Source organism: Capsicum annuum, chromosome 10 (assembly GCF_002878395.1).
Source record: "Capsicum annuum cultivar UCD-10X-F1 chromosome 10, UCD10Xv1.1, whole genome shotgun sequence".
Taxonomy (NCBI): Eukaryota; Viridiplantae; Streptophyta; class Magnoliopsida; order Solanales; family Solanaceae; genus Capsicum; species Capsicum annuum.
Window position 1 is genome coordinate 24257732 of NC_061120.1, and position 72089 is coordinate 24329820.

General features: G+C 29.9%; 2 protein-coding genes across 8 annotated transcripts; one reads left to right on the top strand and one right to left on the bottom strand.

Annotated features, from left to right (window-relative positions):
* The first annotated feature begins 24984 nt into the window (after window positions 1–24984).
* On the top strand, window positions 24985–29580 carry LOC107845493 (probable pyruvate, phosphate dikinase regulatory protein, chloroplastic). Its single transcript, XM_016689847.2, has 3 exons — window positions 24985–25563; window positions 28436–29078; window positions 29257–29580. Exons 1-3 carry the CDS (start codon window positions 25108–25110, stop codon window positions 29358–29360), a joined length of 1203 nt encoding a protein of 400 aa, XP_016545333.1. The 5' UTR covers window positions 24985–25107; the 3' UTR covers window positions 29361–29580.
* A 1397-nt stretch (window positions 29581–30977) lies between these two features.
* LOC107845822 lies at window positions 30978–43716 on the bottom strand. 7 transcript variants are annotated; one of them, XM_016690309.2, is made up of 5 exons: window positions 43464–43653; window positions 43174–43329; window positions 42394–42490; window positions 32164–32416; window positions 30978–31560 (listed from the first exon to the last, which is right to left on the bottom strand). In XM_016690309.2, exons 2-5 carry the CDS (start codon window positions 43300–43302, stop codon window positions 31557–31559), a joined length of 483 nt encoding a protein of 160 aa, XP_016545795.1. In that variant the 5' UTR covers window positions 43303–43329; window positions 43464–43653; the 3' UTR covers window positions 30978–31556. The 7 variants fall into 7 exon arrangements, 5 of the variants coding, with proteins under 5 accessions (XP_016545795.1, XP_047253829.1, XP_016545794.1 ...); XR_007045605.1 differs by lacking the exon at window positions 42394–42490 and having other exon boundaries at window positions 43464–43716; XM_047397873.1 differs by lacking the exon at window positions 42394–42490 and having other exon boundaries at window positions 32164–32421; window positions 43464–43645.
* Window positions 43717–72089: the final 28373 nt, after the last annotated feature.

Sequence of the window (72089 nt, forward strand, 5' to 3'; positions counted from 1 at the left end):
GTTGCCTTACAAGTTTTGAAAAATATTTTTCAAATCAACTCAACTCATTTTCCTTAAAACTAAGGAAAATGACTTCCCTTCAAAAAGTAAGGAAAATATTTTTCAAAACTCTCTTTCAACATTACTATTAAATTGAAATATTCATACAACTCTCAAAATCACCCATCCCTACTCCGACCATCAATCTCCCACCCCAACCTCCAACCCCACCCCCACCCCTACCCCACCCTCACCCCCTACCATTCAAAACTTTTTTCTTATCCCACCCTTTTTATCATATTCGTTCTCAGTCTTTTTGTTAAATATATACAAATACTTTTAGAGAACATATACTTATCCAATTTGCATAATGAACACACAAATATAAGTAGGGCTGGGCATATTTTGGTTTAAATAGAAAAAATTAAAAAATCGAATCGAAATTTAATTTTGGTTTGGTTTTTCGATTTTCCAGATTGATTTTGATTTCAAATTTTAGAAATTTGGTTAAATGATTTGGTTTTCGAAATTTCAAAAAAAAATCGGATAAACCCAAAAATCAAAATTATATAATAATATATTATAATTTATATATATATATATATATATATATATATATATATATATATATTTCATATTATATGTAAATTTACTAAAAATATAATATAATCTAATATAACATATAGATATATAAATTATAATCATTTAGTAAACCTAAATCCTAATATGTTGTTTTGCTTTTGACCGTAACAGTAACGCGAAGGCTGCAACAACGCTCATCCATCCTCAGTTCATTTGAAATTTCAACATCGCCAACGACAGTTGCAGTCATTTGCTCAGTTTGTTTGCTCAGTTCGTCACTGCCGTCGACAGTCGCTGCCGCGTGCGGCCATTGTCGTCACGCCAACGGTGATGACTCGGCGAAGTCGATATTTATGATTATTTCATTTGCGTTGAATTAATTATATTTGAGAATGAAAATAAGTTTGAAAAAAGATTATTTTTCTAGAAAAATCATCAATTTTAAATGGTCACTACTTTAATCTTCAAAATCGAAATAAAAATACGAAATAACCGAACCGAATCTGTAAAAACTGAACCAAACCGAAAGAATTTTGGTTTGGTTATGATTGTTATTTTCGTCAATCCGAAAACCAAAAAACCTTACCGATATTCAACAATCAAACCAAACAAACTAAATACTCACCCCTAAATATAGTAAGAAACAACTTATTTTAAAAAAGAATATTTCTCCTCCTTCATATCGAACACAACCCAAAAAATATTTTTTGAGATCAAAAAATATTTTTCTAAAATATATTTTTATGCTTTAGCTAAAGATTAAAATGTATTTTTTGAAAATTATTTTTTCATTTTCCAACCAAACATTACAAAATATTTTCTATCCACCAACCAAACATAGGAAAATAAATAAGAAATCAACTTGTTTTCCAAGAAAACATTTTCTAGGAAAACATTTTCCATGGAAAACATTTTCCTTCGTACCAAACACACCCATAAAGAAAATAAGTCTATAATTACAAAATATAACAAGATATTTCTGTTTACATTGATAATAACAAGTTTTTCACAAAATTTACTTAAAGGCAGAGAAAAATTCCATCATTGTTAAAATAATCGATATTTTTCTCCAAAGTGATTCTACAATATTGACTGAAAGGATTATTGAGATACACAACCCACCTTAGAGATTATGAGATAGACTTGAATTTATAACTATTTTTACACATCAGGTAATTTCAAGGTAATATATTTACTTTTATTGTATAATAATTGTTATTTATGACCAAAAAAGATGTTAAAGGGAAATGAAAATGCTACTTATAATTGTACGAAAGGTGCTTCAAATTAAGTAGGTTTAAGAACTATAACATACTTCTCTAATTTATACATTTGCTTTACATTTAATATATGCTTCCAGGATCTAATGCTAAAGATGGAAGAAATTCATTGAAAAGGAGTAAAAGGATCAATAACACACCTAACTTATTTTTTTAAATAGTTCTACATCTAAATTATTAAAAGTTTGAGTTTCATGCCTAAACTATCATTCAATAATTAAAGAAACATGATACAGACCTAGGGACCATTGGTGTAATTCGAGCTTCCTCAAAGTCTTACATAGAAGCCAAACTAAGGAGTTGGAGGTCTTGTCACAAAATTCTCAATATACTATCTTAGAAGCTTGGTGAATGCTTGGAATAGAGGCTTGAGACTCTGGAGGTCTTGGAATGAGTTCCCAAAGTGAACAATATCATGTTTGAAAAATAACTTGAACCACGGGAGGTCCACAGAAGCGAAGGAAGGGACAAGGGACAATCTGTTCACTTTGGCGATATGGAGGGGCTTCGCCAAACACAAGGGTGGATCGCCCAAGTGCACTTGTGATGCCAAACCTGGCAGCCCATTTTTCATGGTCCTATTTGTAATAGCTTAGCCCTAGTCTATAAGTAGTTAGTCTTTTCATTCATTAGGTAGATCATTTTGATTATTGATGAATCCTGAATATTTCACTTGTGAGAGACTTGAGAGATTGGTCAAGCTTTTATTGGTGATTAGCTTTGAACGGTGGTTTTGAGGTGAATAAAATTTTTCTTGTGGTCATCGTATAGATTAGATTAGGGGTGTCAAGTGGGCCGGGCCGACCCGGTCCGGTTTGATCCGGCCCGGTAAGCCCTAGGGCTTTAGGGTTTCGGGTCCCGGGTCGGTTATTTTGTTAAAATGGGCTCGGTTAACCCGGCCCGGACCAAGCCTGATCCAGGCCCGCCAGTTAATTGGCCCGGCCCGGCCCGGAAAAATTAAAAAAAGAAAAAAGATATTTTGGATTTTGGATATTTTGGATTTTGGGTCAAACTAGCCGTTGGCCCAATGACTATATAGCACTTTTTGGGTCCAAACAGCTAGTTTGGGCCCATTTATTAAAAAAAAAAAAAAAAACTTTAAAAAATAGTTTTTAATCCCAAAAAAAAATCTATAAATACCCTACAACTTCAAATCATTTTTCACACAATTTTTCACTCTCTCAAATCTCATTCTCTCTCAAATCTCAATTCTCAATTCTCAAATATTCAATATATTTAATTTCTTAAAGTGTTCACTTTAATTTTTTAATTTTTCGTTTACAAAGTATGAACGAAAGTTTCTAAAGTCGCAATCTTCGGATACTTCCAAAATTTGGTATTGTCGTTCCATCTCTTATGTTTAATTTTTATTTATTGTATTAATTGTTTAATATTTAATTTTATTATATTTGTGTATTTTGAATATTTTTAGTTTAATTTAATTTATATTATGGATAAATTAAGAAACCTCGCTACTAAAGGTGTTAAAAAATTTTGTCCCGGAAGCGGTAGTGGTAGTAAAAAGCGAATTACTAGCGGTAGAGGTAGTTCAAGTAGTAGATATACCCGTGTGCCTTCGCCTCCGGTACCGCTTGGTACACCTTTTGAGGAAGAAATAGGTGTAGGTGCTCACGATATGGATTATGTAGAAGCTCTGAAAAATTACAGTATAGAAGAAAAAAATGAAGTAGATGCGGTTAATTTAGACGAAGATAATGAAAATATTGCTGAGACACCCGCAGTAGGAGATGCTAACGTTAGATCTGAATCAGTTAATCTCCCTTCCCGTCCTCCCAGTGCCCCAAAACCTCGTAAAAGAACTAGTATTGCATGGCAATTTTTTGAACGTATATCAGATATTGAGGTGCAATGCAATATTTGTCAACAAATATATAAGCATAGAAGTAGAGGCAAGCAAGGGGGTACGGGTACGTTAATGAGACATATAGCTGAAGATCACAAAAGAGAGTTAAATATTGCAAAAAGTGGTGGGGATGTTGGTGGGTCCACGCAAACTAGAATGGACCCAGCAACCGGTCACGTAGCGAAGAAGTATAATAAATTGAGGGACAGGGAAAAAATAGCTAAAATGGTAGCTGTGGGTTGTTTGCCTTTTAGTTTTCCTTCTTCTGATGTCTTTATTCGTTATATACAAGCAATTTATAATCCTATGTTTAATGGTATTCCTAGAACTACTTGTCGTTCTGATATTTTTAGACTCCATTCACAATATTGTTTTTATTTATCAACATTGTTAAAAAATATTCAATGTAGATTGTCCCTAACTTCTGATCTTGGTTGTGCAGTAAATAAAAATGATTATTTAACCGTTACTTGTCATTGGATGGATAGTAATTTCGTGATGCAAAAACGTATTCTTGCTTTTTTATATGATGAAGATCGTAAACATACTGGACAATTTATTGCTGATTCTATTGTTAAAATTGCCGGATATTATGGTATCGAAAATAAAATTTTATGTATTGCTTTTGATAATACTTCTAACAACAAGACTGCTATAACAAAAATAAAATTTACGCTATCTCCGTCCTTGCCTGAAATTTTTCATATTAAGTGTGCATGTCATGTATATAATTTAATTGTAAAAGATGGTCTTGAGTTTTTTGAGCTTTATATTGAAAAAATTCGTCTTGCCGTTGGTTTTATTCAAGGAACTAATCGTAGATCGAGAATTAGAAAATTTAAAGTTAAATGTCAAGAAAATGGACTTACACCGATTTTGATGCCTGAGGAAATTGATACTAGATGAAATTCTACGTATGAATTTTTAAAAACTTGTTATAAATATAGAATTCCTATTACACTAGCTTTTAACCAACATTGCGGTTCATTTACTGATTCTGCTGATTGCATGCTACATAATTCTGATTGGGTTGTAATTAATGATCTTGTTAAGTTTTAGAAATATTTTATGTAGCTACGGTTGAATTTTTCGGTGCTTATTATCCTACTGTTTGTAATATTTTGGCATATATAGCCGATATTTCTGGTTTGCTCAAAGAATATAAAAATAAAGAAGGTTATAAAGAAGCTATTGGCGCCATGTTTACGAAATTTAAAAAATATTTTTTTTCGATTCCCCCTATTTACTTGGTTGGTGTTATGCTAAATCCGTGCATGAAATATAATTATATGTGTCACTTTAGTATTCTTATTTATACTAATTTAGAAATAAATACTAACCATGATTCTGAACAAGTACAACCTGATTTGTGGACGGCTACGGCTGATGCAAAGGATTACATAGAAAAATTATATAATCACTATGCTGATTTATTTGATTTAGCCGTACCTACAAATATCACTCCAACTGTCGCTCCTCATCCTCCCGAGGAGCCATCATCTTCTAAAAGGCCGGCACATAGTGATTTTTTTTATTCGTTTTATGATTTAAATTGTTGGAACAGTGTTGATGAGAGAACTTATACATCAACTTATCGGGAAGAGCTGAAATATTATCTTCGGACGGCACCAGAGGATCGCAGACGACGGATCAACACGTTGAATTGGTGGAGGAGTAATGAAACACAATATCCTGTGCTTTCAAGATTAGCTAGAGATATCTTGAATTTTCCAATGTCAACCGTTGAATCAGAGAGCGCCTTTAGTCAGGGACGACAGCAGCTTGGAGACAACCGACACTCATTGGGAAGCAATGCAATGAATGTTCTAGTTTGCCTCAGAGATTGGATTAGAGCGGAAAGAAGAAACCAAGGAATGGAACCGGAGCCGAGCGACGAGCTGAAACTTGAAGAAATTATGACCTCACGGGAGAACTCAGCAGAATCAAGTCCAATGCATGGTTTTGCCCCCATTGACTTCGACTATCCTATGCAAGTTCCCATTAATATTAACATGAATGAGTTGGAAAAAATGATGCATAATTTATAGATTTTTCATTCATGTAAATTATAAATTTTGGATCATTTTGCAATCAATAAAATTTCCCAAATTCATTCACTCCTTAGTCCTTGTTTTTTATTTTTTTTTATTTAACGATTTAAAATTTTAAATTGAATTTCTAGTTTTCTACTTTAAATTAAAAACTTACTTTTAATATATTATTAATTTACTACCAAATATTATTAATTTATTATATTAAGTAGCATATGTTTTGTATATTTGTGCATATATCTTCTATAGAAGTGTATATTTAACATATACATGTGTATATGTTTTATAAATTAGTATATAAGTATATCTATATATATTGTAATGTATATATAATGTAGTATATTTTATAAGTAGTAGTATATATACATTGAATGGTGCGTATACATAGAATAGAGTGTATATATGTGAATAGATCTTCTATAGACGTGTATATTTAACGTATACATGTGTATATGTTTTATAAATTAGTATATAACTATACAAATATATATTGTAATGTATATACATTATAGTATATTTCATTTAAAGTATTACATATACATAGAATAGAGTGTATATATGTGAATAGATCTTCTATAGAAGTGTATATTTAACGTATACATGTGTATATATTTTATAAATTAGTATATAACTATACAAATATATATTGTAATGTATATATATTGTAGTATATCTCATTTAAAGTATTACATATACATAGAATAGAGTGTATATATGTGAATAGATCTTCTATAGACGTGTATATTTAACATATACATGTGTATATATTTTATAAATTAGTATATAACTATATATTGTAATGTATATATATTGTAGTATATCTCATTTAAAGTATTACATATACAATTATACATAGAATAGAGTGTATATATGTGAATAGATCTTCTATAGACGTGTATATTTAACGTATACATGTGTATATGTTTCATAAATTAGTATATAACTATACAAATATATATTGTAATGTATATATATTATAGTATATTTGATTTAAAGTATTACATATACATAGAATAAAGTGTATATGTGTGAATAGATCTTCTATAGACGCGTATATTTAACGTATACATTACTTTATGTTTTATAAATTAGTATATATATTGTAGTATATACTTTTTTTAAAGTAGTACATATATATTGAATGGTGCGTATATATGTGTATATATCTTCTATAGACGTATATCTTTAAAGTATACAAGTGTATATCTTTTATAAATTAGTATGTAACTATATATATACACATATTGTTGTATATATATATATATATATGTATATTGTAGTATATATTTTATTTAAAGTAGTACATATATATTGAATGGTGCATATATATGTGTATATATCTTCTAAAGTAGTATATATTTAACGTATACATGTGTATATGTTTTATAAATTAGTATATATATATATATATTGTAGTGTATATATATATATATTCTACTATTATAGCATATGTTTTATTTAAAGTAGTACGTATAGTCATATATAATTATATATTGAATGGTACGTATATATGTGTAATTGTTTATATATTTTTTAAAAAATATATATTGTATATTGGAGTGTATATAGCGTATATTGGAGTGTATATAGTGTATATTGGATTTTTTATTTATTTTTTAAACGGGTTTGACCGGTTTTTAACCGGGTTTGATCGGGTTTTGGTGGGTTTGACCGGGTTGGGTTAAGTGGGCCGGGTTAGGGTGGGTTTTAATTTTTTTACTGTTTGACCCGGCCCGGTTAACGTCAAACCCGGTCCTTAACCGACCCGCAACCCGATTAAAATGGAAGGGCCGGTTCCAGGTTGGACCGGCCCGGCCCGTTTGACACCTCTAGATTAGATTCTTGTAGGTTGTTTTTGATTGAGGGTTTTAGGTTTAAAATACCCTTTAGTTATTTTTGATCTCCTATTTTGTGTCTATCTTTCTATTTTTACTTTTAACATCTTATTGTTCTCATATTTTCTTTTGGTTCAAAAGTCCAATTGTATCAAACATACCCTAACTAATAAGTGATGATGGATGTACTACACACTCTCTTTTATTTAAATTTTTTGCCAAAGCGAGATTTTGTTAAATAAATAATTAATAATAAAAATTTCAGTCATTTCCATGAGCAGCAGTTTCCTCCCCTTTCTCATTACTTGCCATTTTAGAAATTGACATATCCGCGAGAATTATTGAATTATTTATAAATTTCATCGAAGTTTGAAAGTTCATTGAGAATTCTCATCTCCTTGTCCAATTTGACAATCGTATTGCACCATCGAATTATTTGTAAATGAACAAAATGAAAAAGGAGTTGATAAATTAAGAAGGAAAAATAAGGAGGAGGTTGAGAAATTATGCATTAGAGGAGAAGAAACAAAAAAATTAATTAAGAAATGATGAAGAAGACGGGTTTGGTAGGGGGGAGGGGTTTAAAGAAATTAGTTGAAAATAAAAATAAAAATATTTTCGCAAATAGAGCCATTAAATATGCCACATGGACAGATATTTTAGGCCAAACGTGCCTATGACAATTGTAAACAAATATTTCATCCGGTCAGTATTAAAGTGTGTTTTTTTAATTATTGGGTGGTAAGACATTCAAAAAAGAGAGGATAATTTAGATGTGTTATTGACCTTTCACTCATTAAAAAAAGATGTATTTTAAAGGAGATCGGGGAAATTTAAATATTTTAGGAAGAAAAATAAAATATTTATATTATAAGAGATCTGAAAAGGTCTTTTTTTTTTGTTATTTTGTAAGAGGTCAAGGGATTTCATTTCCTCCATAAATATTATTCAAAAGATTACGTGGAGTATAAAACATTAAGTCATAATTACCAGGCGTAACTAATATTTTTTTTATTTAAACAACAATTTTTTATTTCATAATCGAAAAAACTTTTACAAAATGGAGCAATATAGGACGAACTGCTCTCTCATACTATTCTAACTATCATCTACTCATACAGACATACAGACAAGATAGTAGTGTATTCTACTGCATTTACAATCACTCCTACATACTAAGGATAAGTTGCAGGAGCACTAACCGTCGTTTAGCCTTCTGCTCTCCTTTAAATGTGCATAACAATTTCCTTCAAGATCATGTCAGCAAAAAAGCTTCCTCTTTGAAACCTCAACCTATTCCTCTCTCTCCATATGACATAAATCAGCATAAAGAACACATTAGTGACTATCTGAGGAATTGAAGCTTTCTTCTTTGCCATAACACTCAACCATCCAATCTCTATACTCCAGAATGATTCTATGAAAGTCCATCCATTTTCATAATCTGCTCCACAATTCATTAGTCATCTGTCAACCAAAGAAGAAATGTTCAAAATTTTTGTAGCTTTGCCACAAAAGATGCAATCAAGGGGTATGTAAACTAATTTACTCTTACAGTCAGTCAAAAAATAAATTTGAATTTGAGATGTACTTTATGCCACGAGACAATATTCTTCCAGGAAACCTTTGGGAAAGAGGGCATAAATTGGGTGTACATCTTCTGTGTAGAATATTTCCTTCTTTCTGAATCTTTTCAAACCCTAGAAGCAATGCACCATGTCCATTTTGCCCCTTCAACACAAACTCTCTTGATTCTAACACTTTCCTCACTACTCAAGACACAAATTTTGGGATGATCACAGTTACAAGGTCTCTCCTCTTAATGAAATAGTTGTGTACTAATTGAATCCACAGACAATCCTTCTTCTTCATAGTTGCTTAAGTATTACAGATTTATTCCATAGTTTTAAATCAATTACATTTAGGCTACTTGCAACAAGAGGTTTACATCTGATCTTCTAGGACATTAAAGCTTTTCTTATATATAGTCACAACTCCTATCCACAAAAAGGATCTTTAAATCTTCCCAATGGCCTTGATCACATTTTTAGCCTCAATTCTTGTTTGATATGATCTGCAACACCTGCAATCGTAACTAATATTTAAAATAATTATCATTTGCAGTTAAGGTTTAGATTAAATAGCTAATTGTGCATTACTTTTGTATTTATATATTTGTATATTTCAAGGTTCATATATAAATCTCAGGGCTCATATGCAAATCTCTAATTTCAGAATTTCTCTAATTACAAGACTCATATACAAATCTCTAAAGTAAATTTGTATTTGTATATACAATCTTTGATTTGTATATTTAACTACTAAACTTTAACTACATCTTGTAATTAGGCAAACTTTAGCTACAACGCCTCATTTATCATTTAAATATTAGTTGTTTCAAAAATTTTGCCTAAATATTATAGGGCAAAATACATAAAGTAACATATCTGTGTATTAAATTATAAAAAATAACACTAATTTTATGAAATTATATTTCATAGCATTTATGGCATATTTTTATTGTGTTTCTCTTTTTTTATCTCATTGAAAAAGTAACCTTCAATTACCCCTCTTTTCACGCCACTATTCCTTCTCTCTCCATTTTTGAAAGATATTTTCTCGTTTTTTCCGCCATTAACAAAAACTTCCAGCTTCACTTTTACTTTCTTTTGCACGATTTTAGCTATATCAAATCTTCATATATTTCAGGTAACACTTAATTTAGCTATTTTATGTTTTTGTTTTTGGATTTTTTGACTCTAACACATCTCAAAATCAAATTTTAATTTATTTTTGTTTTAACGGATGAACAAACACTAGAATCACCAAATAAAACTACTGGCATACGAAATTTAAATTTGGTTTCAAATTGTGGAACGTCTTTTAGTATCGCTTAACTCAAGAAGAAGTTGTTAAAATTGTTTCATCTTCTTTACAGTTTAAGAAATCTCACAAATCGAAGGAGATTAGGTCAAAATTTCACAATGATCCGATTAAGATGACAGAAATTATGAAAAAAAAAAAGATTGCAGAAAAAGCATTCTTCAAAGGAAACAAAAATTAAAAAAGGCAAAGAGAAGAAAAGAAAAGCTCAAGAAATTGAAGTTTTGAGTATTAAGGTTGATGAGGAAGTGCAGAATTCTTTTGCTGATGATTCTCAAGAAGATAGTGATAAAGAGGTATTTTTTTTTTTTGTAAATTTATTTTTTAAGTAAATGTATTTTGCTATAAGTTTAGATGTTACTAAAGTTGTAAGTTATATGTATTTTTTGAAATACTGAATATGTATTTAATGTTTTTGATGATATGTGGAGGACAAATTTAGTAGAAAACATATTTGTGAAGATGATAGGATAATTGTGAAAATATACTGACAATAAATAGGTTAATACTCATGAACAGGTTTTTTTTGCTATATGTATTTTTTTAAGAATTTGTTATATTTTGCACTGATAAAATACATATGCATGTTACTTTTAGTTTAACTACCATATAAGTATATTCGCTATAGGGTATGCCATTGGCTATATATATTTTTGGCTTACTTGATATGTTTTTTCCAGTCTTGTTTGTATTTTTACCATAATTGATTTATATTTTTCAATGTTGGTTGTATTTTTAGGATACTTGATTTGTATTTTTTAGTGTTGCTTGTAATTTTGATTATATGTGATATGTTTTTCAGTGTTGGTTGCATGTTATATTTTTTTTTTGTATGCTTGAATTTTGTTTACAGATTAAGAAGTGGTAGTTTTACTTTGTATAGGTTATGCGGGACGAAATATTCATAGTCAAAAAACTTCCAAGATTTGCACCACACATGTGCTCGTACAGTGACAGATATTTATGGAAGCATACGCGCAATTTTAAACAAGGAACAGTTTAAAAACTTTTGCGACAATAATATTTTTGGTTATTTTATGAAGAAGCAGCAATGTGTAGTGCAAGCACAGTTGTGCAGATGCGTTATGACGCTTGAGGTGAAGGGTAGTTCTTTTTCTGGGATTCTGATTTATACTAATGGCACCTTTCTTAATTTTACTCCCAGGAAATTTGCTATCATAACTGGATTGAATTGTGTGTCAAATAGATATAACTTTATTTTTTATGAGGGTGTACCAAATAGGATGATTGAGAAGTATTTTAATGGGGCAGAAATTATACAGAAAAGGCAATTCTAGCATTCACGGAGAAAGTATGGGGGGAGAACAATGATGAGGATGCTGAGAAATTTGCAATCCTGTATTTCCTGCATTCATTTGTGTTATCTAATGTTGAAACTATGGTTATACCTCGTCTTCATTTCGATTTGGTCGATAGTGAAAGATATAAGAATTTTCTATGGGGTTCTTTATCTTTTGAAGATCTGGCCAGAAGTTTGAACAACGGTTGAAAGCTGATGGTCAATTTTATTTGATTCAGAAAATGTCACTGGCTATTCAAGTGTGGTTTTACGAGTGTTGTTCTAATGTCCCACCAAAGATTGCATCAAAGGTTGTTAATCGAATTCTGCGATTATTAAATTGGAAGACAATTGCACCTCATCCACGCTTTGAGTTTTTGATGAATGTTATGTTCAATGACAATGGCAAGGTTTGTTGTTACTAAATACATATGTATTCATATGTAATTTATAGTATACATATATACATTTTCATTTACAATTGTTTAACTAATTCTTTAACATATATTATTTACCTATTATTCTAGGTTGTCTTTAAGAACATATAGCCAACGAAAAAGGAGCTGGCAAAATGACAAATACCAAATAAGGATGCAATACAACATGAACGTTCTGTTGATTCTGATGACGACTTCCAGGATCCACCATCAAGAAAGATCAACGAACATTCAAAGAAGAAACAAAAGGTTGATTCATCAACACCAGTAGCGAAGAAACCTTTAATGAAAAAGCAAGTAAACGAGCATACCCAAATGAGGACACCAGCTCCTCGTGCTGCAAAGGGTGATGGAATGAAGACACCAGTTTTCAAGCCAATTCCAATACGACAGGCTCTTCTTCAAAAACGAAGAAAGAAAAGCAAACAGCTCGGGTTATTTTTCCTCAGGTACAGTCAAAGTCAGATATTTATGTAGAGGAAGTAACCGTCTCAAAGTCTGAGAGTCATGTTGAAAAAAAAGCCTTTATTTTTAAGAAAGATTTTGATGCATTCCGTGATGAGGTAATTATTTTTTGACAAATATTTATTTTACATGGAAAAAACTTTGTTTATTGATTTTGTATCAAAACAGGTTCGTCGCGAGTTTAAAGAAATTCGTGAACTAATGAGAAAAAAATTCAAAACGATGAAGAAAGCATTTGCTCAAAGCAAGGTAAATTTTTTCTTTGAAAATCTTAGTTGATTTGAATATGTATACTTATTGGACTGCCTTATACAAATACAGCATAATAACTTATTATGTTATTGGACTTAATTTTTTCAGGATCAGGTTGTAGATATAGAAGATGATAAATCAAATGTTGATGAGGGGGGATTAGAGCAATATGGATAATATTTCAGTCCTGATGTTGTTCAATATTCGGATAATATTTCTGACAATACAAAGGTAAACATTAAAGTTCAAATACAGATTTAGTTGTACTTTTAAAGTTTATAAAACTTTCAAATTTGGAATTGAATTGAAGATTGACTTTAGTATGATATGCAAGTTTTATTTTTTTATGTGTTGTTTACTTATTAAATACATATGCATTATTCATTAAATACAATTATTTTTTACATCACATGTAGTGTATATATACATTTTTAATGATGCTCACATAACAATACATATAATTTCGTTTATTAAAAATATTATAACATGCAACACAGTGTGTTTTTAGCTTTGTTCAAATATATATATTTTTCAATTTGATGTTATATATCAATATGTATTTTTAATGTGTTCTACACACTGCAAATGTATTTTTTAGTTTTACTCACATGTATTTTTTTAACACTAGAAATATATGTATTTTAACACTGAGTGTTTTTTTGTTATGTTCATAAATATATATTTTTGAGTTTTATGTTATATATTAATATGTATTTTTAATGTATTCTATACACTGTATATGTATTTTTATTTTACTCATATGTAATTTGTAACACTTCATATGTGTTTTAACAAAGAGTGATTTTTTTTATTATGTTCTTTAATATGTATTTTTGAGTTTGATGTTATATATCAATATGTATTTAAGTGTATTTGTATATACATATATTCGTTTTCATAAAAAAAAACATATTTTGTTTGACTCAAGTAATAATATGTTATTTGAATTTGTATATGTATTTGTAGGAACAACATGCAGATAAAGATCCTGACCTCCAGAATATGGATTATGTTGGTACCGAAAGATCACGACAACGATTAAGTTCGGAGGTTGATCAGTAATTGGAGGCAAATTTGCTTGGTAAAAAGGTAAATAATTATGTTTTATATATATATTCATTTGAATTCACATATATAAACAGATACAAGTACATGTTTGTTTGATGTTTTGATTTTTTTACTTGTTTTCAAGGGGCACACTGATTTGCACTCCGAAAAAATGAATGTTGAAATTGATTCTCAACAATTAATCCCTGATGAGCTTCTCCAAAGTATGAATTTGGATTACTTACATTCTAAGAAGATTGTTCAACATGATTGTCGAGTAAGTATAGTGATGTTAACTTTGTCTTCATGTCATGTAATAATCCAGAGGACAATTAAATTTTTTCTTTTATTTTTTTGAAGACCAGCGATGAGAAAATTGATGAAATAATTTTGTCTGATTCGCAATTCACAATCCTGATGAGATGTTACCGAGCCTAAATGCCTATCAAATTCAAAGCATCATCATACATCCATCCGCAAACCATCAAGAAGAACATGAAATTTTGGATGCAAAAACTTCTGAGACTGTTACTGAAGATCATGATCAAGTATGTATCTTACTATAATACATTTAGAGTTTATTTAGGTTCAATTTGATAGAAAAAAAGTAATATTCATTTTTCAATTTTTTTCGTTAGATGAACAGAGGGATCACTGATTTGAGTTCAAATTCACTGGTGAATTCAGAGGTCGAACTTGCTATAGAGGAGCAAGTTAGGACACCTCCTAATACACAAGAAGTAAGCAATAGTGAACAGAGGGATGAACAATTGTGGCCTAATTTACAAAACACAATCCCGGATGAGTTTCTACCTAGCTTGAATGTCTACGATCAAAAAAGCATCATGATTCATCCATCCACTAATCGTGAAGTTAACACTCCCAGACCAAAGTTAAGGATTAGGTGACTATCAAAATTCAAGGAATCGCCATACACCAAAAAATTTGGTTCAGCAGCTGATAAGTACAATAAGATATATATAATTTTTTATGTAATATGTCTTGCAAATAAGTTTGTATTTATTAAGTTTTTATATTCTATAATTATATAGGGAGATCAGCAGGGCTAATACGCATATTTCTCCAGAAACATTGACTAATACGCATATTTCTCCAGAAACATTCATTTTTATATCACCCGATTGATGGGATAATAGATACGAAGATTGTCAAGAACTTCAACGACTGAATTTCTGCCGACCTATTAAAAGCTACTGTCAAGAGATAGTTCTTTTGAATTGCTTCAAATTATTTTTTTGTATCAATAGATGTTTTCATGGTTTACCATCTCCTTAAAATACCTAGGAAAGAAAAAGTGGATCATTACAAGAAGGGAAAATCAGAAATTCCAAAGATACATTTTGGTGTTGAGACTGTTGAAGACAAAAATTGATTCTATAAGATGGAGTTTGCAAATCAGACATGGACAGACTTGGTTAGTATATTATTTTAAAAAAATTTCCATTTCATCTGTAACAATACTTAAAAATACATATTAGGTTACATTGAAAATACATATGGTTTAACATATATGTATTTTTAAGTATTCAAAGTATGATATAGTATACTATATCACATATTGTTGCATATTCTATTAGATAACATTATCTGCATGTAACTGAACTTTAAGAATGTAATTTTAGATACACAAGTCTTCTACATTAATATAAAAAAAATGCATATGTATTTTTTTCTTGCATACACTTTAATATTTAGAATACAATTTTTTTGAATGCTCTAAATTTTGTGGTATTCACTAATGCAGCATATTAATGTCTGCTTATATTACTTGAGGAAGAAGTCAAAGTATGGTCCGCACAGTTCGTACAAAAATGAGCCAAACAAATCATACAAATACAGTACAGTTGACTGTAACTTTATGAATGTAATTAGATCTTTGAATGATGTATATTCTATGGATCATCAAAACCTTAATGTTGGAGGACAGGAGCACCATCTTATTGAATACATCAATGGGTTCCGTATGCATGCTGCAGTGCTATGGCATACAGTGAAAGATATTTTTATTTTGGTCAATATAAAGGAAAAACATCACTGGGTTCTCGCGGTTTTATCATTTTCAGAGAGGTGTATATTCTTGTATGATTCATATGAATTCAGTGGTCATTATGCGGCTGTTCTTTCTGAGATCGAGAAAATAGCAACAATTATTCCATTGTGTCTCCAAGCTTGTGATTTCTATGTTAAGAAAGAAATTGATCTTCAAAATCATCCAAGATACAAAGACAAAGAATCCTCAGATATGTTTGATGTTTTATTTGAAGATGATTTACCTCAACAACCGAGTGGAAGCTTGTAAGTTTTCAATTTACATACACCAAAATTGTATGTTTGTACAAAATATATTTCACTATTTAATCAGATTTAGTTTTTTTTTTTGTAGGGATTGTGGTGTCTTTATGATTATGTATGCAGAGTGCCTTTCTTATAGTCACAAAGTTATTGTGACTGAGTTCGACCCCAACGCACTACGTACAAGATATGCTGCACTTTTGTGGGACTATGGGATCCGAAAACAAGAACCAAATGTCACTAGTGATGTCGAAGCACCATTGAGGCCTGCAAGGCAAAGTAGAATAACTAGTGTCACTGAAGCTGTCTATGTATGATGGTTGATGGATTTTTGACTTTTTGTATTTTAGAAACTAGTTTATGGATGTAGGTTTTGATTGTACAAACTAATTTTTATGTTTTGAATTGGTTCTATTTCATAGAGTTCTACCATTTACTGTGAGATATTGTTAAAAAAAACTTACGTAGTTTTTATATTATGTTTAAAAATACATATATCATATAAATTAATTGTATTTAGCCTAAAAATACATATGCAGTGTTAAAATCAAATATTGCAAAAATACATATAGAACATTCATAATATGTATTTTACTATCTTGTTGTTGTTCTTTAAAGTTTTTCACCACCTTCCTATATTATTAAATATAACATGTAGTGTGAGATTTATGGAGTTCTACCTTTTACTGTGATATTTAGTTAAAAAATACATATGTAGTTTTCATATTATGCAGAAAAATACAAATGTTGTATAAATCAATTGTTTTTCAGCATAAAAATACATATGAAATGTTAGAATCAAACATTACAAAAATACAACTACAACATATCTTATATGCATTTTGAGGATGTTTTCATTACCTATAATTATAAATTAGGATTTAAATTAAAGTGAAATTTCAAAAATTATTGCAGTTATTTACAAAATAAATATACAGTGTTGATATTTTGCTATAAAATACATATGGATTATACATTAAAAATATTTGTCAAAAAAATACATATGCCATGTTAATATAAAGCTAATGAAAAATACATATAGATCAAACCTAATATGTAATTTTGATATGTGTTCATTTTAAATCATTATACAAGAGAATTTGAATTACAGATAAATATGACTTTTTAATCCAGTTATAGATTTGATTTAGTCACAAAATACATATGCAGTGATGATATTTTTATTAAAAATACATATGGATTATACATCAAATGTATTTTTACAATGTAAATACATATGCAGTAATAACATTATGCAATTCAAACATATATTTACAGAACTTGTCACATATATTTAAACATTTGAACAATTAGGAATCATATACTTATTTGGTTAATCAAAGTTACCACCTTTAACCTAAAATATATTTACTATGTCAAAAATACATATGAACTGCTACTAGAAAATACATGTGTAATGTACAGCTTTTGAAACATATATAGCTTCATTATTCAAATATTACTATCTTCAATTGTCAAATGATTCATAAACGCATTAACTAAACTGAATTAGTTCATCATTATAAAAAATGAAAAAAAAATATTTTAAGAAATAATACAAAAGAAGAAATGTATCATGTGCGATATTTTCTACAAGAATGCCTATTGTGACCCATAGCCCCACAACCACCGGATGAGTTGATATTCTTCTTTCCAAACATATCCCAACCTGATTTTCCACGATCTTCTTTACAGGTTTTCCTGGAGGTCTTTTAAATTTTGGAGGTGGTACTATTTCATCACGTATGCTCTCTGGAATTATCCAGTCATCGTTGTGTGGCAACTGATAGATTTGAATATCATATGTCTTCAAAACAGTTTTTGGTTTAAACAAATCTAAACAGTATGGCCCCTTCTCAAAATTCTTTTTCTCCAACACCGCATAAGCATGTGCACATGGTATCTCATCTATTTGAAAAGCATTACGTGAGCACTTTTTTCCTTGATGCAAACAATGAAGTGCTTTTATTTGTCGTGTACCGTATACACATATTTTGTGGCTGGTACAACCTGACGTAAAAAAAAATTAAATGCACTGATACAAAAAGATGAATTTCATATTTCATGATATGTTGTAAGCACACCAGTATTTAAAAAAATAAAAATACATATGCAGAGTACTTTTTTACAGAGCAGCCAAATACATATGCAGTTGTTAATAATTTTCAATACAACAAAATTCATTTGCAAAATACATATTATGTTTTTAAATTTTCATATTTTTTATGTTGTATATCTTTTCATTAATTTACAACTTCATGGAAAGTATTTTCATATTTATGTTTCCATAAATATAATTTTCACAAATCTAAAAGGTCATACCGTCATATGGGTACACAAAGTCTCGTTCTCACTAAGTATGTCATTAAACTTTTCAATGAGTGTTGTGAAGGTATATGAAGCCTCCTGCCTATTTGCATAATTTCATTTTGCAAATAGTATTCGAACTTTCTTAAGAAAGTCATAAATTGGCAGTTCTCTAGCTGATACAAGCACTCCATTTATTGACTCCGCAATATTTGAAGTTAAAGTTCATCCTCAATGAACTGTTGCATACGATCTAGCCCACTTTTCGTAACCCATCAATTCGAAATATTTCTTCACCCTCATATCAGTTGCCTCAACTTTTTTTATTAACATGTGGAATTCTGACTTTGAATATGATTTGGCCATTGTATAAAAGATCTTCGACAATGCATCGTATGACTTTCTATAAAGTTTTTTCACATTTCTCCATAGATGCCACATACATGCATAATGTGGAACATCTTCATACACATCACCAACAACCTTTATGATGCTTGGATTCCTATCAGACACAACACACATGTTTTGTGTTACCCCGTACGCTTCCTTTAGATTTTCGAAGAACCACGTCCAGGATGCATCATTTTCAGAATCAAGCACACCATATGCCAAAGAAAATATATGACCTGTATACATAATTCATCATTTTCAGATTCAAGCACACCATATGCCAAAGAAAAAATATAAACTGCACAACACAGGCCAATTTAAATACAGTTAGGAACTGCATATGTATTTATTACAAATATCGGTCAATTAAAATGTATATTTTATCTACCAGAAATGGTATCAATTACATATAATAAAATATAATTGCACCTAACTATCAAACATAATTAATTTTACATGTTTCATTCAGGAAACTTTGAAATATATGTAATTACATACAGATATGTATATATGAATTTGATATATGTATTTTTCAAGTCAACAACAGGAATATAAAAAAAATACAACCAGTTATACAATGTAATTATTATTAAATGATACTAACCTGCTCCGTCCGTTGTACATGCTGTTACAAATGTCCCAGTATACATTCTTCTCAGATGACTAGCATCAACAACTACGACTGGTCTACAATGATTGAATCCTTTAATGAATGCATGTAGAGCGATAAATACATACAAGAATGCATTATCATCTGTCTTCTCCATTCTTATATGTGACTCCGGATAAGTAGTATTCAGCACATAAAAGTATGATGGCAGTTTCCCATAAGATGTTGATGGCTTGCCCCTCAACTCTTCTAACACTCTTTCCTTGGCCCTCCAACATAAAATGTATGTCAAATCCATACCAAAATCTTTCTTCATGTCATTTTTTATTTCCGTCGCACTATATTTTCGTTTGCGATTTTTGAATTTCTATTTAAGCATATCAGCTATCAACATACTAGTTGCATGTACCTTTGGATAGATCTTGTCCTTCACTGGGCAAGTATGTTCAGGTATGAATCTCCTAATTCTAAACATTCCAGTGTCTCCCATGCCTGATGCACACATTAAGAACTCGCAGTATCTTGATTAACAAAATAATGTATAACTGTATCAAACATGATTAAATATATTCAAAATACATATCCAAAGTAATATTTAACAAAATCAGAGTGATATAGAATGTACGTACGTTTTCTTACTAGACCTTTTACTGCGCGTTTGAAACTTTTCCCTAATTGCATAGTCCTTCATGACTGACTTTAAAAAAAAAAAATTTGTCAAGTAAACCTGATCGTCCTCAACATGCTTGTGATGTGGGTCTGAGATAATCACCTCAACAGTATCTATCTCAAAAAAATCTAATGCTTGTGTATCTTCACAAACCACCAAAGCTCCTCCATTTGTTATATTTATCAATGTTTGTAAGTTGTTACAGTTGATTCCTCTTTCAGCAACACATATAGATGAACTTGTCAATTTGTTCCCTACAACTTTATCCAAAATGCTTACATATAAAGGAAGACAATTCATGTCTTGTATCAGCTTTTTTTGCAATATAAACACCTTCAAACCCATATCGTTATGTATTTCTATCTGCCATGCATTAACAGTGATTTGATATTCCACTAAAATACATTTTCTGGTTAAATCCACACTTAAGTGAGATGCCAAAACATCGTGCAGCTCAACGAATATTGCTGATGTGCTCAACAGTATAGCATCAGTGACATATTCTTCAAAGTTCTTTTCGTACGTCCATCGACCAAAGTGCTTCACAAGGACTGGTATGTTTCCCATTTCTACTTGATTTAACCAACAAATAAACAAATATACATATTTGTCAGATATCACTTATTTTAACACACTATTTACAGCTTTAAGTGCAGACAAAGTTACCCAACCAACATCTCAATTTATAAAATACATTTAAAAAATATTTGTTTAAAATTACACACAAATACAGCAAAAGTTTTCAATCAAATAATGAAAATACTCCATTAAACGAAAGTAAAACAGGTACGAAATATATTTTTACACATACACTTATATTCTCAAATTCCGAAAAGCAAAATAAAAATACATATGCAATGTTAACATAAATCATATCAAAAATACATATGCAGTGTTAACATTAAGCATATCAAAAAAATACATCTGCAATATACATAATTTGTAATTTGATATGTTTTATACATATTTGTCAAATGTCACTTGTTATAAAACGCACTTCTCAGATTTAAGTGCAAACAAAGTTACACAGCCAGCAACTCAATTTAAAAAATACATTTACACTGCATTTCCTTAAAGTAAAATATCTTTTCAAATATACATTTATACTATAGAATTCCGACAACAAAGCAAAAATACATATGCAGTGTTAACATTAAGCAAATCAAAAATACATATGCAACAGATATTTTATACTTTTGTATGAGTTCATAGAATATCATCAAATTCAACAGATACATTCGATCATTCATTTATCTAGTATTTCAGAAAATAATTGAATCAACTTCAATTCGAAAGTTGTTTACAATTTGTTCTACTGTTAAAACAATCAAAATAACAACAAACGATCCTCAAAATAATATTCAAATACTAATTTTTTTCCCATTAAAACTACTTTAAAGATGAAATTTGGAACAGATACTTGAATTCCAATTTTACTGCTGCCTTGAATCTAACTCGAATTTATTTTTAAATTTTTTCACATACAAATTAAAGTCAACAAACAAAACTTGATAGGCACATCAGTAATGGTTAAAAAAATGAACTGAATAACAATAATGATTATGTACCTTAAACAGTAGTAATGGTTGAATTTTCAACTGACAGTTGAATTCAAACAAATGGAACAGATGAATCAACAATTGAATTTGATTCAATCAAATTACTGCATCGTTTTGCAATTGCTGTTGATTTTGAAGAAGAATCAGTCCAATTTGATTCAGCAACACCAATGCTTGACTTTCCAAAACAGGGTAAGTTTAGAACAAATAACTAAGAAAAGATGCAGCTATTAATGGGAAAAAAACTAAAATTTGAATTCTCAAGTTATAACGGATGTCACATTTTTTAAGAGTTTTAAATGGAAAAGGAATCTACATAATTACTTAATTGGTAATTATACCATATATAGCTCAACTAATTTCAGTTAATTAAGTGCAATAATTTTTTTGTACATGTATTTTTCCAGCAAAATTTTAAAAAATACAAAATATAAGTTGATATAAAATATAATTATCAAACTATTGCTGTAAAACTAATAATTAGGTTCTTAAGTATGTTATATCTGAATTTTGCCCAATATTATACACAAATGTTATGGGCTACTAATACTGGCCCACAAAAATTAAATTCGGCCATTTTGTGCAAAGTTCTCAATGGCTATAAATGCCAATCAAGGAGTCAAAAACATGGGCCCATTAATTAGAATAACTGGACCACCAAAACATTGGCCCAATACTTTAAAAAGTTAGTGGAAAATTTCAGAAATATTAACAACTATAGGGCCTTAATTGTAACTTTTATAGCAACAGTTTCATAATTACGAAAAATAGTAAATTGTATTTTGTATTTTAAGTAAAATATTGCTATACAAATACATATAAATATTGCTATACAAATACATATACAATAAGATTTGTTGCCCTTTTTTTACTCAAATTAATTGAGTTAAATAAGGAATAATTATCTCATTTAATTAAATTTTCATAAATTACTCTTATTTAAATTAGTAGATTCCTTTTTCCAAATCAAACTCAAATATGAATATTATTATTTTCATGATCTTCAAAATTTCAAAATATCATTCTCTTATATCTCTAACTATTTTTTCTTGTTAGTTTTTTTATTTTTTTTAATCCTTTTTTTTTATTTTTTTTTAATTTCTTTTTCTTTTTTATTTTTTTCCACTTTATTTTCTCTCTTCTACTTCTCCATTTTTTCCTTTTTAATTTATTTTTTCCTTTTTCATTTTTTTTCCTTTTCTTATATTTTTTTTTGTTTTCTTCTTTTTCTTCTTTTTTTAATTTTTTTTCGCTTTTGTTTTTACACTTCTATTTCTCTTTCTTTTGTATTTCCTCCCTTTTCTTTTCTATTGGTATTTATTTATCATTGCTTACATCGAATTCCATGTTCTATAACGACAAAACCTCTTATTTTATTGATCTTAAAAATAAAAATTGATCTTAGAAATAATAAATTCGGGCATTTTGGTTGGTTTTCCGTTTTTCATTGGAACTCTACTAAAGCTAACAAAGAAATCAAGTTTTATTTTCTCACTTAACTTGATTGAATTCATTATGGATTCAATAAATTTAAGTAAATTATAGTTTTGTTTTTCACTTATTCTTTATTTATTCTCTCATCTATGCTTTTTTTTTATCAATTTTATTTGGTTTGGATTATATTTGTAGTGCCAATCCAACACAAGTCCTTTTTTTTTTTATTGTTTTAAATTGAAATTTCTTTTATTTATTTTTTCAATATTTATATTGACAACAGTGTATCGAACAAATATAATTCATTGTGATAATCCTTATTCACTTTTTTTTTCGAATTTTTATTTTTTTTCTATTTTTTTCTCTCTTCTATCTCCATCTTTTATTTTTAAAAGACAAATATCTATATCGTATATACATATTCAAAAATAATACAAAATAAATAGACATACAGATCTGCATATGTATTTACAGTAAAAAACATACAGATATATCTGCATATGTATTTACAGAAATATATATCTTACTCACATGTATATATAAACATATATGATACAAAATCTCTATAACAAAAATGACAATTATATATATATATATATATATATATATATATATATACATATACATATAGATAATAAAAATATATATATACATATCTTAAAACAGTAAAAGAAAATAAATAAATACATATGTTACCCTCTAAAATGACATAATATATAAAGTTCAAAGACAAATTCAATATCATATAAAAGACATATAACTCTGCATATGTATTTACAAAATGCATACCTGATCCATATATATATTCTTATTTTATATAAGTCATCTTTGTATTTCGCAAATACATATGAAGATATATAATATAGTTATGTTTGTTATCGTTTAATATGAATATGATATATATTTCGTAAATACATATGTATGTTTTGTACTGTAAATACATATTCAGATCTGTATGACTATGTATTTTGTATGTTTTTTTGAACATATGTATGTGCTATACATATTTATCTTTTCAAAACTAAAAGTTAGAGATACAAGACTAAAAAAACAGAAAAAAAACAAAAAGAAAAAAAGAAAAAAAGGAAAAAAGGAAAAGTAAAAAAGAAAAAAAAAGGAAGAAAGAGAAATAAAATTGTAAAATAAAAGAAAAAAAGAAACAAAATAAACAATAAAAAAGAAGAAGAAAAAGAAAATAGAAAAAGAAAAAAAAGATACGAGAAAGAAAAAAAAAAAGAAAATGAAAAAGGAAAAAAAAGAGAAATAGAAGAGAGAAAATAAAGTGGAAAGAAAAAAATAAAAAAGGAAAAAAAAGGTCAAAAAATCAAAATAAAATAATAAAAACCAAGATGAAAAAAACTAACAAGAAAAGAAAGATAGAAATATAAGAGAGTGAAAGATAGTAATGATGTTTTATTTTGAAATCTTGAAAATCATGGAGATAATTATTTTCAAATATGAAAAAAAAAAGAAGAGATTGAAGAGAGAAAAAAAAAGTGGAAATAAAAAAATAAAAAAATAAAAAAATATGATGAAAAAAAAGGATAAAAGATATGGTTATATTTGGGAGGGTAAAATAGTGGAGTGAAAATAAAAAAACTGTAAAGCAATGAGAGTAAAATATACACTTAACTAGTTAATGAGTAAATAATACTACTCTTCTATATACTGTAATTTTATAAAAATATTATTATTTATTATAATTATAGTGTTAATATGACACTTTCGTTGGGCCAGATATGAGCCGATCCGAAATATTGATGAAACCCGCAAAAATATCTCAACTGACACGGCGTTTTAATAAAACAAACACCATGTAGGTTCCAGTGATTAAAAAAATACAAAGGAAATGATTTGTTCTTCTAGCTTGCACGTGTCCGGTTCCGGCACTAGAAACAGCCCATCTCCTCCATCATCCGAAGCTTCCGATGAACCGGTCCGAAAAATTAAAGCCAGTCCTCAATTAAACCGGTGGTCCAGAGCTCGAACCATCCGGTCCGGCAGGAAACTAGACCGGTCTACCAGTACTGAATCCTTGCTTACCAAGTCCGGTTCATTACCGGTTCGGAGTCAACCGGAAATTGAGTCGTTGTTATTGCCTATGTCTCCTCCTAATAATAAACGTGATAGCCGGTCGAGTTCGTCGGATGATGAGAAGGAGGGTAACGGCGGAGGGATACCGATATTTATTTTGTCAGATGGAACTGGATGGACGGCGGAACACGCCGTTAATGCTGCGTTGGGACAATTTGATTATTGCTTAATTGATGGTGTTTGCCCTGTCAATACTCACTTGTTCTCTGGGGTAAGTTTTTGTATTTATTCATATCTACTTATGATACTTACTCTCTATTTGGATGGTTGTTACCCATTTATCGTCACTACCAATGTCATGTTTGTTTTGATTTGGGTCATTAAATTTCATTGTTACGTGATGACGAAGTTTCTCATTTTATTATTGATCAATTTGATTGCGCCTTTTATCTTTTAACATTTTATTTTAGTCCCACCCTGTACTCTACTTGTGTAGTAAGTTTATTGTCAATAAGTTCCATTATTTGATATTGACGGAAAAGTCTAATTTTATGTAACGATCACTGTGAGTGGGTCGTTATCTTATATTTTATTTTACTTTTACTTATTATTATTTATTTAGTAATCTTATTTTATCCTTATCCTACCATTTTATATTAGTCCTACTCTATACCTTGCTTTTCTAGTAAGTTTATCCTTCAAATAATTGATGAATGAGTGAAATTATGTAACGACATGAAATGAATACAATCTATCTAAATGTTGTATTCATTAAAAAAACAAAGTATGATATAATACAACACAATATAATACAATATGATACATTAAGAAACAATATGTAACAATCATCCAAACAGTGTGTGGAGGGTAGTTTAGTACATGGGATAATGTGGGATACTTGTTTGGTTGACAATATAAATTTATTCTCGGATAAATTTATGCCTTTAACCAACCAAAGTATATTTGAAATTGGTTATTGGTGGTAGGTTACGAGTAATTGGGTAATTGAAATTAGAATAGGAGGAATCTGTTAATTTGAGGATATATTTGAAAAGTTTCTTAATGGTGGGATAATAAGTTTGGCCCCATAGTATAATGGAGGATAGATGTAAACAAAATATTAAAGTAGGGGTAAATGTGATCCTTTTCCTTAGGGAAGTAAAGGAGACAAATTTAATATAGTTCGGTCAAGTACAAAGAGAGTAGATACTCTTATTATCTCAAATATCTCAAATAAAGACCGTCGCGTGGAAAATTCGTTTTTTGGGGGGTTGTCCCCGGCCCGCTGGTTTGCTAACAGGAAGAGATTGTAAGACAGATTTAACATGAGTAACTCTCCCACCATAGTTAAGGAGATGTTTCTTTTTCATCAATGCCGGAGAGAATAACCTCACAAGACCATTCCAAAGAAAGAATTTATACAAGGCGTTTCCCAACAATCACTCTTACAAAATACTCCAGCAAGGGTGAAGAAGACAAGAATAGAGAAGCTCTTGACGTATGTGTGTTTTATATAAGAAGAATTGCTCTCCTTTATTAGGAGCAAAACTTTGTCTCCAAGTTGTGTAAAAAGAAAAAGTGAAATGACCAAATATATCTCCTCCACGGGGACCAAATTTTGGCTCCAAGAAATATGATCAGCCAAGTTCCAATAGGCACATGCTAATTTCTATATAGGATGTCCGATAATGCTTTCTAATTAGCCATATTACAAATCTACACCTTGGACTAATTTTGGCTGATATAGCAAGTTTGCTTCATTCTGTCCGCAAAAGCCGTTATGGGCTAAATCATTCTTCATAAATGTCAATCAAGCCAATTAGAAGAGGTTTCGTGAACATGTCAGCAAGGTTCTTCCTAGCATTGATCTTCTGAACAAATGCTTCTCTTTCAGCAATGATTTCTTGACCTCTATGCTAAAGATCTCCTAAAGTTGAACCAGACAAATATTCCAAAGCCACACATAGATAAAGGAGACAAATCCATAAACCATGAAGGTGTGGAGATTATGTTGCATTTGCTTTTTTCAGTTGCCGAATGGATGCCACGTGGATTGGGATAGAGGGTGTTCTTCTTGTAATGCTAGTAGTTTTGATGAAATGGCAATGTGACCAAAAGAAAAAGATTAAAACATAGGCAAGTACTTGTGTATTGTGGAAAAGAAAAACTAAGCCAATTTGTTCTTTTTTTTTTTTTTGACTTTATAGTATAATGTTCATATCGGTAAGATCAGAATTCTTGGTTCTTGGTTCTAGTCACCAGCTAACTTTGAAAGAGTGCGTAAAAGTTCACTGTCTAAGTGCTCTTGCCCCAAAGATAAATGGGGCTTAGAGAAGAACCTACAACAACAACATACTCGGTACATTTCCATAAGGTGGGGTCTAGGAAGTGTAGAGTGTACGCAGACCTTACCTTTACCTCAGATGTGAGGTAGAGAGGCTGTTTCATATAGACTCCCTACTAAAAACAAAAACAGTCTAGAAAAGACTATTGGAAGGACAAGTGGCTAAGAGTACCTGAACTGAAATAAATAATTGTATCGAGATTATTTATATTTTGCATTTTACAAGATGTTTGTATATGTGCAGATGGTCCAAGTAAAATAGAGTAAATTCAATTGAATTTGCTGTCACGAGCTAGGTCACTATTTTTTGAAGTCCAGATCTTTGCTTTTATCATGTATGTTTATACCTTGCATAATAACAAAAGCGAAAATCATTATAAGAATGTCTCCTTTTCTTGTCAGTTGAAGTCCATATTATAAGAAGTTTTGGACCACAAGTTTGGAATTGAAGCTTTGAGTGGCTATTGCACATAGATGCTTGGAAAACGCACAAAAAATTGATCAATGGCTACAAATTTAGTGTACAAATAATGTGCTTCCTTGGAGCTGCTACTGACGTGTTTTTTCTTTGTTTTGTCAGAGTTATACAATAGTATACTTGATATGAAAGATTCATGTGAAAATTTCTTTTTTATCATCTAGAATCTAAATAACCATGTTTACTATCTGAAGTAATCGGCGAAATAACTTTTTAATGTGATCTCACAACAAAGATAAAGATTAGGTGTTGTTCCTAGTACCAAGTAACTGTTTGTTATTCTGTTGAACTGTTTTCACTTGACGGACCGCGATTTTCTAGATTGATGATGTTGATAAATTAATGGAGATAATAAAGCAAGCAGCCAAAGAAAGGGCAATGGTGGTCTATACTTTAGCTGAGCCTTCCATGGCTCAATCTGCCAAACAAGCATGTCAACACTGGGGTGTAGCATCTAATGATATACTGGGACCACTTACAGATGCAATTGCTGGCCATTTGGGTGTTTCACCTTCTGGCCTCTCTCGCTGGGCTCCTGAGAGGCAGAAAACTCCTCTCAGCGAGGAATACTTCCGGAGGATTGAAGCAGTTGAGTTTACCATAAAGCAAGATGATGGTGCCTTGCCACGAAACCTGGACATGGCTGATATAGTTCTAACCGGTGTATCACGAACTGGGAAGACACCACTGTCTATTTATCTAGCACAGAAAGGGTATAAAGTAGCTAATGTCCCAATTGTCATGAATGTAGATTTGCCCAAGACTCTCTTTGAAGTCAACCCGGAAAAGGTTTTTGCTTTGACAATAAATCCTGTTGTTCTGCAATCCATCAGAAGAGCAAGAGCTAAGACACTGGGTTTAAATGGAGAATTGAAGTCGAACTATTGGGACATGGATTATGTGAAAGAAGAGTTGGAATACGCTGGGAAAATTTTTGCGCAAAACCCTGTCTGGCCAGTGATAGGTAATTTGCCTCCTATATTTTATAGTGTGCTCAAGTTTTTCTGTTGTCTGCTATTACGTGTAAAACCTGACTTAATAATCAGGTGTTAACCTCCATGATTACACCAACAGACGAATATATGAGGAAGTTAACTAGAGATTTTGATGATTCATTTTTCCTGTTGTTGCTTTGGTTGCAGAAGTTACTGCTAAAGCTATTGAAGAGACAGCTGTTATTGTTCTGAGACTTTACCATGACAGAAAGAATAGGTGTTCAATGCCAAGAATTTCCAAACGCTATTAAGCTGCTGCTCTGAAGCATTGATGGATCAGATCTGAAGGTTCGACGAAAGACAATACTTGAAAGCCAAGACATCATCTTCGGGCTGTCAGTGCCAGAGCAATAAACGTACTGTGGTTGCAACCTATGTATAACTGGTCTTGTACATTTTGCTTTACATTGTACAGTACTCTATGTAGTTTGCACACATTATAGGTAATGTCAACTCTTCCTGCACCTCAAATAAATATTGCAACAATATACAACAACAACAAACCCAGTATATTCCCACAAAGTGGGGTCTGGGGAGGGTAAGATGTACGCAATTTATACCGCTACTTCCGAAGAAGTAGAGAGGCTGTTTCTGATAGACCCCCGGCTCAAGATAAAGAATAGTAAATAAGGTGTGTGTGGGGTGGGGGGTTGGGGGGGGGGGGGGAAGGGGAGGGGTGACATAAAAGAAAATCAGGAATAAGAAATGATAAAATAGTAATCGTAGAAATACGAAATATGAGAAAATACTGGCGACATGAAATAAGACAAATAGGAACTAAGACATAAGAAGACGGGTACACAGTCCTAGGGTTACTTTTCCGGCTACACAAGATCTCTCCTAACTGCATGCTACAACCCACATACTAACATTAGCCTTTTACCCTTATCCGCGCCCTCCACACCTTCCTATCTAGGGTCATGTCCTCAGTCAGCTGAAGCTGCTCCATGTCATGTCTAATCACCTCCCTCCAATATTTCTTCGATCTACCTCTACCCCTCCTGAAGCCATTCAAAGCAAGACTCTCACACCTACGAATTGGGGCATTCGCGCCCCTACTCATCATATGCCCAAACCATCTCAGACTTCCTTCCCGCATTTTGTCCTCCACCGAAGCCACTTCTACCTTCTCCCGGATAATCTCATTCCTTACTTTGTCCCCTATAGTAAGCCCACACATCCAACGCAATATTCTCATTTTCGCCACCTTCAATTTTTGGATGAGGGGACGCTTGACTGGCCAACACTCTGCTCCATACAACATGACCGGATGGATTGCCACTCTATAGAATTTGCCTTTAAGCTTAAGGGGCACCTTCTTATCACACAACACACTCGAGGCGAGCCTCCACTTCATCCATCCTGCTTCAATACACTTAGAGACATCCTCGTCAATCTCACCATTCCCCTGAATCGTAGACCCAAGATACTTAAAATTGTCCCTCTTACAAACGTCCTGGAAGTCCAACCTCACCACCACTTCGTCCTCTTGCCTCAAGTCACTGAACTTGAATTCCAAATATTCCGTCTTTGACCTACTCAACCTGAACCCCTTAGACTCAAGAGTTTGCCTTCAGACCTTCAATTTGTCATTAAATATTGCAACAATATCAACTCTGAATATAGCTAATGTTGTTGCATCTCGTTCATTTTATAAATGAGTATCATTACTGCTCTAAAGTTGGCATAGGATCTCAAAAGAAACCAAGATGACTGGGAGGCAGGAAAGGTGAGAAAAATAGCAAACGGTTGGTTATTCCTAGTTCTCCAATAAAATTTTGTGAACTTAATTTGTATAAAGGATAAGATAACTCTCTTATATGTTATTAAAACCTATAGTCTGCCTTATTTTCCAGTTTATAGATGTAAAACTAATGGAGGACAAGCAGTATGAGGATTCACAATGAGATACTAATAGCTTCAAATCATCTAAAAGTTTAAGCGGTCAGAAAAAATTTGCTTTGATTTGCTTTATTTATGTTTTCGACATGCCTCCTCACATGCAATCCTGTTTTCTTTATTAATGAGCCAAACACGTGATGTCGCTGTATAGAAGTTAAGACTCAAATTTTATACATCTGCCATTTAAACTCTTTCTAATGGAAGGTCTTATCTGTTTTTTTGTGGCATCTCTTTGACTCCATTCATCAAGCTTCTTTCGTTGTACTTCCAAATGTTCACAGTTAGTCTGTCACCCAAAAACCAGTTATGCTTAATCTCTTCTACTTCGCTAGCATATTGATTTTTTATTTGGAGCTTCAGACTTTCTCATCACTTTGTTATTAGGGAAACATTTTTTTGACGTCTTTAATGTCAGCTGAGAATGTTGTCTTCTCCATTGATCACAGCATTGTATAGTATGAACATAGATCAATATGAAGCTTTATCTTCTCCGTTGAGCTTGGTCATGGATAGTGTGAAATAGATCAATAGTATTGTTCCCATACTTACCTGTTGATGTAGAAAAACAAGAACAAAAGTCAGTTGTTTTTACAATGACATTCATTGGTTTATTCCATGCCTAAAATGTATGATCACCAATGCTTTGCTATTACAGCTCCCCGCTTGATGATTCACTTTTCTTAGACTTGCTTGTCTCGTACGAAGAAAGAGGGCAAGTGCTGCCAACACGGTTAGGTACTCGAGACTCTATTTAGTGGTTTATGCCCCCTTACTGGCTTCGAGAAGCATTAGAATTACTAGATGCAGGATTGCCAAAGATAAAATTAAGCAGTAGACAGTTTTGTTGATTTAGGAGTACCTGTGTTGCTGGTTACAGTTTTTAAAATTGTAGCAAAGGCATTCGGTAAAGGGACCCTAAGTTACCTTTGAGCAATATTCTATTTTTCAGAGACGAATAATCAAAAATTCACCTGACCTGACCTGAACAAGTACATCCAGAGTAAGTACGAAACCATTGGTGCATGCAACAGCCTATCCAACAGCGTTTTGTTCAATTTCTCGTGGAGTCAAATTCTCATTAGTACGAGTCATTTGATCACGTGGAGGAAGGTAACAAACAATAATGTTATTTAACTGGTTAAGAGTACTTACAAGGTAGCAAAGAAAACAAGTATCCTCCTGGGATCAATTGCCCAAGGTGAGGAGGAAGAGGATCGTCGGAAACTGAATCTCCTGGAGACAACTACTTTGCTATCGACGGCAGTAGCACCACTGATGGTGGCTGCACCGCTGCTGGCGGCCACCACTGTTGTGTTCTGATTATGTACATGTGATGTGGAGTGATCAGCTATCTCCATTGTTACGACCATTGGCTTTTCGGGCATGCTAGCTCCTAGCAAAAAAGCTGCACTTAAAAAAGTTGAGGATTTATGTTCTATATATGCTACGATGGTATACACAACCAGTTCATTCAGAAGGTAATTACACAAATTTTTATAAAATTAGTAGTCTCGAGAAGCCCGTACTGTCACGAGAAGCCGTGCAAAGCACGGACCCAACATCTATGCTAAATTAATATTATAATAGTAATCATATCAATGAAGGTGATATATTTTGACTTTTGAAATTTAAATAAATTTATTTTCCAGAGTAACTTTTGCATATATTCTTAAAATATTTTAAATTATCAATTATTGTGATTTATTATTGAAATATATAATTTTATTTTAAAAATTTAATTCACGATCAAAATTAAACTCTAAAAATATAAAATTAGTAACGAGTGTGAAAAGCAAAATTCGATGGGCATATATTACTGTTTTTCAGATAACACAGGCTCAGTATAGTTATTTTTTGTCTCAATTTATGCGACACAAACAGAATTTAGATAATCAATCATATTTTTAATATGTTTTTAGATATTTTAGGTCGTTAACTATTGTAATTTATAATATTTTTTATGTAGTTTTCAATAACTTGTTTAACTGCATGTGTCTCACACGTATAATGTTTGATTATATAAAATTTAATAATTTTATCTATTTCGGAGATTTTTTTATGAAGTGTAAAGTTTTAAATCATTTTTCAAAGTTTTTTTAAACTTTAATATAATAATGTAAGCACAAACATAAATTTTAATGTAAAAACATACATATTTTATGTCATCATTTTTGCATTTGTCATGCAATAACTCTTACTCTTGTTGTCAAATGCTAAGAGAGATGCATCAATTTTAATCATATTGTGGTACGGTCAATTTTTTTTCTATATTTAAAACCTTTTCATATTTTTGAAGTCAATTTTTTATAAAAAAATCATTGATTACATTTTTATTACGTACGATGAATGATAAAAAAGAAAATCTAAAGGTTTTTTTGGGTAAAGTTGGACTGGATGATGGGTATGATGATATTGATAAGGGCAAGAAAAATTATAAGGATAAACCGACAGAAGATGAGTCAAACTATGGTAGTTCCCATCATTTTCTTCACATGCCTTATAAATCTTTTGAAGTGTTAGTTATTTTGATTCATAAAACTTTTTACATGGTCTACAAATAAGTAAGTTTTATTTTAAAAAGTTTTAAAATTTCATATCAAAATTGAAAAGTCGGTTCTTAAAATTCGGGACAAGGAGAGTAGCAAATTAACATGCTCTCTCTACCCTAAAAATATACTCGTGTCAGGTGCTTATATAAATTATATCAACTTATCATGATTAAGTAATTTAATTAAATGATAATATATTAACTAATTATGATTTAGTGAAAAATGTACGTACAAGCATATTGACGCGTATATATTGATTTCATGTAAATATTTGGAAGTGTGAACAAATATTTACGGATATGCTGCTGGATTAGTAATTTTGTCATGTATACACATTTCAATTAAGATTTAACAAAATTATGGCGTGAATTCTTTTTATCTGATATGAACATGAATAAATAATTTTCACATGGTATAATAATTACAGTACTGATGTATTTCTAAAATATATTATAAGGCTAAACAATTTCGTGCCTACAAAATAAATGCTTTAATATTATACATGGTGTGAATGGGTATATTTATTTCTTGGTTTTTCACATCTTCTTAAAATCAAATTTTGATTTAAAATTCTTGAACTAATGGAAAAAGTATTAGTTGCTATTGTTTCTGATGACCTCTAATAAGGAAAAGTTTTATCATAAATATATTTAATTAATTTTCAACTCTTAAATATTAGAAAAAAATAGTGAAGAGACGATTTTGTCTAAAACAAAGACTTCTAATGGAGGGTAAAAAATTCAAACATTTCTAAGGTCCTTAACACTTTTAATATTACTAGTTTAATTACACGCGTTTCGCACATGTAGCGTTTGATTATTTAAGATTAAATGATTTTATCTATTATAGAAATTTTTGATGAAGTGTAAAAGTTTAAATCACTTTTCAAAGATTCTTCACACTTTAATATAATAATATAATATAAACTATATTTTAGTGTAAGCACATATATATTTTTCCACTAAAAGTTTCAAGTGGGTGATGAATCATCACTTTTGTGTTTGTCATGCAATACTTTTTTTTTTTTACTGTCAGAGACTAAGAGAGGCGTATCAATTTTGAACCATATTTATGGAATGGTTATTTTTTATATATATATTTTTTAAAAAAAATTATTTTTAAAGTTAAATTTTTACAAAATTATTGATTACATTCTTATTACGTACTTAAAATTTTTAAAAAATTGAAACTTTTAAAATTTTTCTTATTAATAATCTTTTATATTTATTTCTGCATTTACAAATCTTTTTAAACGCAAATTTAGTTGATTTAGAATTCTTAAATTAATGAAAAAATTAGTTGTCTTTAATTCTAATGACTTCTAATAAGGAAAGATTTTACCCTAAATATATATAATTAATTTTCAACTTTTAAATAATAGAAAAAATAGTGAAAAGATTATTTTGTCTAAAACAAAGACATTTAATAAAGGGCAAAAAGTTCAAACAACATTTCTAAGGTCCTTCACACTTTTTATTTTGGTTTCCCAAGGTATCTCCACAGCCGGAAGCCGTGAGACTAATTCTCCGTTTCTCGGTCAACACATTTTGCGGTAGAGAACTGGCCACAGAGTTTGTTTCATTCGCCAGAGGTGGGAATCGAACCCCCAGCCTCTTGCTTAAGGGACATAGCGTTGAACCACTATGCCAACTCTGGTGGTTGTTCACACTTTTAATATATTACTAGTTTAGGCGCACGTATCTCGCACGTGTAACATTTGATTATTTAAAATTAAATAATTTTATCTATTGCAAAGATTTTTAAATGAAGTGTAAACATTTAAATTACATATCACTTTTGCTTTGTCATGCAATACCCCTTCCCCTTGCAACAGATTAAGAGAGACAAATCAATTTGAACCATTTATTGTACGGTTATTATTCTTATTTTTTTCTATATTTAAAATTTTTCCTGCTTTTAAAGTAAAATCTTTACAAAACCTTATATTACATTCTTATTACGTAATTATAACTGTTAAAATTTGATATTTCTTAAATTTTTTTAATCTAACGCTTTTACATTTATTTTAGATTTTTTAAATCTTCTTAAAATAATATTTAGTTGATTTAGAATTCTTAAACTAATGGAAAAAGTAGTAGTTGTCTGATAACTTCTAATAAGAAAAGATTTTATTATAAATATATTTAATTATTTTTCAACTTTTAAATATTTTAAAAAATAGTGAAAAGATAATTTTATCTAAAACAAAGACTTCTAATAAAGGACAAAAAGTTTAAATAATATTTTTAGGGCACTTCACACTTTTAATATATTATAGATTATTGATAGATAATATATATACATATATATTATTGATATATATATATTATTGATATATATATATATATATATATATTACTCTCCCTGTCCAAATTCTTGTGGCGTTGATCATCAATTATACTTTTAAAATAATTTAAGTTTTTAATTATTGTGATTTATAATATTTTTTGCATATATTTTGAAATATATAACAGATTATTTTTTTTTATAGATATTTTAAGCTATTAACTATTCTAATTTATAATACTTTTTATGTAATTTTCAAATAATATATGTACTCTCCTTGTCCAAACTTTTGTAACATTGATAATCATTTACATTTTTTAAATAATTTAATTTTTAATTTATTATAATTTATAATATTTTTTTCTTTTATTTCAATTTATGTGGTATAATGGTTAGATGACCATAATAATTAATTAGGGGTGGTATAGTAAAATCACATTTGAAGCAACAAAGCAGCATAAATGACTCACACAACTAATTAGAAGTGATATAACAAAATTAAAATAAAAAATACTTGTGAAAAAAAATTTAAGTGAGCCTCACATAAGACGTCAAGTTAATTTAAAACATCAAGAGTCAATTTATCACTTTATATCAATTTTACCTTTTTAAAAAAATATTATTAATTCTTTAATACTTAAATGACTTATAATAATTAATTAGAGGTGATATTTAGTAAAATTACGATTGAAACAACTGAAACAGACATGTCATAAATGTCTATTTTATTTTTTATTAAATATTATTAATTTTTTAATACATAAATAACTTATACTCTCTCCGTTCAGCTTTACTCGTCACAATTTTCTAATTTAATTTCTATTTATACTTGTTATTTTCATTAATCAAGATAAGACAATTTTTTTTTTTCAATTATACCTTTAATTGATTACTCCATGAACATTGAATTAACCAATCTTATAAAATGTGTCAAGACTTTTTGAAATCTTCAAATGTCAAATTAATAGTATGAAAATTTATAAAGTACTAAAGCCATTCATTAATGTATAAAAATATACTAGAAATTAAAAAATAATAATTATACTTTTACTACAGATGATAGCAAATTAAATATTTCTCATTTTAAAATGGAAAAATTAATTGTACTTTTACTAGAGATGATAACAAATCAAATATTTCTCATTTTAAAATCTCATTTCACGAGAGCACTTTTATCATGAAATGTTTCCCTCCATTTTTTTTTTACTATAATTCTACTAAAAAAATTATTTTTTGTGAAATTCAATTAACAAAAATGGATGAACTATCATTAAGAGTATAAAAGGCTATTGTTAAGAGTATAAAAGGCTACTACTTTTTACTTAAAAAATGTTTTGGTATCATTCAAACAATTACTCCATCAATATGAAATTTGACTTTAATTAAACAACATGACACAATTATTAATAGGAGTAAAATTATAAAGTTATACGACCAATCATTGTTTTCTTAATAGAAGTGTCATCTTAATTTGTGACGAGTAAAATTAAACGGAGAAAATAATAATTAATTAGAGGTGATATTAGTAAAATCACGAAGCAAGAAACTGAAGCAGCCAACTAAAGCAGACATTTTGACGCTCTGCTGCCTGCTTTCCTTCTTATTAGTAAGTAACATGTTGATAACTTGATAAAAATAATACTTGTTCTATTTTTCGTTACTAGTCCGCTCAAGAAAAAAGAATGACACATCAATATATTTCGTAGTGAGAAGCTTTTACGGATAACATGCCGAAACGAATTTAGAAATATAGTTTATGGATTCAATCTTTAAAATTTTTAGGATTGAATCTATTATAATAGTTATGAATGTATAGTTGTTATTTGTACTAAACTTCAATATATTTTTACCCAGAGTTATATATAGCATGAAAAGTATTGGGTTCAGATAAAATTATTGCGGGAGCTGCATCATCCCTAGCCACACAAATGTTATGACAAGATTTAAAAAGAGTTAATACATAAAAATAACCCTAAACTTGACATCAAATTATAACTTTAACCTTAAACTTTGATAGTGCACAAATAGGACCTCTAACTATTCAAAACCTAAACAAATATGACCTCCGATTTTGCAACCCCATGCGTGAGTCTCACTCGCACCTACGTGGAAAGGTAATCCAATCACACGGTGTCACGTCATTAAAATGGCTGACTTGGAGAGAGGTCATATTTGTGCAGTTTTGAATAGTTAAAGGTCATATTTGTGCACTGTCAAAGTTTTATTTTTTATATTAAAACGACGTCGTTTTTTTTTTATTATTATTATTGTTGTTGTTGTTGTTGTTGTTATTATTATTATTATTAGTATAATAATAATTTTTTTATTTATTGCTATAGTAGCAGCACCTAATCTTTTTTTAATTTAAAAAAATTATTATTATTATTATTATTTATTTATTTCTATAGCAGCAGCACCTAATTTTTTTTAATTAAAAAAAAAACAACCACTAGCAGGGATCGAACCCGCACAGTAAGCTAAAGGAAGCGCCCAAGAAGAGCAAATAACACCACTAGGCTATCTAAGTGCCTTGTTTCATGTGGTTCAACATTAATATATGTACATAAATATACATTTTCTATCTTATAAATACAACGTAATTTTTTTACCGAGGGGGTTTAGGTGAACCCCATGGCAACCACGTAGGTCCGCCCCTCGTTAATTTAATAACATTTTAATAACGTAATTTAATAATATTTTAATTACGTTAATTTGATAACGTTAATTTAATATACTACTACTATCCTTAATAACATTAATTTAATAACGTTTTATTAAAACTATATTTTTTTTATTATCTGTATAGTTTCATCTTTAATTTAATATTTAAATAAATAATATTTAGAATATAACTTAAATTTGTCCTCTGCTTTATAATATATATACATACCCGCTCGATTTTTTCATATTAGGCTGACCCGCCTAATTAATAAATCTTCAATATTGCTCTTTTTCCGCAATGACAAAAGAAATTAGATGCCATTTTCATCTTTGAGCCAAAAAAAAAAAAATAATAGTGAAGAGTCATTTAAAGGTCATATTTGTGCAGTTTTGAATAGTTAAAGGTCATATTTGTGCACTATCAAAGTTTAAGGTCATATTTATGTATTATGCCCTTAGATTTTAAGCTGGACGCGTCTAGTTTTGCATGTTGAACACGCGTTTTTTCACGTAGGATTGGAGGTCATATTTGTGCAGTTTTGAATAGTTAAAAGTCATATTTGTGTTGAAGGTCAAAGTTATAATTTGGTGTCAAGTTTAGGATATTTTTATGTACCAACTCATTTAAAAATCTTTGTCAAGTTTAGGATCATTTTTATGTACCAACTCATTTAAAAATCTTTCTTTCTTTATTAAAATTTTATGCAACATCAAACTATGATAAACAAAATAAAGTAGTGGGAGTAACTAACATATCTAACCATTTAAACTGCATTATGGGCTCGTTTGGTACAAGTGATAAAGAATAACTAATTTATCTATTAATTTTTGAATGAACTTATCTCATATTTGATTGAGATAAAATGTATGAGTAACTCATTTCAGAATTAGTTATCCTGAGATTGTAGTGTTATTTTTATCTCACCTTGACGGTGGAATAACTAATTTTGAAATAATTTATTTAGAAATAAGCAATCTCATAATACTTATTTTCCAACCAAACGACCCTAATATATAAAACTATTTACTGTGTGCATGTATATAAGTTAAAATCTTTACATTAATTCGATTTGGATTATTCTATAAATAGTGTGATAAGTTACTCTGCTTTACTCAATAATTCTAATGCATGTGCGGTTTTTTCTAAATTATGGAATTAAAAAGGTATGGCACTCTCTAAACTCTACCCCATTGGCAAATTATACACATAAATCATTATTATCTTCAACATTTTTGAATGTCATTGAGTGGACAGATTGGATAAATATTTTTCAATTATTCCATTTGATTGAAAATTAACAATTAGTAGCATAATGATTTCATCAAATCGTAACTCACCAAGAAAATCTTGGCAATCTTTAAAAAGAACATTGACAAAAAGACAATATTAGCTAATGTCACCATGTATCCACTATGATGATTTAAAAATTAATTAAGGAAACTACAAGGCAACTAAGATAAGTACTACAATAATTACTGAAGTTTTGATTATCTTGCAACACAACGACATGACAATGACGCTACAGAGTGGATTGTCTTATATATGAGTTGTTTAGTCAAATTATATATGTTTTTAGAGCAAGTGTACGCATGGTGCGGGCACAGAGGCGGATCCAAGATTTGAAAGTTTCGGATGTCATTTTGTTTTGAATAATAACGTATACTCCGTACGATATTTTAGGATAGTGGAATCAATATTCAAAGAGTAAACTATAATTATATATATCTAACAAGTGTTAGTATTGCATGAAGATTTGCCTAGTTGGTATTGTCAAATATTTTGTAAAGAAGAGGTCACGGGTTCTATTCTTCATAGCCACACTATGTTCTTTTTGTAAGAGAAAACAGACAAGTGCTAAAAATCATTCTAAAAATATAGTGCAGAGTAGATTTCAAACCCGCGTTATTCTAGTTAAAGCAAACAATTTCAACCACTTACACCACTAGTCCCTTTGATATTGTGGGTGCCAAACTTAATATTTATACATTAACTGATACATATACACATAACTATACAGAGTTTCATCCGAGAAGTGCGAATACCGTACCACCCCGTACCTTCTACATAGATCCGCCCCGTTTGGGCACGATTTAATTGTCAATAACTCTATGATTGTCAAACTATAAAATATACTCCAAAATAATTATTATTGTTGTTATTATATAAGTATATGAGTTAAAGATTAAGGAAGCAAATTTAGCGATGGGTAATTTTTAGTGTCGATAGAAGGTCAAATCTATTCCATTCTGCATCATTTAAAGATAAAGTTGACTTTTTGGTTAATATAATATTAAAAAATCCTCGAACTTCTAGGCAATTTTTCTGATTAGCTGTGATTCTATTTCTCATAAGAATTGCTAACAATGTAATTCTATTTTGATCATTATTTTTATATTCACAATAGTGGGAAAGAAATCCCCGCTCAAAGTTGTTCAATAATTGTTCCAAAGACCGATAGAAATTAAGAATAGACGCAGGTGATGAAGTTTAAAACATCTTTAAATGATGCACTTGTTTACTTGTTTGTTTTATCCTAGCTGAGTACGGAATTAACCTCTATCTCGTCCGTATATATTATTATTCACTTTATATGTCATATTTCACTTTTTGAAAATTAAACATAATTATATTAATTTAATATTTTAAAGTTAAAATTTAAATACTTAAGAATTAGATAGAAAATCATATAAGTTATAATTAAAAAAACATCATAAAATATTGATTAAAATCTATATGATTTGATATTCGAAAAGTGGAACGTGACAAATAAAACAAATAATAAGGAGAACAAGAGATTCGACTAATAAAACTACGATGGTTACCACCAAGCAACAACAACAACAACAACAACAAACCCAGTGTATTCCCACCTAGTGGGGTCTGGGGGAGGTAAGATGTACGCAGTCCATACCTCTACCTCTGATGAAGTAGAAAGACTGTTTCCGATAGACCCCCGGCTCAAGGCACGAGATACCACACAAACACATAGTAAAGCACAGAAGCAGATTACATAACATAAATACGACACCCATAGGTAATATAAAACAGAGGAAAGCAGAGGAAAACACACAGATTCGTAATAAAACATGGAACACGGAACACGGAATCATAACAAGAATAAAACCCCCACCAAGTAATTCCCTACACTAGCGACCCAAACTGGTCCTAATCCTCTGCCGTAATTCGCGTCCTCCAGACCTTCCTATCTAGGGTCATGTCCTCGGTGAGCTGTAACTGTTCCATGTCCCGCCTAATCACCTCACCCCAGTACTTCTTCGGCCTACCCCTACCCCGCCTAAAACCATCCAACGCTAGCCTCTCACACCTACGGACCGGGGCATCCATGCCCCTCCTCTTCACGTGTCCGAACCATCTCAATCGTGCTTCCCACATCTTGCACTCCACTGAAGTCACACCAACCTTCTCCCGGATAGTCTCATTCCGAACTCCATCCCCTCTAGTCAGTCCACACATCCAGTGCAACATCCGTATTTCTGCCACCTTCATTTTTTGGATGTGGGAGTTCTTAACTGGCCAACACTCCGCTCCACACAACAAGGCCGAACGGACTACCATCCGTTGAGCCAAAAACGTTGAAAAGACTAAACCCATTCCTTCCAATTAAATCTCTAGAAATGTCCATTATATTGAGAATATATATTCACTTTTGTTTATATAATTTGAAAAATAAGAGAGATGACGTATCATTTTAATACAAATGATATATATTTAACTAATGAAAGTAATTATTTTTGAATCGATCAAATACGTACGTAGCTTGCCCATTTATCATCTAAATGGTTGTAGCAAACTATTATTAAGTAGTTCAACTTGATATTTATGGTGAATATTAAAAAAGATTTTTTATTTTTTTTAAAGTATTACCTCTTGGTGAAGTCGCCATTAGGTTTGTGTCTTTCTCATTGACATCGTTGAAATTCGGTTTTTTCATTGAACCCTTCCTCGAATGATTTTTCTGCAACTTTTTCGATAATTAAACCATCTTACTAAAATAAAAACATGTAGTATTTTTGGCTTTTGCAATATAATTTAATTCATCAAGAATATTTTTTCCTTAAAGAGAAATTCATTTTCAAGAACTAATTTGTAAAATTAATTATTTTATTCCTCGTAATTTTTAAGCCAACAAGTATAAGATCAATATGTATTGATGGTGTTTTATCTGAGTAATTAAATTAAACCATGAGGTGATCATTTGACATAGGTCAAATCCATCTCTAACAAGAAGTCTGCATTTCAAATTCTATAATGAAGTTGGCCTCCTGACTTTCCAGTGTGAATTCAAATTTAATTTTTCTCCTTCGTAGGATAATTGTTACTGCTAATTAATGAACCCAAATTTGGGCGATCTATCCATGACTAGGATAAAGTTTGGGTGATGAAGAGTGCTAGAAAGGGGTTCATACAAACTCAATACTTGTGGTTCAAATTTTGTATTTGTCTTAAAAATTCATCAAATATTGAAATTATTACAATATTTAAAATCTAATAACTTAAAAAATTAAAATTTAAAAATCATAAATTTCAAATTCTAATTTCGACTATCGAACATCGAGTGGAAAAAAAATAGTAGGGGAGAAGCAGGGCATAGTGTTCTGAATATGAAAAAACAAAAAAACATTGAGAAGAAGAAGATGAGCTTACAGTAATTCTTGAATTTGCATTTATATCTTTCTCCACAAGATTAGATAAGTGCTCCATGTCTACAACATAGCTCTCAGAAACACATATTTTTTCTTCTCCAAATTCTCTGTGTAAGCTTTGAGTACCCATATTTTCCTACAGCTCAATGGGTGTATACTGTATAGTAATTGGAAAATTGAATATTTATAGTGAAAACTCAAACCCCATTTAACAATATAGTTAGAAAATTCGATAAAAGAATTGTCACATAACAACTTTGAATTAAAGATTGCCCAGAAAACAAGGCTTACCATATTTGCTGAATGAGGAGAGGAGTTGGAGAAACACGAGGCCTGATATAAGGAGCCACGGACGGAGCCACTTGGGTTCAAAGGGTTCATCAGACTTCTTTCGATAAAAAATTATATTATATACATAAGGATAAAATATACCCTTTTGTCTCAATTAATAGGTGATTTTTATATTTCAAAATTCAAACAAATCTAACTTTGATGTAATTTTTTCATATATATTTTAAGTATATTTTTTGAACTGTCAAATTGTGATGTACTTTTGCGTAGTTTCTTGATATATAAATTTTATGACAGAAAAACTTTGAAGATATTTTCAAATTTACGATCAAACTTAAATTATTTGACTCACGTAAAATAAAAAATGACACAATTGAGCCTGATGAAGTATTATTTTTATGTATATATAGTAGACGATGGACCCCCATGACGTCTTCAGTGTATTCACTTCTTTATATTCTGAATCCCTGACTGAAAATTCTAATTCCCTGTTTAAAAGTTAGAATGGATTGAGTATTTAAAATTTGTAGATTTAATATATACATATATTCAATTTCTTATTATTTGTTGTTAGTATAATCACTTGGTATTCAATATCTATTGCCTTGAATATCTTATGTTCATGCATTTCAAGTTCGGATAAAACACTCTCTATTATAAATTTTTTCATTTTCGTTACAAAGTCCAGACCTCTGATTCAACAAAGGATCTTATTCATCACGCAATATTCCTTCGCCATATATCCTTCGATGGTAGTTCTTATCATTAAAAAATGTAGCACTTTTGAAATTATAATTCCTCAATGGAATATTAATTAAAATTTTAGTACTAATTATTTTTGGATTTAAAGTTATATACATGGATAGTGTTAATGGGTTTTAGTTTCATTCTTGCTTAATATTTAAGCTTCATTCTTACTTGGTTAATATTTAATATTTATTCAGAAATTACCTGTAATTATCTTATAATGTTTAATTGTATAAATTGTTTCTTATATTTACTCAAAATTTAAAATTTATTTTTCTATAATAAACAGAAAAAATCTAAATTGAACGGGCTAGACACCATGTGCCTGTTTGGAAGGTATCACCAACTTGCCTACCCAATTAGGAAATCACAGTTAATTACCTGATGGATTTGACAACATAATAAATTAAACATGTTAACTTCAAATAACTCAACTTAGCTTTTCCTGTTAAACAAACAGAACAATTAGTTTCTAAATTCTAAAGCTTTTATTATGATTATGAAGGGGTGTACTTGGTAAGTGATAAAATTGTTATCATGTGATGAGGAGGTCATGAGTTCAAGTCATGAAAATATCCTCCGATAGAAATACAGATAAATTCTTACGATTCATCCCATCTAATCTTAAATCCCACACATAGTGGGAGCTTTAATGCACTTCATTGGCCCCTTTGTTTATTAAGATTATGAGAAAGAAGGAAACTTTATTTGCAAGACTCCACCTTTTTTTCTTCTTCATTTCTTTAAATGCAACTTGTAAATTGGGTTTTGAAAATAACCTACCTAACGCGTAATACCAAATAATTTTAGGAGCAATACTTCCAACAAACTGTTTTCACTTTTAATTAAAACACGGAAATATGGGCATACTTTTTATTTATTTTTTGGTAAGTTTGTTTCTTTTTCTAGCTTAAAATCGATTGGACGCCTCAAACCTTTATTTGATTTTCGTTCTTCTATATTAGAATAGGTGGTTGTGAGAATATATTTGTAAATGACTTGACGAATTGTAGAGCCCTACCTCTGTCTATATAATGAAGACATGTACACAGATAAGTACAATATCATTTATCAATGATTACAACTTATACGAGAGATAAATACAAATAAATAAGAGTTCTAATACGTTCCCTTCATCTGAACGGATAGAAATAACAGACAGATTGTCCTATAAAAAATAAAATTGAGATGAGGATAATACTTTTATGAAGATATCATCAAACTATAAGTGAGTGAGCACATATTGAACAACAAGATCTCCTTGAGCAACTTTATCATGAACATAATGAAAATCCACATCAACATGTTTAGAGCGATCATGAAAAACACCGGATTGCGAGTTATATACGTTGAGCTAACATTATCACACATCACACAACTGTTTCCTAAAGGTATACACTAAGCTCAAAAAGAACATGCCAAATCCAAGTTTTCAGCAACAATGTAGGCAATTACCCTATACTTTGCTAAGGTAGAGGATCTAGAGACAGTTGGTTGCTTCTTTGCATGCCAAGAGATAAAACTATTACCCAAAATTTACTACAAATTCAGTAGTGGAACGTTGACTATCGAGGAAACTAGCCCAATCAGCGTTAGAGTAGCCAACCATAATAGAAATGGGTGAAGATGCTTTGAGAAAAATATCATGTGTAATAGTACCCTGCAGATACCTGAAAATGCACTTCACAGAGTGCAGATAAGTGGTACGAGGAGCATGCATGAATTGTGAGACAACACTTATAACATAAGCAATATCAGGACAAGTTAAAGTCAAATACTAAAGTTCACCTACCATGCTCCGATATTTAGTAGAATTCAAAAGTAACTCACTATCCATAAGCGAAACAAGCAAACAGGAACAAGATTGCAAGTGTGCATATGGAACTCAACCCATAGATCAATACATGTTTTTTTTTAGATGGATGAAGACCATGAGATGTATGAGTAGCATAGACACCGAGAAAGTAATAAAGATCACCAAGGTCTTGTTAGGGTTTTTGCCCTGATTTTCTTACTATATTTAAGTTTTTTTTTTCTTAGAAGGAAAATAAAAGTTATCATAATTACTTTTACTTTTCCTGAAAGAAAAATATAATTTTTTTTTCATATTTGGTTAACCTCTTTCTTGGAGGAAAGGGTTTGGACATCTATAAATAGAAGACCCCCCTTCTCATACCATAACACAACAACATCCACAATGTAGTCTTTAAAGAGTCTTTGTTTAGAGGAAGATTACTTCCAATAGGTTTAATATTTTTTGATATTAGGTTTTATAATATGTAGGTCGATTGGCCAAAACATATAATAATTTAATGCTTTTTAGTATTGTTTTCTTTGTCGTCTAATTTATTGTCTCAAGGTTTGCAAACTTTAAGCTTCCGCATGATGCCCTCTCGATTTCGAACCCAACAAGTGGTAGCAGAACTTACGGTTCAATGGTCCAATGGTTTGGTGAGACGAGATTAAACAGGTTCAAAGCGATTTCAAAATCAAGCTGCAATAATTTGGGTGATAATGAAGATTTTTGTCGAACTACATGTGGAGAACAAGTTTCAACCATATTTTCAACACGCCTGCTGCTGCATCTTTAAAAATGAAAATAAAATATTAATTTTAAACCAATTTTTAACCATGATATTTTAAACCTTATTTTTAACCATGGAAAGCAGCAGTTATGAAGATTGTATCAAGACCGAAGTTCATGCACGTGATATGAAGAGAAGACGGGTCAAGTGAAGAAAATCAAGCCAAAAAGGGGAGATTTGTTAGGGTTTTTGCCCTGATTTTCTTACTATATTTAAGTTTTATTTTTTCTTAGAAGAAAAATAAAAGTTATCATAATTATTTTTACTTTTCCTGAAAGAAAATATAATTCTTTTCCATATTTGGCTAACCTCTTTCTTGGAGGAAAGGTTTTGGACATCTATAAATAGAAGACCCCCCTTCTCATACCATAACACAACAACATCCACAATGTAATCTTTAAAGAGTCTTTGTTTAGGGGGAGATTTCTTCCAATAGGTTTAATGTTTTTTGATATTAGGTTTTATAATATGTAGGCCGATTGGCCAAAACATATAATAATTTAATGCTTTTTAGTATTGTTTTCTTTGTCGTCTAATTTATTGTCTCAATATTTACGAACTTTATGCTTCCGTATGACGCCCTTTCGATTTCAAAACCAACATGTCTTTCATGGAAAATTGATGTGAAAGACTCGCATGATATTATCAACTTGGGGATTAGTACTTCCAGTAAGAATAATATCATCAACATAGAGTAATAAATGAGAATACCAAATGAACGCTTACGAATAAATATAGAGAAATCTAATTTACTATAAATAAATTCATTATCAAGAAGAAATGTACAAAAATGATGAAACCAAGCCTTAGGAGATTGCTTTAATTCATAAATAGCTTTGGTTAGTTTGTAAACGTGTTGCGGATAGTCAGGACGAACAAAGCCCGATGATTGTTTCATGGACACCTCTTCACAAAGTAGATCATGAAAAAATGCATTTTTAACATCTAATTGTGAATTGACAAGGAAAAAAGATGGAAAGAGAAATGATAATACACATTATTATGGCACAGACAACGAGACTAAAAGCTGCATGATAGTCAATACCAAGTAGTTGTTGAAACCTTATGCTATAAGACAAGCTTTGTATCGCTAAACAGAATCATTTGAATTATCTTAATGTGGTACACCATTTGCAATGGCTAAGTTCATCTTAGAATTATAAGGGATGAGAACCCTAGTTTGATTAGCCAAAAGAGCATTTAGTTCATCGGCCATGGCTGCTTGCCACTTGGGATTCTTTACTGCTTGAGAGAAACATGAAGGCTCAATGTCAGAGATGATTGGATTTAGAGAGAAGAGCATTTTGCGCTTATAAATGCAATATTTAGAGTGAGTTTGCATAAGATGAGCGACAATAGTAGAGTTGGATATAGAAGGAATAGTAAGAGATACATGTGAACTCGACCTACTAAGAGACGTCTCAACAGGGGAGGTTGCACTAGGAGACTGAATAATGGGGTCATTAGAAATGTGTAAAGAACCTAAACAAGAAGAACCTATAAGAGTCCTACAGAAAAAGAAAATAATATAAGACACATGTAGATGGGAGGGTGAAATGGCTACAAGAGGGTCAAAATAAAGAGAGGCTAAGATACAATAGGGTCACGATATAACTCAGATATGAAAAGGTAACTCCTAAAAACTAATATAGATGCTACCTAATTTGGGATTCAAACAACAATATCCTTTACAATTATAAGCATAGCCTAAGAAAACACAACAAACTGAAGGAGGTTCAAGCTTATTTGAATTTCGAGAGAATACATATAGAAAACATTCACAATCGAATATCTTAAGAAAATCATAATCTAGAGGATTTTGAAAAAAATTCTCAAATGGAGAAATTGCTTGAAAAACTGGGGATGGTAACTTATTGATGGTGTAAAATGCATAAAATACTGTATCAACCCAAAACATGGACAGTATTACGGCATCTGTGAAAATGGTTAACACCATATCAAGGATGTGTCGATGATTTCTTTATGCTACCCCATTTTTTATGGGAGTGTTTGGACATGACTTACAAAAGATAATACCAAAATCAAAAAAGTATGAGACCATGACTTTGTTATCGAATTTCCCACCTCCCTCACTTTGAAAACTTTTGATTTTAGTGTTGAAAATTCTTTTTACTAGCTTTTGAAAGGCACAAAAATGTATAAAAATCTCAGATTTATGTTTTATAGGATAAAGTCATGTAAACCTGAAAAAATCATCAATGAAAATAACATAGTATTGTAACCTAAATTTGATAAAATTGGTGAATGCCAAATGTATGAATGAACAATCTCCATGAGAAAAGAGCTATAATGTTCTACTAAATGAATGTCAAATGATTTTTCTTTCCTAATCCACAATAAACACACTTATTTTAAAATAAATTAAGTAAACAAATAAAATTATTGTCTCTAAGACTATCTATGACTCGAACTCAACAGTAACCCAAATGACGATGCTAGACATCTTTCGATTATTGTACAATAACTAAAGCTTGAGAAGGAGAGTACAATGACTTGGTTGAAAGATAGTATACATCACCTTTACTAGATTCTAAAGGAGAGTTTGACTCGAGGCTTTGTCCTTAGCAAAATAGAAGACGAGTCAAAATTAACAACACAATTATTATCATCACATAACTTTTTGACTAAAATTAAGTTATGTTGTAACTGAAGAACATGAAATATAGAACACAAATAAAGGAGACGGGAAGTGGATGGTAATTGGGTATATTCAATATTACTATTATTGAGAAATTTTTCATCCCCAACCAAAATATGATTATGACAAGTGTATGGAGTTTCGTGAAAAATGTTACCTTGGAGTCACGTAAAAAGATATTGTAGAGTCTACGTACCAAGTAGAATCATTCATTTCACCTACAGAGTGGTTGTAAAAGATTTAGGAAGATCACTAGAAATAAAGTATAATTAAACCTATTAGTGTATTTTATAGGCAGTATGTCTGAGAGATCTGCAAATTTGACAAATAAGAGTAGATGGGTGAGAACTAAGCACTCCCATAGATAGTGAATTGGTACTCACATAATGTGAATAAGAGATAGGGTAAGTACCAACAATACCTAGTTGTGACTGTCTAGTTGTGATAATGCATGTATTATAATTGTCAGAACTGAATTTGATTGTTGCCTGCAATTGTTGAAGACGCGACCTTTGTCACTATGGCTACAACCTTTGGAAGAAGAAGATCATCCTCGACAAAGGTCAATATGATTATCAAATTAAGAGCTAGAATCTTAAGGAGTGATTGTAGAAACAAAATATGCAGCAAATGCTTGGTACATAACTAGACAGTTAAGTTCCTTAAATTGCTGCAACATTTGCTTATAAAGTAAAAGTTTGGTGTGAAGCTCTTCGATCGATGGTTGGATAGGAAAGTGTGTAATGATGCCAACCGAGGTGTCATACTCTTTTTCAAGACCTAGTAAAACATGATCAATGAAATTTTGAGAAGCAACAGGTGAATTAATTGCTGCAAGAGAATCAACTATTTATTTGGAATTTCGAAGATACTGCTCAATGCTTGTATTATCATCCTTACACAAGGTAGTGAGTTGGCGTTTCAACTCAATAGATCCATCTTGACTCACATCCATAGATGAAAAAAATGAACATCAAAGAAACTTCACTGGATAATGTTGCCAATAACCAAGAATGGACACTTTGATCGATCTTTATCTAAGATCGATTGAGAAGGTTTGGTTGTGAAATTCTAGATGTTCACCAAGAAGAAGAGATGGGGGGACGATTAAGCCATCAACTAAATCCATAAATTAGTGTAAAAGTAGTAGAGAAATAAATTGAGTGCATCATGTAAGATAGTCCTCCACAGAACCTAACTTAATAGTCAAATTTGTGACATTAAGAGTAGTAAGAGCAACAACAGAATTTAGATTTAGTATTGTTGGAGAACCAATATTAATGGAAGGGGATAAACCAAATAACGTTCTACTTAATAAAAGAAGAAAAAATGTACAAGAAACTTGAACTTGAGATACTAGAATAAAGTGAAGATGTAGCAGAAAAACTTAAACCTGGGATGCTAGAAGAAAAGTTGGGTGTAGTGAAAGATGAAGACTCTATATGTATTTTAGAAAAAAAATAAAAACAAAAGGGCTAGATAGAGAAATAAATTAAATGGATTTTGGATATCTAATACCATGAGAAAATATTTATAAATGATTTGACAAATTGTAGAGCCGTCCCTGCCTTTGTCTATATATAATGGAAAACATGTACAGAGAAGTACATCATCCTCTATCGATAACTACAATTTATACAAAAATTAATAAATACAAAAAATAGGAGTCCTTATAGATTGTAGGTCCATATAAGAACTACCTATGTGCATAAATTAGTTGAGGAGAGAAACATAAAGAGTTGTATTCTTACACTCAATATTATTCTATAAACTTCTTCAATATGTCACTATGTGTTTAAACCTGTGTTGTTAAATCATATTATAGAGGGTAATATAATTTCAAAAATGGTTTAAATATAGCATATTTTCTAAGGGGTTCAAAAACTAAAAATGTAATACATGGAGTTTGAACTTCAAAATCTCAAGGTAAAATTTAAACCTCCTAAATCATTGAGAAAAACTCTAATCCTATATTCAAGGAAATCAAAATCTATATACATACATAAGAAAATAAAATAATTATCTATAATGTCCCAACTTTTTTTAATGAAGGGTTAATTAATAATTTTAACAACTTATTAATATTAATTAAGAGAATTAAAGTAAGCAAGCCAAATATCAAAATCCTTTTTCTTGTTCAATTTTTTCACGTTTCAGTTACAATAGGAGTAGAAAATTAGGGCGTTTAGTTTCATTATTTTTGAAAGAGAAATGCAAACTTATTGACACAACTTTTGGGGAGTTCAAAAACGATAAATGTTGTTTCAAGTGAAAAGTTGCAGGTACGTAGAAACATTTCTAATTTAAATTGGCATGTGTCATGGTGGTAATCAGTCAAAGGAAATAGAAAGCAAAAAGAAAGAATAGGAGAAGAAAACATTACTCTTTGAAAGTATAGTGGAAGGAACATTGTTACTTGTGCTATTGATGCAAATTTCTTTACTTTCAATTTTACCACTTTTATCTCAGACACTTCTAATAGAATAATGATGGAAGAATGATGAGGGGCAACATGATTCTAGCAATGATGACTAGTCAACAGACTGATTTGGGAGTGATTAGTAAGCATCTTAGGGAACAATAAAGTAAGGTCTCTGTTTTATATCTTTGAGCCACTGTTCATTAGTACTTATTGGAAATTATTGATTTTCACCTTGATTTTCCTATGTATAATAGAGTATTAAATATTTTTAAACATGAGTATGACCCCAATTAGAATAATTGATATGGTTAATTAATATATTTGCATAGATTGAAATCATTGGATGCTATTTGATTAATGTTCTACAAGTTGAAAGGTTAAGGAATTTGTTGTTAGCAAGGCAAGTAAAGCTCCAATATTTGGTGCTTGCTTTGAAGATCTACCTTGTAAAAAAATATTTCTTTGCGCAGTCTATATTTTGGGACAAGCGTGTGCTTAGTAGAATTGATGGTCTTTGACCAACCGCAGATCTGTATTTTGTGAAATATATCAAAAATTATTTAAAGGTACTATGTGAGGTGAGGTTAGGGAATTAAATTTCTTTTCTTCGCCATCGTAATATAGTGACTAGGGGCATACTTATGCTATCGCAGTACACTTTTGAGGTATTATATATTCTGTCGTGGACTTGGCGGAGTACCATATTGATCACCTTCACTATAGTTTATGAGAAGCCCTGAGAGTTAATTGAGCTAAGAAACATAATGGCTTTTCGAACCTTCATTTGAATCTTATTGAGCAGTATATTATAAGATATATTTTGTGCAAACATTTATGTATTTGCTATGCCTTATATTTTCTAACACTTGTTCTAGGGGTATTAAAGTAGCGAGATGAGGATCTTACTGGTTTATATTTATATATAACTCACTCCTTACTTGCATGTCTGTAGATACTATTGTGGAGGGTGAGACTAGTGGCTAACATTCATTTGTGATGAGTTTGTTGCTGAGGTGAGCCTTTACGTAGTCTGTGGAGGCTGTCATTTTAGATCTGTTAATTTTTATATTATATTTTTATTGGATTTTCATGCCCGAAAGTTGAACTCACATAATTTATTTTAGATGCTCCATGGTCTTAGTGTGGAATTTGGACTAGAGTTTATTATTTAAATGATGATTTGTTTCCATAATATATGATATTTTATTCGGTAAATACTTTTGATTTAGTGACTATTTTGGAGTTGCACATGTTTTACCTTAGCACTTATTGAAATAATAAGGGTAAGGATGATGGGTTCTCTCAATAGGTGGTGTCAGTGGTGCTAGTCACGTCTAGAGGGTGTTCTGAAACATGAAAAAGTTGGTATCAGAGCCTAGTCTTTAGGTCCCAGGTCATGGAGCAGTGTTTAGTAGATTTTTGTTCATAGGTATGTAGTCTCCCATATTTATGACCTTGAGGCTACCGAACATTTAGGAAGCTTTTCCCTTTTTATTCATTGTTCGTATATTAAGTTGAATTAAGTTTAACCTTTAAACATTATTTACCAGATGGTTAAGAGATGTGGTATCTTCCTCTATTTGTAGATCTAATGCACTACGTGGTGCTGGATATGGTTCCACCTATTGTGGTGGCCAAGTTGGGTCTCATCTGACTAGGCCTTAAATGAGGACACATACCTGTCCTCAACCTGGAGTTGGGAATAGGGTCAGTAAGTCTAGGATCAAGATAATCGGGATGCTCTAGCGGCAGTGACAATTGTTGTATCAATTGTTGTATTACCTGCAATGTAGTGGTAAGATTGTTGAATATACTTGAGGCAATGATGCCTAATCAGGGTCGAGTTCTAGCTTCTTAGGCTACTATAAAAACACGTACACATGTTTAGTTAAATGTTGCGGCTACTCAGGCACCTCAACCAGTTGATCATTTGATTGCAGTATTGGGGCAACCAAATAATCTTAGGAATTTCATAGATATCATGCAACTAGAGTTTGGGCTACACCATCTTCTATTGAGCCTAAAAAATTTATTTATTGTTGTGAGATGACACTAAATACTTTGGGATTGAAAGATATTCATGGTGTGGAATTTACCACTTTTTTTATTCTCAAGGTCTCCTGAGGCATGATGCGTTTCTATTTGAGGGGTAGACAAACAAGACTACCACCAATCACTTGGTCAGAGTCTTCAGCCATGTTTAGGGACATATTTATTACATTGAGAAAATAGGATGACATAAGACACTAGTTTAATGACATGAGACAGATATTTAAGACAGTTACTGAGTACGAAGTTAATTTCATTGAATTGTCCAGTTATGTTTCATTTTTGGTTGCAAACCTGAGGAAGAAAGTGAGGAAATTTATGGATGTACTTGAGTTTCATTATCATGGTCTTGTGATATAGGATGTGTTTAATAGATCCTATGCTGGTTGGCTAACACTACTCTCTATTCTAAGTCTTATTATAAGATAGAAAGAATTAATGGAGAAAACAAAAAAGGCACGTAACTCGAGTAGGTTTTATTTGGGAGAAAGAGTGATTTTCATTGTGGTAGTCTAGGCCTATACAATCAAAGTCAGTGGGCCAATCTTTAAGGAATAGTTATCCAACTAGATAGGGTCAGCAACAAATGCAGAGAAAGGGTAGTAGTTCCTTTCAGTCCGGACAACATCCAAAAAATTCTAATTGTGGAGAAAATCATAGTGGGCATTATTTTAGAGTTGGTGGTTCTTTTTATACTTGTGGTGAAAGAGGGCATATTGCTAAGTTGTGTCCTAAGGGAGATTTTGGTTCTAGTCAAGATACTACACAGGTGCAGAGAGATATTGCAGCTACTCATGCTCACGCTCAGCCAGCTAGGATCGCTCTATAAGGTGCTCATGGATAGGGTAGATAGAGTGAACCACCGAGATTATTTTCTATGGATAGACAAGACATAGAGACATATAATACATTAGTCACAAGTATTATCACTCTATGAGACATATTTTTTTATTGATCCTGGATCTGCATACTCATATGTGTCTCTATCTTTTGATTTATTCTTAGAGAGAAGGACTGAGAATCTTATTGAGCCATATATTGTTATGACCCTAGTGTGGGAGAGCTTATTAGTGGATAGAGTTTATAGAGTTTGTGTGATATTTGTTTAGGGTAAAGACACCATAGTTGATCTACTTGTGTTGCTAATGTCTGACTTTGATGTGATTATGGGTATGGATTGGTTGGCATCATGTAATGCTTTGATTGATTGTTATCCTAAGCTTATATGTTTTGATTTTCCCAGAGAACCACCTTTAGTATGGAAAGGTATGACTCTTATGACTCGGAAAAAGATAATATCTCATGTAAAAGCCCGTTGAATCATTAATCTTAGGCGTGTGGATTTTATTGCCACTATTAATGACATGCGAGTAGAAAAAGTTGCTATTGACAATGTTCTATTATTCGAGAATTTGTTGATGTGTTTCCAGCTGATTTTCCTGGGCTATCTCTGAAGAGAGAAATTGAGTTCAACATTGACTTAGTGCCAGTGACTCAATCTATCTCTATTATACCTTTCCGTATAAATCCAACTGGGTTAAGAGAATTGAAGGTTCAACTCCAAGAGTTACTTGATAAGGGATTCATCAGGCCTAGTGTGTCACCTTAGGATCCACCTATGTTATTTGTGAAAAAGAAAGATGGCACGATGAGGATGTGTGTTGACTACAGAAGGTTAAATAAGGCAACAATCAAGAATAAATATCTCTTGCCTTATATTGATGATCTATTCGGTCAGTTACAGGGTGATACTCACTTTTCCAAAATTGACTTGAGATTGAATTATCATCAGTTGAGAATAGAGGCCAAAGATATTATTAATACAGTTTTTAGACCAGGTATGGACATTTTAAATTTTCAATGATATCTTTTGGACTTACTAATGCACCCGCAATATTTATGGACCTCATGAATAGGATATTCAAGTAATACTTAGACTATTTTAGGATTGTTTTCATTGATGAAATTTTGGTATACTCTTGAAGTGAGGCAGAACATGGACAACACTCGAAAGTTATGCTGCAAACACTTAGAGAACAAAAACTTTATGTCAAGTTCTCAAAGTGTGAGTTTTGGTTGGGCATGGTTTCCTTTTTAGGGCATATGGTATCAAGAGATGGGATTTATGTTCATCCAAAAAAGATTGAAACAGTTTGAGATTGGCCTCAACCTAGTACTGTTGTAGATATACGTAGCTTTTTGGGACTAGCTGATTATTAAAGGAGATTTGTAGAGGGTTTATCAAAGATAGACACTCCATTGACCCTCTTAACATAGAAAAATGTGGTTTTTCAGTGGTCAAATGAATGTGAAGAAGGTTTTCAGAAATTAATGATTGTATTGACTTTTGCTCTTATTTTGACCTTACCTACTATAGAGGGTGGTTTCACTCTATGAATCTCAAATTGAATTGGTTGTGATCATATTTGCACTCAAGATATGGTGTCATTATCTTTATGGTGAACCGTGTGAAATCTATATTGGTCAAAAGAGTTTGCAATTTATTTAAGCAAATATATTTGAATTTGAGACAACGATGACTATTAGAGTTACTTAAACATTATGATCTTACTATCTTGTATCATCTTGGGTAGGCAAATATGGTAGCAGGAGCCTTGAGTAGGAAGTCTATAGTATCTTGGCATGATTTATTGTCTAAAGGTGACCTATGATTGTTGATATTTAGGCTTTAGCCAATTATAGAGTTCAAATTTATCACTCGATGCCTGGCAATTTACTTGCAGTTATGGTGGTGCAGTCATCCTTAATTAGAAAAGTTAAGACTTGCCAATATGATGATCCTTATTTTTCCAGGCTTCAAGATCGAGTGCAGATGACAGTGTTAAGTCTTTCACTATTGATGATGGAGGAGTGCTACATCATCATGAGGGATTATTTGTACCCATTGTGGGTAATGTGAGGCAATTAATTCTTGAAGCGGCTCATAGCTCTTGATACTCTATTCACCCTAGTGCTACAAAAATATATCAATACTTAAACGAATTGTACTAGTGGAAAGGTATAAAGGTTGATATTTTGAAACATGTGACTAGTTGTTTAAATTATCAGTAGTTCAAATATGAACATTAAAAACCTAGTTGAAAGGATGCAAAAATTGACTATCCTAAAGTGTGAAAATAGGAAAGAATTACAATGAATTTCATTGTTGGGTTGTCGAATACCTTCAGGAAACACGACTCAATTTAGATGACGGATGGACTTAAAAAATTTGCCTATTTCATACCATTTCAGGTTACTTATACGACGAAATAGTTAGCAAAAACTTACCTTTGAGTGATAGTTTGGCTTCATGGTATGCCTATTTCAGTCATATCTGATCGAGGTTCCTAGTTCGCAGCTGAGTTCTGGAAATCTTTTTAGAAGTCAATAGGTTTGCAGGTTAAGTTGAGTATAAATTTTCATCTGTTGACTGATGGGTAGTCTAAACGAGTTACTTGGATCTTGGAAGACATGCTTAGAGCTTGCGTGATAGGATTTGGAGGCCATTGGAATGACATGTTACCTTTGATAAAGTTTGCTTATAATAATAGCTACCAAACAAGTATTCAAATGGCACTATATGAGGCTCTATATAGTCGTAAGTATCATTCACTAGTTTCCTAGTTTGAGCCCAACAAAGCCTAATTATTAGGTCCAGATTTTGTTCAGCAAGCATTGGAGTAGGTTGCAGTGATACGGACCGACTTAAGTCGTCACAAAGCAGACAAAAGTCCTATGCAGATAAGAGGGTCCGTGATTTAGAGTTCTAAACATGGGAAAAAGTCTTTTTAAAAGTTTTGCCCATGAATGGAGTTATGAGATTTGTCTAGAAAGTAAGCTGAGTCCTAGACACGTTGGTCCTTATGAGATCTTGGACCAAATTGTATTTGGTGGCATATAGGCTTGCTTTACCTCTGAGCTTGTTTGCAATTCATCTTGTATTTAATGTGTCTATGCTTAGACGATATGTTTGTGATAACAGTTATAAGATTCAGCTAGAGAATATAGAGCTTGATGAGAATCTGACTTTTGAGTAAGACTCGATAATTATTCTTGATAGGCAAATGCTATAATTGAAATCGAAAAAGATAGACTCAGTCAAAGTATGATGGCATAATCATCCAATTGAGGAGGTTACTTTAGAGTTGAAGGAAGAGATACGGGTTAACTATCTTTACTTATGTAACACTTCAAGTATGATTCTATACCTATTCGAGGATGAACGTTATTTTAAGTGGAGGAGAATGTAATAACTCAACTTATTTTTTCAATGAAGCTTTAATTGATAATTTTAACTGCTTATTAATATTAATTAAGAGAATTAAAGTGAGCATGACAAAAGCCAAAATCTTTTTTCTTGTTTAATTTTTTCACATTTCAGTTACAACTTTTGAGGAGTTTAAAGACGACAAAAGCTATTTCAAGTGAAAAGATGCAGTTATGTAGAATGAATTCAAATTTAAATTAGCATGTGTCATGGTGGTAATCAGTTAAAGAAATTTAAAAACAAAAAGAAAGAATAGGATAAGAAAGCGTTACTTTTTGAAAGTATAGTGGAAGGATTACTTTTGCTAAAGCATTTATGATTGAATAATGATGAAATAATGATGAGGGACAACATGATTCTAGCTATGATGACTAGGCAACATACTGATTTGGGAGTGACTAGTAAGCATTTCAGGGAATAGTTAAAGTATGATCTCTATTTTATATCTTTGAACCACTATTCAGTGGTACTTGTTGGAAATTATTGATTTTCACCTTGATTTGTCTATGTATAGTGGAGTATTAATATTTTTGAATATAAGTATGACCTCGACTAGCATAATTGATATCATTGATTAATATATTTGCATAGATTAATGCCATTGAAGGCTATGTGGTTGGTGTTCTATGAGTTGCGGAGTTGAGGAATTTGTTGTTAGGGAGATAAGTTAGACTCTAAGTTTTGGTGCTTTCTTTTCAAATCTGTCTTATAAAAATGTATTTTTCTGCCTAGTCCATATTTTGGGACAAGCTTGTGCTTGATAGAATTGGTGGTCTTTGACCAACTGTGGATATGTATTTTATGAAGTATATTGCGAATTATTTAAAGGTAATATGTGAGGTAAGATTGGGGCATTGAATATCTTTTCTTCGCCACCATAATATAGTGACTAAAGGTATACACCATAATATAGTGACTAGAGGTATACATAGCTACTGCAATAATTTAGGGGTATAGTTATGATCCCATAATTTGTTAGGGGTATTGTACATGCTGCCGTAGTACACTTTTGGGGCATTATATATGTTGTCATGGGCTTGTCAGGGTGCTATGCTGATCACCTTCACTATCTTTTATAACAAGCAGTGAGAGTTAATTGAGTTAAGATACATAGTGGCTTTTCAAACTTTCATTGGATTTTATTGAGTAGTACATTATAAGAGGTATCGTGGTGTGTATTATTTATGTATGTGTTGTGCCTTGTATCTTCAAAAACTTTTTTCAAGGGTATAAAAGTAACAGGTCGAGGATCTTATTGGGTTATATTTATATAAAGCTCATTCCTTACTTGCATGTCTACAGATACTATTGCGGAGGGTGAGACCAGTGCCTGGCGATTCATTCGTGAGGCTTCTGCTATTAAGGTGAGCCTTTGTATTGTCCGAGGAGGCTGTCATTTTAGATCTAGCTCTTTTTAGCTTATATTTTTGTTATTGGGTTTGCATGTCCGAAAGTTAAACTCACATAATTTTATTTAGACGCCCCATGATCTTAGTGTGAAATTTGGGCTAGAGTACATTATTTAAATGATGATTTGTTTTCATAAATCGATATAAAATATTTGGTTGGGTAAATACTTTTTCTTTAGCGACTATTTTAGAGTTGCACATCTTTTACCTTAGCACTTATTGAAATGGTAAAGGGTAAGGATGATGGGTTCTCCCGACCTGTGGTGTTAGTGGGTACCAATCACGTCTAGAATTTATTTTGGAATGTGACATTATCTTATATATACAATATAACATTTTTACAAAGGGAATTCAGGTGAACACCCTTGGCAACCCTCTGGATCAGCCCCTGCCCACAAGGTAAGGATAAGATCTACGTGTACCTTATCTTCCCCAACCTTACACATATGAAATTATACTGAATGTATTGCCATTTCTAGTGTAATATTCTAAGATGATAAATTGGTAGGTAACAAAAACAACTATCAGAGTTTCTTTAAGACGTGCAATAAAGGCATTCATAGCCTTCTTTTGTAGCATTACTTGCCCTATTCTTCAGATTCTTTACCTTCAGACTTTTCGTTAATGCTAACTTTATAATTGACACAGAAAGTTGTTTTTTTTGGTACAAACCTTTTAATCGTGACTTCCAACAAACGAATCGCCTTTTAGATTAATACTCAAACAAGTTGAACAAATTAAATAGATAGATAGAGGGCTTTTACCAACTATGTTGTCTTATTAGTAACTAGAAAATTTATCCGCGCTTCACGCGGTTTTAAAAGACTGTGGTTAGCATATTTTGAAGAAAGTCATAGGTACTATTTTAAATCAAACGAAATTATGAATTTTCGTCAATTAAAATCCATGTAAAATACAAAATAAAAATAAAATATAGAGAGATCATATAAAAATAAATAAATAAATAAATAAATAAATAATACAACATCATTTTTGCAATCTTTATCATTGAAAAATAGAAAAAATATGAAGTAAATGTACAATCTTCTCGTCCACATTTACTTCACAAGCCGATCACCGTTCAATAGCCTTCATCTTATTCTTTGAGTCAAATTAAAACATGAATATAATAAGCATCAAATGCATAACAACTTAAAAGGCTTATATGATCATCTTTACAAAGTCTTATAATTTTTATTAATAAGACTACAATCTGAAACACCTATTATGAATATATATTAACTATCTTAGAGCTTATGACAATAAAACATTGCAAAAATAATGAAAATAAAGATAGAGTGAGATGACTTTTTAGCTTTTCAACATTGCACATTTAATATAATTAAAAGAGCTAGATGAATGATTTTCTTAGTTTTCTAATGTAGCACATAAATGAGAAAATAATTTTAAAAAATCAATAAAAATTATATTATTTTCCTCTCTTTTCCTCTTTCCTATTCATGAAACAAAAAAAAGTCAACATTAAAATATTTTATATCCAGCCTTGGTTCGTTTGAGGAACAAAAAAATCCATCAACATCCTATTCATCTAAATCAACCCACAATTTATATTGGTGAAAATTTTGATGGGGTAGACGTATAGTTAAAAGGAGCAAGTTAAGATCTTTTTGGAGTTAAAACTATACTCATGAAAAAATTTAAGTTTAGGATTGAAAAATGTCAAAAGACTTTGGCTGTTATGAATCTTTTTTTTGTAATAAAAAATATAATTTTGTAAAATTCTAATGTAAAATGTAGGCTATCACTATACTTCTTGAAGGGTAAAGAGGTATATCAATTTTTGATGAATGTTTTTTTGTTATTTAACTTTATATTAAAGACTTTTTACTTTAAGAAGGCAAAATAATTTGTCAATCTTTGTATTTAATTAATTAGATGTTTTATAACGTTTTAATTTAAACATGGGTAAAATCATAATCCAACTTTGAAGATGAAAGCTTTCAACTTTTAGTATAAAATATGATACGATGATAATATAATATGATGTATGATTTAAATATTATTATCAAATTAGATATTTAATTAAGAATTAACTCAATGAAATAGGGGTAAAATTTATGCAATTTATTCAATTAATTAATATATACAATTCTTAAAATAGAAAGGATTCTATAGTTATCCAATCTGAAAAATATAGGAATAATAAGACTGATTTAATAGGTATACATAATCAACCATTATTCTTATAAACTCCTAAAATGTGCATGTTCTTGTAAAAGAAAAACATTAATATAAAAGGAATGCAAGTAATATCAAGAGTTAGAATTTTTTTTTTTTAAAAAGGAAATATACCTACTAAAAAGAAGGGTTGAGCAGTTTTTTTATTTACCTGCTTAGCAAATATCAAAAATGAAATCATCATTGTTTAAATTGACAGAATAAAATTGAATTTCTTTATTGAATATAATATAGCATTAGAAATCCAAAAGAAAAGGGAAAAGGTTAAACTAAAATAAGGAAATTAAAAAGTTATACTTAATCAGGAAAAAGTTTATGCACCTACAAGTTCTCTTTAATCTTTGTCCACAACTTTTGAATTGTAGATAAGAGAACAAAAACTCAAAATTACTTCAAAAAGAAAACTGTAAATTAATTTTTTCTACCTCAAACACCCATTAGTGAGAAAGAAAACAAGCCTAGAAAGAAAAAAAAGTAGAAAAACAATTATATAGTACTAATAGTTAGAGTTTGTAACTGTTGCAATTGAAAAGGTACATCAGTTGGGGAAGGCACAACTTTTTAATTCTCCATAGGTAATGAATATACTAATTTATTCTAGCATTTAGGAGTAATGAATATATTTGCTTCATAACAGTTAAAACTTGAATGATTGTTCATTCTTTTAACATAATAGATAATTTATTTTAAAATGAAAAAAAATGTCAAAAAAATGAGGTAAAAGCTAAATATGAATCCTTGATTCTAAGATATGCCACATCAACAAGGTCATCATTCTCCTTTATATATATATATATTGATTTTGTTTAAAATCACATCAATTTGTGTAATTAGTAATTTTGTTTAAAATCACAACAATTACGTTTTACTTTAGAAAAACTAAAAGTTTCTAAAAAATTATTGATTAGAGGTGGTAGATTGTAAAACTCCCCTTCATTTTGGTTTAAATGCAAGAAAGAAAATATTAAAAATATAAAGATCTTAAAAATACAAATGTGGCCGCTGCTGGGATTCAAGCCCAAGTCTCCACGACCACAATGTGGAATTCTCACCACTAAACTACAACCAATTTATAATATTTTTTTTTTGGTAATACAGCTTATAATCAAACTGCTTGGGTAATATAATGTGTACATTTAGGCTTTCTCTTCTATATCTATATCTAAATTTATATCTATATCTATATCTATATCTATATCTATATCTATAAATTATAATCTATATTCTATAATCTATTAAAAGTATAGAGGGTCTTAGAAATATTGTTTGAACTTTTTTCCCTCCATTAAAAGTCTTTACTTTAGACAAAATCATCTTTTCACTATTTTTTTCTAATATTTAAGAGCTGAAAATTAATTAAATATCTTTATCGTAAAACTTTTTTTATTAGAAGTCATCAGAATTAATAACAACTAATACTTTTTTCATTAGTTTAAGAATTCCAAATCAATAAAATTAGATTTTAAGAAGATTTAAAAAATAAGAAATAAATATAAAAGCATTAGAATTAGAAAAATTTAAGAAATATTAAATTTTTTAAAGTTTTAAGTACATAATAAGAATGTAATGATTATGTAAAGTTTTGACTTTAAAAATGAAGAAAAATTTTAAATATAGAAATAAAAACGAAAAATAATCGTACCACAAATATGATTCAAATTGATGCATCTCTCTTAGCCTCTGACAGCAAGGGAAAGAGGTATTACATGACAAACACAAAAATTAGGTATTACATGACAAACACAAAAATGATGATCGATCAACCACTTAAAAATTCTGGTGGTAAAATATATATGTGCATACACTAAAATATATTTTTATGTTTACATTATTTTATTAAAATGTGAAGTATCTTTGAAAAGTGAGTTAAATTTTTTATACTTCACTAAAAATTTCTGTAATAGACAAAATTATTTAATTTTAAATAATCAAACGTTACACTTGCGAAGAACATGCGGTTAAATTAGTTATATTAAAAGTGTGAAAAACATTAAAAAAGTGATTTGAATTTTTTGCGCTTCATTAAAACACTCTGTAATAAACAAAATCGTTTTTTTACTTTTTTTCCTCCAATTAATAAATATATGAACAAAAGAAAAAGAAAAATAAAGGGGTCGGCTCAATAAGTATATTACGTAGTCTTTTCTAACAAAAAAAAGCCTGACTCCTAAATTTATTGGAGTTTTATGGGAAAAGTAGTAGTAAGAATACGGATATATGAAAAATCTGTTATATTATTAATTATTGTCCTTTTTATTTATGAACTAGTATACACGTACCCATGTGATGCGCGAATAATTATTAAAATATTATCTTGTTCGAAAATATTAAATTATATTATCTTAAAAGAAATTTAACTATCATATTAAAATTTCTCAATTAAAATATAAAAATAAAATAAAAAAATTTCTACCTCCACCCCCACGCTTAATTTTTGTAAACGCATAATCAATTGAGTTTTCTTATCTCTTATTTCAAAATATATAAATTAGAATAGATAAGTTTTATTATGCATTACCGAAATAATGAAATGTTAGATTAGAAGAAGACTCCAAAATAATTTAATCTCTTAGAAGTGGTTGTAATTTATAATTCAAATTAAATGCTTTCACATCTATCAAAATATAATTTTATCTCCTATTCTATTTTAAATTCTATATATTTTTACTTAAATTCAACAAAGATATTAACTTGTCCTAAGAATTAAAAATAATTTCATAATGCATGTAAAAAATTTTGAATATGAATTTGAAAGGAAAAATAACATCATGAAGTCATTTTATGAAAAAAGAATTTTAATGTCCAATTCCTGATATATTGTGTTTAATTATACTTTAAGCTACATCACTAAACATTTACTTTTTTCGACTATGATTTAACGGATTTAGTTATGACTTATTCATATATACTTTAAAAAAAGCTATATTATTTGATCTTTCAAATTTTTTTATTTTCTTTTTCTATACTAAGGAACTGCTTAAGAAGAAATTTAAAACCACTGCTTGGCTGTATAAGATAAATGACAGGCAATCAATTAAAAAAAACTACACAAAAACATAAATTTGTAAGAAAAATCAAGAAAAGAATAAAGCAATTAAAATATCTAAATACCTACAAATTTTATTTTATAATCTTTCTAAAATAGAGTAGATATATGAATGTAGTGTAATAATTCTTCAAAGTTTGTCTTTCTGCTTATGAGAAGTATATCATATTTTTGTATATTCTTTGCACGACTTATTTTGCATTTTTTTAATATTTATATACATCTAATTAAATAGATTTTTAAATTTCTTAGCTATGTGATAGAATATAAATATAAAATGTTAATTTTGAATAATAAAAATTAATTAAAAAATTAAATTAAGTATAATCAGCATACCTTTATTTTTATTTAGATTAATCTTATTTGCATGACATATAATCTCTTCATCCATGAAAGAAATTTATTATGATAAAAATTTAAAATTATTACAAATAAGAATTAAATTATGATTGTGACCTAATGGTGTATTATTTTTTGAATTTAGCCACAAATTCTGATTGTTTTAAATCTAATAGTTTAAATTTAATTTCTCACAATTATTTACAAATTTATTCTTCATAGATCAGTGAAATTTATCAATTCCTCAATAATAATATACTTTGTATAATTACTACTTCATCAATTCAAGTTATCACAAAAAAAATAATGACTTACTTTAACTATTTAAGAATAAGATTCTCAATTGCCACATAATTAATTTACACATTCTAAATTCTTAAACCAAAAAAAAAATGTTCATATCTTATTCAACACTAACATAAAATATTTTAGATGAATTTTTATACTCCAAATTTAAATGAAAAAAATAATTAACAATATAAATTTTATCATTTTACCAAAAAAAAAAATTATTCTCCATATAACTCAAAATATAAATTTAGTTATGGAATCTACAAAAAAATAAATATTTATTTTGTCAATACTATGAAAAAAAGATTAAAAACACTTCTCCAACACTAAACGACTATCACTTTCATTTTCTTTTCACGTTAATGTTTAATTTACCTATCATCATTTTCATGCTCCATAGCTTTGAGAAGTCTGCTACTTCATCTTCTTATTATTCTTCGACTTTCACATCTTTATTTAACAAATTATTCAAAGTTTTCTTCAGCTGGCTGACTAACAATCTATATCCATGTCTAAAGAAAAAGAAGATAAAAATATAAATGATGAAAAAATTCAATAAATAATATAATGATATAAAGAATGAAAAAAAATCTGCAAATAACATAATAACATAAGTAATACATTTGAAAAAAGAAAGATTCATTAATTCTTTTAACTGAATTTATTTATATATGAGCAATTTTAGATAACCACTTTTAGTTTCAAATTCAAAAAGCAACCACTTTATCATGTTGTATTTTTTTCCGTAGAATTACGTGAGTTAAATTAAGTTAATGAAAATTTTAAGATTCTCTTAATTACATATTTTTGAGCTTAAATTTAAATTTCAAATAGATTATTTACACTTTTTAAATACATTGTTTTTCTTTGTTATCTTCTTTTATTATGAATAAATAAATAAATTGCCTATAAATTTTATAGATATTTTCTGCATTGTTGTTATTACTTAATTTTTTAATTACCAATCAATTCAAGACGTGGTAAATCATTCAAATTTTTTGATAAAATAGGTGCCTTGGTGTATGCTTTTCGCGGATGATATAGTTTTGATTGATGAATCGCGACAAGGGGTTAATGATAAGTTGGAGATTTGAAGAGAAACCCTGGAGTCTAAAGGTTTTCGGTTGAGTAGGACCAAGACGGAGTACTTGGAGTGCAAGTTTAATGACTCGAGACTTGAGGAGGAGGTGATAGTAAAGTTGGATTCTCAGGCGGTTTGCAAGAGGAATAATTTTAAGTATCTGGGGTCTACGATTCAGGGGAATGGAGAGATGATGTGGATGTCTCTCACCGTATTGGGGCAGGTTGGTTGAAATGGAGGCTCGCTTCGAAAATTTTATGCGATAAGAAGGTGCCCACAAGCTTAAAGGCAAATTCTATAGAATTGCAGTCCGGCCTGCTATGTTGTATGGAGCATAGTGTTAGCCGGTTAAGAATTCTCATGTCCAAAAGTTGAAGGCTGCGGAAATGAGAATATTGCGTTGTATGTATGGATTCATAAGGGCAGACAAGGTTAGGAATGAAATTATTCGGGAGAAGGTGGGAGTGGTATCAGTGGAGGATAAAATGCTGAAAGTGAGGTTGAGATGGTTTGGTCATTTGATGAGGAGCGGCACGGATGCCCCAATTTGTAGGTGTGAGAGGTTGGCCTTAGAAAGTTTCAAGCGGGGTAGGGATAGACCAAAGAAATATTGGAGAGAAGTGATTAGATGTGACATGAAGCAGCTACAGCTGACTGAGGACATGACCCTGGATAGGAAGATATGGAGGAAAAACATTAGGATAAAGGGCTAAGGGTATGGTTGAGTTGTAGTCAATAGGTAGGAAATTTGTGGTGTCCTTTGTTTGGCAAGGTACTTTTTGTGGATGTCGTATCTATCTTATTTTATCATATTCTATGCTTTTGATATTTTTCATATACTGCCTCTTATACTGCCTTTTATCTTGAACTGGGGGTCTATCGGAAACAACCTCTCTACCTCGTTAGAGGTAGTGGTATAGATTGCGTACACTCTACCCTCCCCAAATCCCACTATGTGGGAATATACTAGGTTTGTTGTTGTTGAGGGGTGAGATATCATGGTGTTATATTACAATTAAAACTCTATCTTTACTATGGTAACTACTAATTCTAATATATAATTTATATTTTTTAATAAATAATTAACAATTTTTTTAAAATTCTAGTATTTCAAATTTAAATATATCTTGTATTTTAATTTAAAATAATTATTCTTGTTGTTATTGTTATTATTATTTTTATTATTATTATATTTTATTTAATATGTAAATAAACTATACTCAGATATATTTTATAACATGTAAATTTTAAAAGATATAAGTATGAAAAGTAAAAGTCTATTAGAAGAATATTCAGTAAATATGGTCTCTTTTGTTATTAAGAAATAGTTAGAGTTTATTTAGCAGTTTTCAGTCATAGGCTCCTAACTTTAAGCTAATGATTTTATTTTTTAAATAGAAGATAATGTATTTTAGTTGATATAAAGTCAAAGAGTTGAAAATAATACAATTTTAAATTTAAATAATAATTAAATTATAATAAACACTAAGTGTTGAGATAACACTAAAACTCTGAAACCATGGAGGAAGTTATAATCAAATTAAATTCAAAATTATTGTGGTTAGAATATATTTTTATAATAATAATAATAATAATTATTATTATTATTATTATTATTATTATTATTATTTATATTGACATTTTTTAATTTAATTTGACAATTGGATTATGGGATTATCACTAATCCCAAAATGTGTTGTTCTTTTTTTCCTTTTCCATTATTATTATTATTATTGTTGTTGTTGTTGTTGTTGTTGTTGTTGTTGTTGTTGTTGTTGTTATGTGTATTACTATTTGTGTTGGCATTTTTTAAATTTAATTTGACAATTGATGATAAATGAATTGTCACATTATCTTTGCCTCTTTAATGTTGTATGGAACATATATTTGTTGTGCCAATTATAAAATGTTTGTTAATAGATTCAAGTTTTTTTTTTTTTTTTTTTTATATCAATTGAATCCTAATAATATTTCAAATATTATTGGTTAAGGTGATTTATAATTTTGAAATGATTTAGTAGTCAATTTTTTTTTTTAATCATAATTGTATGATTGAGATTAGAGTAAGCTAATAATATTGAAAAAAATCCTAAGTACTACTGATAATCAAATGTATTCATATACATGTAACATTTAAACTAAAATATATAGATGGAATAGTGGTAACTCATTTAGAATTCTTCAATCTTAGGTTCCTACTTTTAAACTAATGGTATTTTTTTTTTTTAGAAAAACTTAATATTTTCAAATTCAACTAATTATAAAAATCTTATTTCAATACTATTAATCTTATCCTAAAATTGCAATATGGCTTCTCAATAGGTTATCACTTGGCTAATTGTGGTGCTTTGTCCTCTACTTTATAATATATATATATATAGATAGAAGATATGTAAATTGATTTATATTATATATAGATATATGATTAGGAAGACTTCAAAAGTTAACTATTAATAGTCAGAAGAGTTATTAAAAGTGATTTACCTTTTTGCATGTTGCTGTGAGTAATTTTTTTTTTTTAAAAGTATAATTTTAATTATCATGGTATCAATGCTATATTATTTAACAGTTGAACAATAAATTTCAAAAATATCATGCAAGATTATGAATGCTTTAAACTATTGAACGGCAAAACCAACTTTATTAAAATGTATACCAAAATCTATAATTTATGATCGTAGGAAAGTGGATTGATGAGCCGATTAATTCCTTGAACAAATAAAAGAATATATAGAAATTGGAGCAAAGATATCAGTAGATTCATGAATAAATGAATAAATGTATAAATATATATATATATATATATATATATATATATATATATATATATATATTTCAATACAAAAATTATGTATATGATAAATTCATCAAACCAAAAGCTATTGAATGTATTTATTGATATCCAAAATCAAACCAACAAAATCATATTGATAGATATTACTTGAATTTAGGCCTGAATATAATAGAAGAATAGATTAGCAAGCATTTTCATCATCACTCATCTGCATATAAAAATTGAAAATGTTAAAATAAAAAAAGTTTATAAAAAAGTAAAGAATATGAAGAAAGAAGTAAATTAATTTTGATGATCAATATAAAATAACTTAAAAAGAAGGAGGAGAAAGCTTAGCAATATATATCATTATAAAAGTATATATAGAAAAAAATTAAGAAGTTAGAAATTTATTCCAACTCAAATTTTATTTAAATTTGAATTCAAAAAACTAACTGATTAGGATATTGATTTAGATAAATATAAATTTAGAAAATAAAGCAGCAAAAACTTATAATTGCTAAAAAGAGGGAGTTAAAGATGATTATAACTTTTCAATCAAAAAAATATGCTATTAAAATTTAATAGCAATATTTATCACATAAGGGGTAAGAGACGTGCAGGTCATTTCGGTTTCTTTTTATCTTCTTTTCCTTTATTGTTTGTTAAAAAATCATATATATTTTCTTTATAAAAGGTAATAACGATTTAAAATATGAATTGCATTAACAATTTTAATAATAATTATTATTTTTATTATTATTATTATACGCATTACTACTAATTTTACTGCTATTATTTATTATTAATATTATTATTATTATTATAGTTTTAACTTTTATTTAATATTTATATAAATTATATTTAGATAGTTTTATAATATTTATTTGAATTTTTAAAGAGATAAACATGATAGAGTAAAAGTTCATTCAAAATTCTTTAACCATGAATTTCTATTTTTAAACTAATGAAATCTTTTTTTCAAATAAAGAATAATATATTTTTAAATTCAAATATTTTAAAATTTTTAATACATTATTATTACAACATTAGTAAGTCATGTCCTAAAAATTACCACGTGAATTTTTAATATCTTGCCACATGATTTCTTGTCTTGCTTTTAGGTTTGCATTTAATATACTAGTATGAATACCCGCGTGATGCGCGAAATATTTTTTTAAAATATTCATTGAAAAAATATTAAGCTTATTCATTTTCGAACTATAAGGTTAATCAATTGTTGTTGCATTATATTGACATATTTCAAAAGTATCCATTTCAAAAGTCCATGAAATATTTGAAATAATTATTAATAGAAAAATTACAGTTATATTTAATAACTAATATCAGCTGCAATTAATTTAGATATTTTGATATGAAAAGAACAATAATTAGTATTTTCTCAACCATATTTCGATCCGTTGACTGATTTTTAAAAATAATAAGATATAAAATATTAAATATTAAATAATTATTAATTTGGTTGTTGGACTTTTACCTTTGTAATGTTAATCAGTTAAGAAATGTAATTATATTCCTTACCTTTCATTTCAATTTTTAATTTTTTTAGTCTATCAATCAATTCTAGCTACATGTTCCTTTAAAAGAAAAAAAAAATAACTTTCAATTCTATTTCAAACACTAAAAGTACTTAATTATGTCTCTTTAAATTTCACAACTTTCGATTTAAAACTAAACACATGTAATTTTTTTTCTTTTAGACTTTCAAACTTTATTCTATTGTTCAAAATTCTAGCATTAATATCTTTAATAAGTATTTTGTTTATACTTATATTGTATCTCCTAAAACACTGTTCTCACACACATCCCCCACCTTCTCACACACATCCCCACCTTTACCCCACCACCCTATCAATCCCGCCAAATTTTACCTTTTTAAATTTTAAAATTTTTATTAAAATTTTTTCTTACCCCACCCACCCCTAACCCCAACCCCGCCCTCTCCCAAACAAAAAAAATAAATAAATTTAAAACCACTTATGTTCTTTACCCTATATCCAACACCTACCCCTACCCCCTTACATTTTTTAAATTTCTTTCTTCTCACTCTAACTCCCCCAAAAAAATTATTTATTTTTATTAAAAAATATTTGTTTTCTACCCTTACCCTTAATGTCACCTAGATCCACCACCTCGCCTACCCCCTCCCCTACCCCCCACCCCCACCCCGGACCTATCCCACCTCCTACGCAACACAATCTTTTACCCTCATCTTCTCTTATTACAATATTCATCACTCTATCTCTATCAATTTTTATTGTTCCTTGAAAATATTTTAAATATGTTAAATCATATCACCTTAAAAAGAAAAACTTTAACTATTTATTTTATATTTATAAGATATTTGTATACATCTTAATTAGAAACTTTAAGTTCCTTAGTTATATCTTTAACACAAAATAAATACAATGCTAATTGTAAACAATATAACAACAACAAAAACTTTGAAGAATACCTACAATTAATTCTCTAATGATAACAGACAAGTAGAATTAAAGAAGTAGATCATATCTTACTTTTGATGGATTACCGCTAATGTATATTTTTTCCAGGTATCAATAATTGATAAAAATGACAATTCTTTTCAAACATATCGTCAATTATAAATTTATTCAAATTGAATGATACCTACATTTAGTTTTCTAATGATAACTGACAAATGGAATTAAAGAAGCAGATCATACCTTACTTTTGATGATTATTGCTAATGTATATTTTCTTCAGGTTACATTATATCG

Excerpts from the sequence above, each read along its gene's own strand:
- LOC107845493 (XM_016689847.2), top strand. The coding sequence starts at position 25,108 with ATGATTTGTTCTTCTAGCTTGCACGTGTCCGGTTCCGGCACTAGAAAC. Across the intron at positions 25,564-28,435 it reads ATACTCACTTGTTCTCTGGG|ATTGATGATGTTGATAAATT; the intron begins GTAAGTTTTTGT and ends GCGATTTTCTAG. Across the intron at positions 29,079-29,256 it reads CCCTGTCTGGCCAGTGATAG|AAGTTACTGCTAAAGCTATT; the intron begins GTAATTTGCCTC and ends CTTTGGTTGCAG.
- LOC107845822 (XM_016690309.2), bottom strand. The coding sequence starts at position 43,302 with ATGGGTACTCAAAGCTTACACAGAGAATTTGGAGAAGAAAAAATATGT. Across the intron at positions 42,491-43,173 it reads ATGCAAATTCAAGAATTACT|TTGCAGAAAAATCATTCGAG; the intron begins GTAAGCTCATCT and ends TTATCGAAAAAG. Across the intron at positions 32,417-42,393 it reads AATGGCGACTTCACCAAGAG|CTTTTTTGCTAGGAGCTAGC; the intron begins GTAATACTTTAA and ends TTTTAAGTGCAG.